The sequence below is a fragment of the Pristiophorus japonicus genome, chromosome 31, assembly GCF_044704955.1.
Source record: "Pristiophorus japonicus isolate sPriJap1 chromosome 31, sPriJap1.hap1, whole genome shotgun sequence".
NCBI classification, from domain to species: domain Eukaryota; kingdom Metazoa; phylum Chordata; class Chondrichthyes; family Pristiophoridae; genus Pristiophorus; species Pristiophorus japonicus.
In genome coordinates, this window is record NC_092007.1 from 7,080,067 (window position 1) to 7,152,155 (window position 72,089).

The 72,089-nt window shown below is 47.2% G+C and overlaps 1 protein-coding gene across 4 annotated transcripts; it reads left to right on the forward strand.

The window, feature by feature from the left end:
• Positions 1-14,390: 14,390 nt before the first annotated feature.
• LOC139240382 (uncharacterized) lies at positions 14,391-58,172 on the forward strand. Of its 4 annotated transcripts, none has more exons than XM_070868872.1 (4): positions 14,391-14,631; positions 22,663-22,818; positions 25,220-25,487; positions 56,726-58,172. In XM_070868872.1, the coding sequence occupies exons 1-3, from the start codon at positions 14,439-14,441 to the stop codon at positions 25,483-25,485; spliced, it is 615 nt and encodes a 204-aa protein (XP_070724973.1). In that variant the 5' UTR covers positions 14,391-14,438; the 3' UTR covers positions 25,486-25,487; positions 56,726-58,172. The 4 variants fall into 4 exon arrangements, with proteins under 4 accessions (XP_070724973.1, XP_070724970.1, XP_070724971.1 ...); XM_070868869.1 differs by lacking the exon at positions 56,726-58,172 and adding an exon at positions 37,972-38,357; XM_070868870.1 differs by lacking the exon at positions 56,726-58,172 and adding an exon at positions 32,453-36,857.
• The last annotated feature ends 13,917 nt before the right edge of the window (positions 58,173-72,089 follow it).

The window sequence follows — 72,089 nt, forward strand, 5'->3', positions numbered from 1 at the left end:
GAAAATGTCAAGTTGATTGATGAGTTAATGCAACATGCTGAGCTGCACGTAGTAGCTTTGACTTGGGGGTCTGTGAATTTTCACAGTCTGTCTAAATGAGCCTGTTTGAATACTCTATCAATCCCCCCTTTGATTCTTTCACAAACTGAATCATAAAACTTCAGGTATCACTGGTTAAACATTCTACAAAATAATTTCAGACATGTTAATAGAGTTTCCTTCTAAAATTTGTTGATGTGTTTCGCCACATGTCCGGACTAGTAGCTTCCACACAAATTTACACCAACCCGAGTTCCATCGTGGCCACAATAAAAGTCTGGTTTTAGTAGGTTAATTAACCTTATTCCAATTTAATCCAAATCAATATCTTAATTCAACCAGTAAACCACCTTTCCTTAAGCATAACATAAACAAGCAATATAAAAGTAAGAGGTATTTACATGTAATTCCCTTACTACCCTACTATTTCCCTTTGGTGCAGAGGGTCAGCTAGTAAGAAGTAGGCCTATGCCTAGAATACCTACAATCAATACTACAGTAAATTTATACATTTTCGCAAAATGTAATTGTCCTTATTAGATTTCAGCTTCAGTTACGGGTGCTCGTTTAACGTGTGAAGCGTGGATCCAGGCTTTCTTTCCTTGGACTTTAACAGCTGCCTGGGTGGTCAATAATACTTGATAAGGTCCCTCCCACTTGGCACCCAAAGGTTCTTTATGCAACTTTTTCACATAGACCCAGACCCCCGGGATGATGTTGTGTCCTCCTTCGGGTGGATTACCCCAAGCTGCTGATACCTGTCGGGAAACAGAACTAATAGCATTGGTTAAGTTCTGACAGTATGATAACAAAGTGTCACTCATTAAGTGAACATCAGCTTTCCGTAAATCGATAGTTCCTGGCAGCGACATGGGTCTTCCTGTTATAATTTCAAATGGGCTTAGACCTGTAGTTCTGTTCGGGGTTGCCCTAATGCTACATAGCACTATTGGTAGTGCCTGGGGCCATGGTGTTCCTTAACATAGAAACATAGAAAATAGGTGCAGGAGCAGGCCATTCAGCCCTTCTAGCCTGCACCGCCATTCAATGAGTTCATGGCTGAACATGAAACTTCAGTACCCACTTCCTGCTTTCACGCCATACCCCTTGATCCCCCGAGTAGTAAGGACTTCATCTAACTCCCTTTTGAATATATTTAGTGAATTGGCCTCAACTACTTCCTGTGGTAGAGAATTCCACAGGTTCACCACTCTCTGGGTGAAGAAGTTTCTCCTTATCTCGGTCCTAAATGGCTTACCCCTTATCCTTAGACTGTGACCCCTGGTTCTGGACTTCCCCAACATTGGGAACATTCTTCCTGCATCCAACCTGTCCAAACCCGTCAGAATTTTAAACGTTTCTATGAGGTCCCCTCTCACTCTTCTGAACTCCAGTGAATACAAGCCCAGTTGATCCAGTCTTTCTTGATAGGTCAGTCCCACCATCCCGGGAATCAGTCTGGTGAATCTTCGCTGCACTCCCTCAATAGCAAGAATGTCCTTCCTCAAGTTAGGAGACCAAAACTGTACACAATACTCCAGGTGTGGCCTCACCAAGGTCCTGTACAACTGTAGCAACACCTCCCTGCCCCTGTACTCAAATCCCCTCGCTATGAAGGCCAACATGCCATTTGCTTTCTTAACCGCCTGCTGTACCTGCATGCCAACCTTCAATGACTGATGTACCATGACACCCAGGTCTCGTTGCACCTTCCCTTTTCCTAATCTGTCACCATTCAGATAATAGTCTGTCTCTCTGTTTTTACCACCAAAGTGGATAACCTCACATTTATCCACATTATACTTCATCTGCCACGCATTTGCCCACTCACCTAACCTATCCAAGTCACTCTGTAGCCTCATAGCATCCTCCTCGCAGCTCACACTGCCACCCAACTTAGTGTCATCCGCAAATTTGGAGATACTACATTTAATCCCCTCGTCTAAATCATTAATGTACAATGTAAACAGCTGGGGCCCCAGCACAGAACCCTGCGGTACCCCACTAGTCACTGCCTGCCATTCCGAAAAGTACCCATTTACTCCAATCTTTGCTTCCTGTCTGACAACCAGTTCTCAATCCACGTCAGCACACTACCCCCAATCCCATGTGCTTTAACTTTGCACATTAATCTCCTGTGTGGGACCTTGTCGAAAGCCTTCTGAAAGTCCAAATATACCACATCAACTGGTACTCCTTTGTCCACTTTATTGGAAACATCCTCAAAAAATTCCAGAAGATTTGTCAAGCATGATCTCCCTTTCACAAATCCATGCTGACTTGGACCTATCATGTCACCATTTTCCAAATGCGCTGCTATGACATCCTTAATAATTGATTCCATCATTTTACCCACTACTGAGGTCAGGCTGACCGGTCTATAATTCCCTGCTTTCTCTCTCCCTCCTTTTTTAAAAAGTGGGGTTACATTGGCTACCCTCCACTCCATAGGAACTGATCCAGAGTCAATGGAATGTTGGAAAATGACTGTCAATGCATCCGCTATTTCCAAGGCCACCTCCTTAAGTACTCTGAGATGCAGTCCATCAGGCCCTGGGGATTTATCGGCCTTCAATCCCATCAATTTCCCCAACACAATTTCCCGACTAATAAAGATTTCCCTCAGTTCCTCCTCCTTAATAGACCCTCTGACCACTTTTATATCCGGAAGGTTGTTTGTGTCCTCCTTAGTGAATACTGAACCAAAGTACTTGTTCAATTGGTCTGCCATTTCTTTGTTCCCCGTTATGACTTCCCCTGATTCTGACTGCAGGGGACCTACGTTTGTCTTTACTAACCTTTTTCTCTTTACATACCTATAGAAACTTTTGCAATCCGCCTTAATGTTCCCTGCAAGCTTCTTCTCGTACTCCATTTTCCCTGCCCTAATCAAACCCTTTGTCCTCCTCTGCTGAGTTCTAAATTTCTCCCAGTCCCCAGGTTCGCTGCTATTTCTGGCCAATTTGTATGCCATTTCCTTGGCTTTAATACTATCCCTGATTTCCCTAGATAGCCACGGTTGAGCCACCTTCCCTTTTTTATTTTTACGCCAGACAGGAATGTACAATTGTTGTAATTCATCCATGCGGTCTCTAAATGTCTGCCATTGCCCATCCACAGTCAACCCCTTAAGTATCATTAGCCAATCTATCTTAGCCAATTCATGCCTCATACCTTCAAAGTTACCCTTCTTTAAGTTCTGGACCATGGTCTCTGAATTAACTGTTTCATTCTCCATCCTAATGCAAATTCCACCATATTATGGTCACTCTTCCCCAAGGGGCCTCGCACAATGAGATTGCTAATTAATCCTCTCTCATTACACAACACCCAGTCTAAGATGGCCTCCCCCCTAGTTGGTTCCTCGACATATTGGTCTAGAAAACCATCCCTTATGCATTCCAGGAAATCCTCCTCCACCGTATTGCTTCCAGTTTGGCTAGCCCAATCTATGTGCATATTAAAGTCACCCATTATAACTGCTGCACCTTTATTGCATGCACTCCTAATTTCCTGTTTGATGCCCTCCCCAACATCACTACTACTGTTTGGAGGTCTGTACACAACTCCCACTAACGATTTTTGCCCTTTAGTGTTCTGCAGCTCTACCCATATGGATTCCACATCATCCAAGCTAATGTCTTTCCTAACTATTGCATTAATCTCCTCTTTAACCAGCAATGCTACCCCACCTCCTTTTCCTTTTATTCTATCCTTGCTGAATGTTGAATACCCCTGGATGTTGAGTTCCCAGCCCTGATCATCCTGGAGCCACGTCTCCGTAATCCCAATCACATCATATTTGTTAACATCTATTTGCACAGTTAATTCATCCACCTTATTGCGGATACTCCTTGCATTAAGACACAAAGCCTTCAGGCTTGCTTTTTTAACACCCTTTGTCCTTCTAGAATTTTGCTGTACAGTGGCCCTTTTTGTTCTTTGCCTTGGGTTTCTCTGCCCTCCACTTTTCCTCATCTCCTTTCTGTCTTTTGCTTTTGCCTCATTTTTGTCTCCCTCTGTCTCCCTGTATAGGTTCCCATCCCCCTGCAATATTAGTTTAACTCCTCCCCAACAGCACTAGCAAACACTCCCCCTAGGATATTGGTTCCGGACCTGCCCTGGTGCAGACCGTCCGGTTTGTACTGGTCCCACCTCCCCCAGAACCGGTTCCAATGCCCCAAGAATTTGAATCCCTCCCTGCTGGACCACTGCTCAAGCCATGTATTCATCTGCGCTATCCTGCGATTCCTACTCTGACTAGCACTATTCCTTCTTGGTGATATTTGGCAAGCCGTTGTTTCAGAGTTCGATTCATTCGCTCTACTTGTCCTGATGATTGTGGATGATAAGGACAGTGTAAATCCCACGTAATGTTCAGTAACCTACAGACTTCTTGGCAGACAGCACCTGTGAAGTGTGTTCCCTGATCTGAGTCAATGCTACTCGGAACTCCCCATCGGGAAATGTAATCCTTACACAAGACCTTTGCAGTGTGATTGGCTGTGGCTCTTTTAGTTGGGACAGCTTCTACCCATCTAGAGAATCTGTCGACCATGACAAGAATGTTAGTGTATCCTTGGCATGAAGGAAGAGATATATAATCAACCTGCAGATGCTGGAATGGTCCGACAGGGGCAGGGGGCCTCAGTTGGGGCATTACCGTGATGGGTCCAGAATTATTTTTCTGGCAGACCACACAGCGGTCTGTTACCAGCTGGGCATGTTTTTTAAATCCCCGACCCCACCAGCTTTTCTGGAACCGTGCCGTCATCTGTTGTGAGGCCAAGTGTCCCCACGAGTGGATCTGTTGGGCTAAAAAAGGCATAAGCGCTTGTGGCGCGACTGGCTTGTCGGTAACTCTTTGTCTCCAGACACCATCTTCGCATAGCTTAATTCCTGCCTCAATCCATGTCCATTTTTCCTCTCGGGAGCCTTGCATTGTTTGAAGGTCTCGTGTCAGAGTCCTGAGTGCTTTCAATCTGCACATCTGTGTTGGTTCTTCTGGAGGAACGTCCTGTGAGGCGGCATCTTTAGCTGCCTGGTCGGCTAGGGCATTTCCCTGTGCTTCCGTGGCATTTTCCTTGGTATGGGCCTTACACTTCAGGATGGACACTTCCTGAGGTAATTGTATGGCCTCCAGTAAGTCTCGGACTTCTTTTCCATTTCGGATAGGTGTACCAGCAGCAGTGAGGAATCCTCTTTTCTGCCATAACATACCAAAGTTGTGAGCGACTCCAAAAGCATAACGCGAATCTGTGTAGACATTAGCTGTCTGTCCTCCTGCTATTCGACATGCTTCTGACAGGGCCCGTAACTCGGCCTGTTGTGCTGACGTTCCTGAGGGTAAACATCCTTTTGCCACTACCTCATATAAGGTTGTAACTGCCCATCCTGCTTTTCTGGTACCATTGTCAACAAAGGAGGAACCATCTGTAAACAGAATGAGGTCAGGGTTGTGCAGAGGCTCCTCTGCTGCTAAGGCTGCTTCTTCTGTTTCTTTTAAAATCTCCACGCAGTCATGCTCTTCACATTCTCCCCCCTCTTGCTCCCTCGATTCTGACATTGGGAGCATAGTTGTGGGATTAACCGGGCTGGCCCGGACGATATGGAGATTAGGAGCTTCCAAAACTGCTGTCCAGTGGGTCCATCTTGCTGCTGTCACCTGAGACATTCTATTCATAGACAGCAAAGCGTGTACGGTGTGGGGACACTTGACAATCAGCTTTTGGTCGAGGACTAGACCCGCAGTGATCATTACCGCTCGACATGTAGCTTCCATGGCCCTTAGGCAACTTTCCCATCCGAGGGCTACCGCATCCAGTTTTGCCGAATAATAGCCAATAGGTCTTTGCCGATCACCATGTTCTTGTGTCAGTATAGCTGTCATATATCCTTCTTTCTCATGGACAAACAGGGTAAATGGCTTACCACTGTCGGGGATTCGCACAGCCGGTGCCGAATACAAAGCCTTTTTCAAACTCAGGAAGGCCTCTTGCTGTTCTTTAGTGAGGGTGATGGCTTCTTTAGAGGCACGTTTCCCTTTAAAATATCATTCAGTGGCTGAGCAAGCTGTGTGAAGGAGTCAATCCAATTTCTGTTAAAGTTACACAATCCCAAAAAAGACCTTAGTTCCTGAATAGTGGTGGGTTTTTTAGCAGCCCGAATGGCTGCAGTTCTATCCTGGGTAAGTTCTCTCTTTCCTTGTGAAATCTTTTGTCCCAGGTATACAACCTCTTCTTGGGATATTTGTGCTTTGTCGATGCTGGCTTTATGTCCTTTCAGCCGAAGGTGATCCAGCAAAGCTCGTAAATCTTGTTCATGCTGTTCTTCCGTGTTTGAAGCTAGCAGGATATCGTCTACATATTGGATGACTGTGGATGACAGGGGAGGTAATTCTCGCAAATGGCTTTGTAAAGCCATGTGGAATACCGTAGGGCTGTTGTGGAAATCCTGTGGTAACCGGGTCCAAGTATACTGTTGTCCTTGGACTGTGAAAGCAAACCACTGTCGAACCTCCAGTGCCAGAGGCACCGGCCAAAATCCATTGGCCATATCAATAACCGAGAAATATTTATGTTCCGGTTTGAGGGCATTAAAAATGGTGGAGGGATCTGCGACCAAAGGAGCTTTTTGATCAATACACTGGTTAGCTTTCCTATAATCGACAGTCAAACGCCAAGTCTCATTAGATTTCTGTACCGGCCACACGGGGCTATTGGAGGAGCTATGCGTTTTAATAAGCACCCCTTGTTTCTCCAATTGCTGAATAACCGGTAAGATTCCCGCGATGGCAGTTGGACTGATGGGATACTGTTTAGTGCATGGAGGCTTGGTCCCGGTAAATGACGCAGGCTCCATCTGGAGTAGGCCACAATCGTTCTTATCTTTAGTCCATATCGGGTGTTCCTTCAATTCTTCTTTCTTCAAAGTTCTAATTGACCATGTCACCCGACCATCCTCGAAATGCAACGATGAATCTATTTGGATTAGAACGTCCATTCCCAAAAGGGGTTGATCTACTGGGCCTATCCAGACCGGCGTGATTAGTTCATATGGACCCAGCCCTATAAGTACCGGTGTTGTCCTTTTAATTTCCATTTTATGGCCCCCAACTCCATAGGCTGTACGTGCCCTACCATCCAACGGCAAAAAGTCTCCATATTGTAGGGGTAAGCATGTTAATTCCGTCCCTGTGTCTAAAAGACAGTCCACATCCTTATCGCCCACCCTCACAGTTATATATAGCCCATCTCCCCTTTGTTGTATTAGTGCGAGGAGGGGGGCCAGGGTGGGCTCTAATCGTTTTTTGCTATCCCAAGTAACTCCTTCAGTTGTTGTATTGTCAGTCGCTTAAATGCTTCTATGAGGTCGTTATCTTGTGACAAGCCTGGCTTGTTGGCTGAATTGTATCCCTGGCTGCGTCCTCTTCTCCAGCCACGACCTTTCTGTTTTGCCCTGCACGTCTTGGCCCAGTGACCTTCTTTCCCACAATAATGACATTTTCCGGGTAATTTTCCGAATGACTGTTTATCGGAATCCTGGGATTTCCATCCCATAGCCTGTACAGCTCGGACTTTAGCTCCCATATCCCGATCTAATTGGTTACATCGATCCATCAATGCTGCAAAGGTAGTTCCTCTACCTTCCCAGTCCGGTAACACTACCTTAAGCATTTTGGACAGTTCTGGCTTTAGACCTGCCACGAAAGCTGCTTTCAGGGGTCCAAACACGTTCATCCATTTCCTCATCCGTATTATTCATACCCGAATGTTCTAGCCACGTGCATCTAAACCGCTCGTCATACTCCAGGACCTCCTCTGTTTCTTTCTGTTGGCAGGCTGCAATTTTTCCCCAGTCTGTCTTAGCTGGACTGAAGGCTTGCAGCCAGTGTTTAATCGCTTCCCATCCTGCGTCTAATTCTTGCTCATTCTGCCCCAAAGCTTCTTCTATCTTGTCGTGCAATTTTCTCCCGTGTTTTTGGCACCATTATGGTCAAAATTTGCACTCCGTCCCAGGGATGAAGTTGATATATATTTCTTAAGCGGTCCAATTGGTCCAACGTTTTTACTCCCCCTTTCTTTGGATTGGGCAATTCCTTGGACCATTTATCAATTTTCTCTGGGTCTGCCGGATCATGAACTAAGTATTCTCCATACATCCTTCTCTTTGTTTTTTTGGTTCCGCCCTCATCCGCAGTCTCTTCTGATTTGACTACAACTCGTCTTTTTTTAAACGGGGCAAAGCGCACCCCTAATTCTTCATCCTCCGACACTGTATTGTCGGAGGATTCAGAAACCGTATCTATTCCTCGGTCGTGTCTTCGGGTTTGCGCTTTTAATTTATCCAAACATGGGTACCCTGGGAATTGATCAATACATGATTTTTTCCATTCTTTAATTTCACCTTTAAGATCTTTAACTTCCGCTTCCAGCTTTTCAAGTTCAAGCTTTTTCTGTCGCAGCTGTGCACAAACAGCTTGCAATTGATCCTTTGTACTGGTCAATTCTCGATTATGTTGGGAACGCATTATAATTTCATTCCAGTTTCGGATCTGGCCCATAACCGCTAGGGACCATCTAGTTCGCTCTTTATTTTTCATACCGGTCGTTTTTCCCCAGACCCTTTTAATCTCGTCCAAGGACCATTGTCCTTTGGAGGTTCCGTACTTTTGTTCGATCTTAATACAGGTTTTAGATAAGTTGAATTGTTGCTCTATGTATTCTTTCAACTGTTCAAGAATTAAATCTAAAGAAACTTGAGGTGGTGCCTGCCCACCTTTAACAGTTGTAGGCAATTCTTTGTTCTTGTCTCCTGCTGCCATTTCTTTACTGGGATTCTTTACTGGGGTCTCGAGTCATAGGCATGCTAGCCGATCAATAGGTCGGTGATTAATTAACTAACACACCGCCGAAGTTTAGACGTCTATGGGACCTCGAGCCGACTACCAACCGGAGGGTTCGCAAACCGGAGGCTTTCGGAATCGCGTAGAAGGAGAGGCGAATTTAGACTTTTGACCGAGGACTTTTTTAAAAAAGAGGAGTCCTTACCTCAGTATGTAGGTCCGATGTCCAAAATTCAGTTTCTTTCCTCAGCGATCCTGTTTGCAGCGCCAGAATTGTTAGATCTCTTAATTTCCAATGAAATACGAACTCCGATGGTAGTTTTAACTTTTTAATACTGGCAGAGAGTAACAAACTGCTGGCTGATTGCCAGTTTCTTTGTCTTACTGAGACACATGGTCAAAATGGCTGTACTTTATACCTGGATCAATTTACAGAAAAGAACTCGCCTTCTTTGACCTTATTGGCTCAATTGAAAGTCTTTTAACGTTTTATCGGCTCGCTACCCAAGGTCCGAAAATGTCAAGTTGATTGATGAGTTAATGCAACATGCTGAGCAGCACGTAGTAGCTTTGACTTGGGGGTCTGTGAATTTTCACAGTCTGTCTAAATGAGCTTGTTTGAATACTCTATCATCTACCTTTGTCCTTTCCATAATGTTACGTATGCAATAAAGATTCAAACTGAGTACTGTTTAACTAAGCAAGATACAACCTTGGCTCTGCTTTATTTTGGCCCAAAGTGCCTGAATCAGAAAATGGCTGGCCTTTTATACCAGAGCAGCACCATGTGCGTGCTGCTCAGTGGCCTCCAACAATGACACCATCTGGTGGCTACAAACAGCATGTACACACATGACAATACCCTCCTCTGAGATCTTATCACAGTCTTTCACAGGTTGAGATGGTCCGGTGCTTTAGCTCCCGGGTTGACTGTCTCAGTTCGATTCCGGCCTTGGGTGAGTGTGCAGAGTCTGTTGTGGCTGATGGCTGGATGACTGACTTGTTGGGGGTGGCAGGGTCATGTCAGGAATTGCAAGTCCATTTTTATTGAACAAGTCTGTGATGGAAATTCCGGGTTCACTGATGACCTTTGAGTCCACTGAAGACTGCTGGTAGGTTGGTTGGTCGTCGATGGTTTCTTCGTCCGACTGTTCTGGCTCATCTGTGTGCCTCAGCTTTGTCTGATCCATGTGTTTCCTGCAAGTTTGCCCATTCTTGAGCTTAATAACAAATACTCTGTTGCCCTCCTTGGCCATGACCGTACCAGCGATACATTTGGGACCCTGACCATAATTCAACACATATACAGGATCATTAACAGAAATCTCATGTGACACAGTTGTGCGATCGTGGTACCCTTGTTGACTCTGTCTTCTGTATTCAACATGATTACTTAAATCCGGGTGTACAAGAGATAACTTGGTCTTAAGACCTCTTTTCATCATGAGTTCAGCAGGCGAGACCTCTGTGAGTGTGTGGGGTCTTGTCCTGTAACTCAGCAGTATGCAGGACAAGCGGCTCCGCAGTGACCCTTGGGTTACTCTCCTCATGCTTTGCTTGATCATTTGTACCGCACGTTCTGTTTGCCCATTGGATGCAGGCTTGAACGGTGCTGACCTTACATGTTTTATGCCATTAAGTTTTACAAACTCCTAAAACTCCTGACTAGTGAAGTACGACCCATTGTCGCTCACCACTATGTCCGGCAGACCATGTGTCGCGAACCTGACATTGAGATTCTCTATGGTTGCCGTGGACATACTGGATGACCTGATTATTCATTCTATTCACTTCAAATAAGCATCCACCACCACTAAAAACATCTTGCCCAGGAAGGGACCTGCAAAATCTACATGGATCCTGGACCAAGCCATGACCACAGACTCAGTGGCGATTCTGCTGGTGCTTTGCTGAGCTGCATGCAGGTGTACTGATGCACACATGTTTCCAGCTCAGAATCAATTCCTGGCCACCATACGTAGGACCTGGCGACGGCCTTCATCATCACTATATCAAGATATGTGCTGTGTAACTCACGTACAAACTTCTCTATCCCTTTCTTAGGCATTACAACACGATTGCCCCACAATATGCAATCTGCTTGAATAGACAGTTCGTCCTTGCGACGAATGTATGGTTTGGCCTCCTCACACATTTGCTTAGGTATGGCAACCCTTTACCACCGATAATATCGGGTCCTGGCTGGTCCTGGTCTTAACTTGTTGAGCTGTGACAGGGGTACCTTCACTCTCAAAAGCAATCATGATTAACATTAAAACTGCCGGTTGTGGCATTTCCACCTCCGGTGTGGGCAACGGCAATCGGCTCAAAGCATCGGCACAATTCTCTGTGCCAGGTCTGTGGCGAATGACATAATCATAGGCAGATAATGTCAGCGCCCACCTTTGGATGCAGGATGAAGCATTGGTATTGATACCTTTGCTCTCGGAACACAACGAAATGAGCGGCTTGTGATCGGTCTCTAATTCAAACCTCAGACCGAACAGGTATTGATGCATCTTTTTAACACCGTACACACACGCTAAAGCTTCTTTTTCTACTATACTGTAGGCTCTTTCTGCTTTAGACAAACTTTTGGATGCATACGCGACAGGTTGAAGTTCCCCCAGCTCATTGGCTTGTTGTAACACGCAACCAATTCAATATGACGATGCATCACAGGCCAAAACTAAACATGGGTCATAATGTACCAGCAGCTTGTTCAAGCAAAGCAGATTGCTGGTTTTCTCGAAAGCTCTGTCTTGCAATGTGCTCCACACCCAGTTGTTGTCTTTTCTCAATAGCATGCGCAGTGGTTCAAGTAAGGTAGGAAGTTACCAAAGTAGTTGAGTAGACCCAGGAACAAATGCAGTTCCATCATGTTCTGCAACTTGGGTGAATTCTTGATGGCTTTGGTTTTCATGTCAGTATGTCTGATGCCACCAGCGGTGATTTTCCTCCCAAGGAATTAGACCTCCGGTGCCATGAAGACGCACTTCGAGCATTTAAGTCTGAGTCCCACTCTGTCCAAACGCAGTGGAACCTCTTCCAAGTAGTTCAGATGTTCCTTGGGTCACGACCGGTGATCAGGATGTCATCTTGGAATACAACGGTTCTGGGAACGGACTTCAGTAGACTTTCCATATTCCTCTGGAATATTGCTGTAGCCGAGCGAATTCCAAACGGACACCTGTGGTAAATAAACAGTCCTTTGTGAATGTTAATGCATGTAAGTCTCTTTGACGTCTCAAACAACTCCTGCGTCATATATGCCGACGTCAAGTCCAGTTTTGTGAACGACTTCCCTCCGGTTAGCGTCGCAAACAAGTCATCAGCCTTCGGTAACGGGTACTGATCTTGTTTCGAAACCCTGTTGATCGTAGTCTCCACAGATTCTGACTGGGCCATCACTTTTCAGCACAGGAACAATGGGGCTGGCCCATTCATTAAATTCAACCGGTGATATGATCCCTTCACGCTGAAGTCTGTCCAATTCAATTTCAACCATCTCCCTCATCATATACAGCACTGCCCGAGCTTTATGATGGACGGGTCTTGCATCTGAGTCCACGTGGATCTGCACCTTGGCTCCGTGAAGTTGCTGATACCCGGTTCGAACAGCGAGGGGAATTTGCTCAATACTTGGGCACATGTATCTTCCTCCAACGACAACGCCTTTATGTTGTTCCAGTCGCTTCTGATTTTCTCCAACCAGTTCCTGCCGAGCAGCGTTGGGCCATTGCCTGGAACAATCCACAGCGGTAACCGCTGAGTCGGTTGCCACTTGTGTGTGTGTTGGAGGGTCAAAAAAGGTAGAGTCTATTGTGGGTTGTTCTGGATAGTCCATAAATCTGAGTTTGGTTTGGTCCAAGTGTTTTCTGCAGGTGAGTCCATTTGCGAGTTTGACCACAAACATCCTACTCCCCTCTTTGGCCAAAACAGTGCCAGCAATCCACTTGGGACCTTGCCAATAGTTCAACACAAATACAGGATCATTTACTTCAATTTCGCGTGAAACATTTGCGCGATCATATGTATTCTGTTGAAGCCGACTGCTCTCTACCTGTTCGTGTAGATCAGGGTGGACTAACAAGAGCTTTGTCTTAAGTGCCCTTTTCATGAGCAGTTCAGCGGGAGGGACCCTGGTGAGTGAGTGGGGTCTTGTGCGGTAACTAAGAGTAGGAGTAAATGGGTACTTTTCAGAATGGCAGGCAGTGACTAGTGGGGTACTGCAAGGTTCTGTGCTGGGGCCCCAGCTGTTTACATTGTACATTAATGATTTAGACGAGGAGATTAAATGTAGTATCTCCAAATTTGCGGATGACACTAAGTTGGGTGGCAGTGTGAGCTGCGAGGAGGATGCTATGAGGCTGCAGAGTGACTTGGATAGGTTAGGTGAGTGGGCAAATGCATGGCAGATGAAGTATAATGTGGATAAATGTGAGGTTATCCACTTTGGTGGTAAAAACAGAGAGACAGACTATTATCTGAATGGTGACAGATTAGGAAAAGGGGAGGTGCAACGAGACCTGGGTGTCATGGTACATCAGTCATTGAAGGTTGGCATGCAGATACAGCAGGTGGTTAAGAAAGCAAATGGCATGTTGGCCTTCAAAGCGAGGGGATTTGAGTACAGGGCAGGGAGGTGTTGCTACAGTTGTACAGGGCATTGGTGAGGCCACACCTGGAGTATTGTGTACAGTTTTGGTCTCCTAACTTGAGGAAGGACATTCTTGCTATTGAGGGAGTGCAGCGAAGGTTCACCAGACTGATTCCCGGGATGGCAGGACTGACATATCAAAAAAGACTGGATCAACTGGGCTTGTATTCACTGGAGTTCAGAAGAATGAGAGGGGATCTCATAGAAACGTTTAAAATTCTGATGGGTTTAGACAGGTTAGCAGGAAGAATGTTCCCAATGTTGGGGAAGTCCAGAACCAGGGGTCACAGTCTAAGGATAAGGGGTAAGCCATTTAGGACCGAGATGAGGAGAAACTTCTTCACTCAGAGAGTGGTGAACCTGTGGAATTCTCTACCACAGAAAGTTGTTGAGGCCGATTCACTAAACATATTCAGAAGGAGTTAGATGAAGTCCTTACTACTAGGGGGATCAGGGGGTATGGCGAGAAAGCAGGAATGGGGTGCTGAAGTTGCATGTTCAGCCATGAACTCATTGAATGGCGGTGCAGGCTAGAAGGGCCGAATGGCCTACTCCTGCACCTATTTTCTATGTTCTATGTTTCTCAACCAGACTCGCCACCCTCCCTTTCCCTCAACCACTGTCTGTCCCACCTGTGACAGAGACTGTAATTCCCGTATTGGACTGTTCAGCCACCTGAGAACTCACTGTGAGAGTGGAAGCAAGTCTTCCTCGATTCCGAGGGACTGCCCGTGATGATGAAACCTAACTGTCTTGGCTGGCCTGAGTGACAGGAGGAGCGGCCAATGGAAGGCGGGGGATGTAGACTTGGACCAATGGTGCTGGACAGGGGGCGGGTCAATGGGCTTCCGGGTCCGAGCGGGCAAACCTGAGGCTTGCTCTGAGGTCGGGGCAATGTGCGACCGCGGGATTGTGGGCCTCTGGAACATGGTCAGAAACTGGTGCGAGTGGCCGATTGGCCGCCTCTTCGCTGTTTGGTGCTGGATCTGGAGCTGGATCAGCAACCGCTGGAACTTGAAGCAACGCGGTTACCAGCGGCTGCACCCGTCCCGCGGGGACAACTCGAAAACAGGTCTCAGTTACACAGGTAGGAAACGGAGAGGAGAGGAGGGGGAAGAGGACATGGTTGGGGCGGAGGGGAAGGGGACATGGTTGGGGCGGAGGGGAAGGGGACATGTTTGGGGAGGGAGGAAAGTGGGGGGGGTTGAGGAGTTGAGGGGAGGGGGAGGGCGGAGAAGAGGGGGGTTGAAGAGAGGGGAGGGGAGGTTGAGGTGAGGAGGAGAGGGGAGGGTTGAGGAGGAGAGGGGGGTTGAGGAGGGGAGAAGAGGGGAGGGGAGGTGTTGAGAAGTTGGGGAGGGGAGGAGGGGGTTGAGGAGGGGCGGAGGGGGGTTGGGGAGGGGAGAGGGGAAGTTGGGGAGGGGGGGGTTGAGGGGATGGGGGTTGAGATGGGGAGGAGGGGAGGGGAGGGGAGGGGGGGTTGAGGAGGAGAGGGGTGTTGAAGGGAGGAGAGGAGAGGGGAGGGGGGTTGAGGAGGGGAGCGGGGTTGAGGAGGGCAGGAGAGGGGAGGGGTTGAAAGGGGAGGGGAGGTGGAGCGGGGAGGTTGAGGAGGGGAGGTGGAGCGGGGAGGTTGAGGAGGGGAGGGGAGGAGAGGGGAGGGGGGGTTGAGGAGGGGAGAGGGGTTGAGGAGGGGAGAAGAGGGAAGGGGGTTGAGGAGGGGCGGAGGGGGGTTGGGGAGGGGAGAAGAGGGGAGGTTGAGGAGGGGAGAAGAGGGGAAGTTGAGGAGGGGGGAGGTTGAGGAGAAGTTGAGGAGGGGATGGGGGTTGAGATGGGGAGGAGGGTTGAGGAAGGGAAGAAAAGGGATGGGGTGTTGAAGGGGGGAGGGGGTTGAGGAGGGGAGGGGGTTGGGGAGGGGAGGGGGTTGAGGAGAGGAGGGGAGCGGGGTTGAGCGGGGAGGGGGGTTGAGGAGGGCAGGAGAGGGGAGGGGTTGAGGAGGGGAAGTGGAGCGGGGAGGTTGAGGAGGGGAGGGGGGTTGAGGGGAGGAGAGGGGAGGGGGGTTGAGGAGGGGGGGGGGGTTGAGGAGGGGAGGAGAGAGGAGGGGTGGAGAGGGGAGGGGGGTTGAGGAGGGGTGGAGAGGGGAGGGGGGTTGAGGAGGGGTGGAGAGGGGAGGGGGGTTGAGGAGGGGTGGAGAGGGGAGGGGGGTTGAGGAGGGGTGGAGAGGGGAGGGGGGTTGAGGAGGGGAGAGAGGGGAGGGGGTTGAGGAGGGGTGGAGAGGGGAGAGGGGTTGAGGAGGGGTGGAGGGGGGAGGGGGGTTGAGGAGGGGTGGAGGGGGGAGGGGGGTGGAGGGGTGGAGGGGGGAGGGGGGTTGAGGAGGGGTGGAGAGGGGAGGGGGGTTGAGGAGGGGTGGAGAGGGGAGGGGGGTTGAGGAGGGGTGGAGAGGGGAGGGGGGTTGAGGAGGGGTGGAGAGGGGAGGGGGGTTGAGGAGGGGTGGAGAGGGGAGGGGGGTTGAGGAGGGGTGGAGAGGGGAGGGGATTGAGGAGGGGTGGAGAGGAGAGGGGGGTTGAGGAGGGGAGAGAGGTTGAGGAGGGGTGGAGAGGGGAGGGGGGTTGAGGAGGGGTGGAGAGGGGAGGGGGGTTGAGGAGGGGTGGAGAGGGGAGGGGGGTTGAGGAGGGGTGGAGAGGGGAGGGGGGGTGGAGAGGGGAGGGGGGTTGAGGAGGGGTGGAGAAGGGAGGGGGGTTGAGGAGGGGTGGAGAGGGGAGGGGGGGTTGAGGAGGGGTGGAGAGGGGAGGGGGGGTTGAGGAGGGGTGGATAGGGGAGGGGGGGTTGAGGAGGGGTGGAGAGGGGAGGGGGGTTGAGGAGGGGAGGGGGGTTGAGGAGGGGTGGAGAGGGGAGGGGGGTTGAGGAGGGGAGGGAGGTTGAGGAGGGGAGGGGAGGGGTGGGGAGGGAGGTTGAGGAGGGGAGCAGAGGGGAGGGGAGGGGATTTGAGGGGTGAGGGGCGTGGAAGGGGGGTTGAGGAGGGGTGAGGGGGAAAGAGAAGGAAAGTGGGGGGAGGAACTGGGGATGGAGAGATGACCAGGGGAAGGGAGGGGAAGAGAGGTCGAAAGATGGATGAGGTCCTGCAGGCTGATTTTAGGGAACGAGGAAAGAGATTAAAAAGCAGTAGGTAGTAATTTCCCGATTACTCCCGGTATCCTGCGCAAGTGAGTATAGAAACAGGAGGATAGAGCAGATGAATGTGTGATTATCCCTTCTCTTACAGTCTTTCCTTATCATTGGGATATATTTTTGAGAGTTATGAAATGTCTCCTTAAATGTCTGCCACTGCTCATCAACCGTCCCACAGTTTAATCTATTTCCCCAGTCTACTTTAGCCAACTCTGCCTTCATACCTTTGTAGTCTCCTTTATTTAAGCTTAGGACACTGGTTGGAGATCTAACTTTCTCACCCCTTCAACTGAATTTGAAATTCAACCATGTTATGGTCACTCATTCCTAGAGGATCCTTTACTAGGAGATCGTTTATTAATCCTGTCTCATTGCACACCTGCTTCCTGGTTGGTTCCGCAACGTACTGTTGAAGGAAACTATCCCAGATACACTATATGAACTCTTCCTCAAGGTTGCCCTGACCAATTTGCTTTGTCCAATCAATATGAAGGTTAAAATCGCTCATGATTATTGTGGTTCCTGTTTTTACAAGCCTCCATTACTTCTTGATATTTACTCTGTCCAACAGTGTAGCTACTATTAGGGGCCCTATAGACTATGCCACCAGTGACTTTTTCCCCCTATTATTCCTTATCTCCATCCAAATTGATTCAACATCTTGATCTTCTGAGCCAATATCGTTTCTCACTAACGCACTGATCTCATCCTTTATTGACAGTGCTACCCCACCTCCTTTTACTTTCTGTCTGTCCTACACTTTGGCAGAAAAAAAATCAAAGAGCAAGTTATTACTTAAATGGAGAAAGATTGTAAAGTGCCGCAGTACAGCAGGACCTGGGGGTACTTGTGCATGTAACACAAAAGGATAGCATTTAGGTACAGCAAGTGATCAGGAAGGCCTATGGTATCTTGGTCCTTTATTGCAAAGAAGATGGAGTATAAAAGCAGGAAAGTTATACTACAGCTATATAAGGTATTGGTGAGGCCACATCAGGAATACTGCGTGCAGTTTTGGTTTCCATATTTACGAAAGGGGGGATATACTTGCTTTGGAGGCAGTTCAGAGAAGGTTCACTAGGTTGATTCTGGAGATGAGGGGGTTGATTTATGAGGAAAGGTTGAGGAGGTTGGGCCTCTACTCATTGGAATTCAGAAGAATGAGAGGTGATCTTATCGAAACGTATAAGATTATGAGGGGGTTTGAGAAGGTGGATGCAGAGAGGATGATTCCACTGATGGAGGAGACGAGAACTAGAGGGCACGATCTTAGAATAAGGGGCTGCCCATTTAAAACAGAGATGAGGAGAAATTTCCTCTGAGGGTTGTAAATCTGTGGAATTCGCTGCCTCAGGAAGCTGGGACATTGAATAAATTTAAGACAGAAATAGACATTTCTTAAACGATAAGGGGATATGGGGTGCGGGCAGGGAAGTGGAGCTGAGTCCATGATCAGATCAGCCATGATCTTACATAGAAACAAGATGCAGGAGTAGGCCATACGGCCCTTTGAGCCTACACCACCATTTAATAAGATCATGGCTGATCATTCACCTCAGTACCCCTTTCCTGCTTTCCCTCCATACCCTTTGATCCCTTTAGCCATAAGGGCCACATCTAACTCCCTCTTGAATATATCTAACAAACTGGCTTCAACAACTTTCTGCGGTAGAGAATTCCACAAGTTAACAACTCTCTGAGTGAAGAAGTTTCTCCTCATCTCGGTCCTAAATAGCTTACCCCTTATCCTTAGACTGTGACCCCTGGTTCTGGACTTCCTCAGTATCGGAAACATTCTTCCTGCCTCTAACCTGTCCAATCCCGTCAGAATTTTATATGTTTCTATGAGATCCCCTCTCATTCTTCTGAACTCCAGTGAATACAGGCCCAGTCGATCCAGTCTCTCCTCATATGTCAGTCCTGCCATTCCGGGAATCAGTCTGGTGAACCTTCATTACACTTCCTCAATAAGAAAAACGTCCTTCCTCAGATTAGGAGACCAAAAATGAACACAATATTCCAGGTGAGGCCTCTCCAAGGCCCTGAACAACTGCAGTAAGACCTCACTGCTCCAAAACTCAAATCCCATAGCAATGAAGGCCAACATGCCATTTGCCTTCTTCACCGCCTGCTATACCTGCATGCCAACTTTCAATGACTGATGTACCATGACACCCAGGTCTCAGTGCATCTCCCCTTTTCCTAATCTGTCGCCATTCAGATATATTCTGCCTTCCTGTTTTTGCCACCAAAGTGGATAACCTCACATTTATCCACATTATACTGCATCTGCCATGCATTTGCCCACTCTCGCCTAACCTGTCCAAGTCACCCTACAGCCTCTTAGAATCCTCCTCACAGCTCACACCGCCACCCAGCTTAGTGTCATCTGCAAACTTGGAGCTATTACACTCAATTCCTTCATCTAAATCATTGATGTATATTGTAAAGAGCTGGGGTCCCAGCACTGAACCCTGCGGCACCCCACTAGTCACTACCTGCCATTCTGAAAAGGACTCGTTTATCCCGACTCTCTGCTTCCTGTCTGCCAACCAATTCTCTATCCACTTCAGTACATTACCCCCAATACCATGTGCTTTAATTTTGCGCATTAATCTCTTGTGTGGGACCTTGTCAAAAACCTTTTGAAAGTCCAAATACACCACATCCACTGGTTCTCCATTGTCCACTCTACCAGTTACATTCTCAAAAAATTCTAGAAGATTTGTCAAGCATGATTTCCCTTTCATAAATCCATGCTGACTTGGACCGATCCTGTCACTGCTTTCCAAATGCGCTGCTATTTCATCTTTAATAATTGATTCCAACATTTTCCCCACCACCGATGTCAGGCTAACCAGTCTATACTTCCCTGTTTTCTCTCTCCCACCTTTTATAAAAAAAAAGTGTTACATTAGCTACCCTCCAGTTCATAGGAACTGATCCAAAGTCGATAGACTGTTGGAAAATGATCACCAATGCATCCACTATTTCTAGGGCCACTTCCTTAAGTACTCTGGGATGCAGACTATTGGGCCCTGGGGATTTATCGACCTTCAATCCCATCAATTTCCCTAACACAATTTCCTGACTAATAAGGATTTCCTTCCGTTCCTCCTTCTCGCTAGACCCTCGGTCCCCTAGTATTTCCGGAAGGTTATTTGTGTCTTCCTTCTTGAAGACAGAACCAAAGTATTTGTTCAATTGGTCTGCCATTTCTTTGTTTCCCCTTATGAATTCACCTGATTCTGACTGCAAGGGACCTACGTTTGTCTTCACTAATCTTTTTCTCTTCACATATCTATAGAAGCTTTTGCAGTCAATTTTTATGTTCCCAGCAAGCTTCCTCTCATACTCTATTTTCCCTCTCCTAATTAAACCCTTTGTCCTCTGCTGAATTCTAAATTTCTCCCAGTCCTTGGGTATGCTGCTTTTTCTGGCCAATTTATATGCTTCTTCCTTGGATTTAACACGATCCATAATTTCCTTTGTTAACTACGGTTGAGCCACCTTCCCCTTTTTATTTTTACTCCAGACAGGGCTGTACAATTGTTGATGTTCATCCATGTGATCTTTAAATGTCTGCCATTGCCTATCTACCGTCAATCCTTTAAGTATCATTCGCCAGTCTATTCTACCCAATTCACGTCTCATACCATCGAAGTTACCTTTCCTTAAATTCAGGACCCTAGTCTCTGACTTAATGATGTCACTCTCCATCTTAATAAAGAATTTTACCATATTATGGTCACTCTTTCCCCAAGGGGCCTTGCACAACAAGATTGCTAATTAGTCCTTTCTCATTACACATCACCCAGTCTAGGATGGCCAGCCCTCTAGTTGGTTCCTCGACATATTGGTCTAGAAAACCTTCCCTTATACACTCCAGGAAATCCTCCTCCACCGCATTGCTACCAGTTTGGTTAGCCCAATCAATATGTAGATTAAAGTCGCCCATGATAACTGCTGTACCTTTATTGTACGCATCCCTAATTTCTTGTTTGATGCTGTCCCCAAACTCACTACTACTGTTTGGTGGTCTGTACACAACTCTCACTAGCGTTTTCTGCCCTTTGGTTTTCCGTAGCTCCACCCATACAGATTCCGCATCATCCAGGCTAATGTCCTTCCTCACTATTGCGTTAATTTCCTCTTTAACCAGCAACGCTACCCCACCTTCTTTTCCTTTCTGTCTATCCTTCCTTTCTGTTGAGTACCCCTGGATGTTGAGTTCCCAGCCTTGGTCACCCTGGAGCCATGTCTCCGTAATCCCAATTATATCATATTCGTTAATAGCTGCCTGTGCAGTTAATTTGTCCACCTTATTACGAATACGCCTCGCATTGAGGCACAGAGCTTTCAGGCTTGTCTTTTTAACACCCTTTGCCCCTTTAGAATTTTGCTGTAATGTGGCCCTTTTTGATTTTTGCCTTTGGTTTATCTGCCCTCCACTTTTATTTTTCTTCTTTCTAGCTTTAGCTTCTGGCCCCAATTTACTTCCCTCTGTCTCCCTGCATAGGTTCCCATACCCCTGTCATATTAGTTTAACCCCTCCCTAACAACACGAGCAAACACTCCTCCCTAGGAAATTGGTTCCAGTCCTGCCCAGGTCCGGTTTGTACTGGTCCCACCTCCCCCAGAACCGGTTCCAATGTCCCAGGAATTTGAATCTCTCCCTTCTGCACCACTCCTCAAGCCACGTATTCATCGGAGCTATCCTGTGATTCCTACTCTGACTAGCACGTGGCACTGGCAGCCACCCTGAGATTACTACCTTTTGAGGTCCTACTTTTTAATTTAACTCCTAGCTCCCTAAATTCAGCTTGTAGGACCTCATCCCGTTTTTTACCTATATTGTTGGTACCTATATGCACCACGACAACTGGCTGTTCACCCTCCCCCTCCAGAATACCCTGCAGCCGCTCCGAGACATCCTTGACCCTTGCACCAGGGAGGCAACATACCAACCTGGAGTCTCGGTTGCGACCGCACTAACGCCTATCTATTCCCCTTACAATAGAATCCCCTACCACTATAGCTCTCCCATTCTTTTTCCTGCCCTCCTCTGCAGCAGAGCCACCATGGTACCATGAACTTGGCTACTGCTGCTGCCTTCCCCTGATGAGCCATCTCCCCCAACGGTACCCAAAACAGTGTATCTGTTTTGGAGGGAGATGACCGCAGGGGACTCCTGCACTGCCTTCCTATTCCTGTTCTGCTTGATGGTCACCCATTCCCTATCTGCCTTTGTAACCTTTACCTGCGGTGTGACCAACTCACTAAACGTGCTATTCACGACATGTTCAGCATCGCGGATGCTCCAGAGTGAATCCATGCGCGGCTCCAGTGCCGCAATGCGGTCTGTCAGGAGCTGCAGTTGGATACACTTCCTGCATATGTAGTTGTCAGGGACACTGTCCCTGATTTCCCACATAGCACAGGAGAAGCATGACACGGGACTGGGCTCTCCTGCCATGACTTAACCCTTAAATTAATTAAATTTGGCAACTATGCCAAAGGTTACTTACTGAAAAGAAAAAGATAAAGATAAGGAAAAACTACTCCCCAATCACTTACCTCCTTGGCTGTGACGTCACTTTTTGATTTCTTTTTACTTTTTTGCCCTTTCCCCCTGCAGTAGCTTGCTGCTTTGCCTTTAGTTTGTCTCTCACCTCTCGCCGTTCCGCCTCGCGACTGCTGCTCCCAACGCTGCTGGGCCTTTGGTAGGCCTCTTGGGGGAGGAGGGAGAGAGAGAGAAGCAAGGGATGGGGAAGGAGGAGGAAGGCTGAGAGGGGGGGGTGAGCATTGTACAGTGTAAGTTACTAACTCGTGTTCCTATTGCTGTAAATTTAATGGACCTTCTCTCAGTCTCCGAGTATCATATTATTGCTTTTACTGAATTAAATGCCCCCTGTGTATTGATGAATTATTCAGCACAAGTTCTATTTTATACCAGTGGAATCCTACGGGCAAGGAGAAGCACATGAAGACTTTGTGAATCGAATGGGCAATCCCAGAAGTGTAGAGGATCCTGGGATTCCATGTGTTCTGTTTGTCTACAAAGTCTCGCGTGAAACTGAGGATCTCCGCAACGCTCTACAGTGGATTGAAAGTAATAGTTTTATTCTGTCTCACTTTGCCTCTCTTTCTGTATATTTCCTTTCCAATAAGTAGCGCACATATTCCAGGCTGTGATGCCCAGTGATGGACAGAGGGAGTGCTCCACTGTCTGAGGTGCCATCTTTGTGATGAGATGTTAAACCGAGGCCCCGTCTGCCGTCTGGATGTAAGAGATCCCATGACACTATCTTGAAGAATTCCCTCTGGTATCCTGGGCCAATATTTATCCTTCAACCAACACTGAAAATGGATTCATCTCATTGCTGTTTGTGGGAGCTTGCTGTGCTTAATTTTTCTGCCATGTTTCCTATTTTACAACAAAAGCTCTTCATTGGCTGCAAAGTGTTTTGGGACATCCTGAGGTTGTGAAACGTGCTGTATAAATGCAAGTCTGAAATGTGATGATGTATTTTGAAAGGAGATATGAGGAGAGGCAATATAAACTCAATGGTACAATTTTAAAGGTGGTGCTGGAACAGAGACACCTTGGGGTTTACTTACAGAAATACTGAAAGTGGCAGGACTTGAGAAGCCTATTAAAAAAGCATAGGGGGACCCTTGGCTTTATAAATAGAGACATAGAGTACAAAAGGAAGGAAGTTATGCTAAACCTTCATTGGTTAGGCCCCAGCTGGAGTATTGTGGCCAATTCTCGGCTCCACAGTTTAGGAAGGATGTCAAGCCCTTTGAGGCAGTGCAGAAAAGATTTATTAGAATGGTACCATGATGAAGGACTTCAGTTACATGAAAAGACTGGAGAAGGTCGGGGTGTGGAGGTTAGATAGAGATGTTCAAAATTTGAAGGCTTGTGGTAGAGGACACAGAGCTAAGGTAATTGCCAAAAGAACCAGAGGGGAGATGACAAGTCACCCGGTCCATATGGGCTGCATCTAGGTTGCTGAGGGAAGCTAGGGTGGGAATCGCAGAAGCTCTGACCACAATCTTTCAATCCTCCTTGGATATGGGAGTGGTGTCAGAGGACTGGAGGATTGGAACTGTTGTACACCCCTGTTCAAAAAAGGGGAGAGGGATAAACCTGATAACTACAGGCCAATCAGCTTAACGTCCATGGTGGGGAAATTACTCGGGACCATTGTCAAAGTGGTTGTTGTTGATGAAGGTAGTGCAGTAGATGTTGTGTGCATATATATATATAATATATATATATATATATATATGTTATATATATATATATATATATACTTTCAAAAGGTATTTGATAACGTACCTCATAACAGACTTATTCAGAAAATAGAAGCACATGGTATTGAAGGTGATAATTGGCTAAGGATATGAGGCAGAGAGTAGAGATGAATGGATGTTTTTCTGACTGGAGGGAAGTATACAAGGGTTAATATTAAGGACCATTGCTTTTCTTGTTATATATAGATGACTGGGACTTGAGTACAATTTCAAGGTTTGTGGACGATATAGAATTTGTCAATGTTGTAAATAGTGAGCATGATAGCAGACTTCAGGAGGACATTGACAGACTGGTGAAATGGGCAGACACATGGCAGATGTAACTTAATGTGGATAAGTGTGAAGTGATGTACTTTGGGAGAAACAACATGGAGAGGCATTATAATCTAAATGGCGCTGTTTTGAGGGGGTTGAAAGTGCAGAAGGACCTGGGGGTGCATATTCACAAATCTTTGAAGGTGGCAGGACAGGGTAATAAGGCAGATAAGAAAGTGTATGGGATACTTGGCTTTGTAATTGGGGGAATTGAATACAAAAGCAAGTAAGCCATGCTAAACCTTTACAAATGTCTGGTTAGGCCTCCGCTGGAGTATTTTGACCATTCTGGGCACCACAGTTTAGGAAGGATGTTCCCTGGAAGAGGGTGCAGTGGAGGTTTACTAGAATGGAACCAGGGATCAGTTATGTAGAGAGACCAGAGAAGCTGGAGTTGTTCTCCTTCGAGCAGAGAAGATTAAGGTGAGACCTAACATAGGTATTCACAATAGTGAGGGGTTTGGTAGAGCAAGTTGGGCGAACGATTTATTTTGGCAAGTGGGTCAGTAAACAGAGGTCATAGAGTTAAAATAATTGGCAAGAGAGGAAACGAGAATTTTATACACAGTGGGTTGTTATGATCTGAAACGCATGACTTGAAAGGGCGATGGAATCAGATTTCTTCGTAACTTTTCAAAGACAAACGGACATGTATTTGAAGAGGGCAAATTTGCAGGGTTCTGGGGATAAAGCTGGGGGATGCGACTAATTGGATTGCTCTTTCAAAGAGCCGACACAGGCACGATGGGCCGAATGGCCTCCTGCGCTGTATCATTCTACGATTCTTTTATATTAATCTGTTGTGACATGGGAATAGTTGCAATAAAAATACACAAAAGGACAAGCTATTAAAATGAGTGTTAATTCCACAATAGGGGATCGGGCAATAAAAAGGGAAGACATATGTGCCGTGGTCCTGCTGGAAAAGGCTTCGAATCAACACGATAAGCCGGTAGAAGTAACTCATGGAGGTGTGTTCGATGAACAGACTGCGGTTGTGCGAATTCTCTGGAAAGAGACAAGCCAACGGCAGTGGTTTCCTCCTTCCTTGAAATACTGTGGCAAAGTTCAGGAGGGGCCCAGATACCGGGAAGCGATGGACAAAGTCACTGAGAGCATCAAGAAGAGGCAGCGTGAGTGAAGGTAACTACTATCGTGAAATGCAAGGTGCGCGGTTACAGGGGGTACAGGAACTGTTGATGTAATGTTTTCATACGTAACGTTTACACTTCCGCTGCAGATGGAAGTCATTAGCCTTCACAGAATTGTAGAACAGAACTGTTGGGGCAGTCAGGTGTCATAACTGAGCCAGTCAGATGTCACACGATTTCTTTTGCAATATTCATTCTTCGGGTGTGGGCATCGCTGGCAAGGCTGGTATTTATTGCCCATCCCTAGTCTCCCTCTTTAACTGCTGCAGTCCGTGTGGTGAAGATGCTCCCACAGTGCTGTTGAGTAGAGAGTTTCAGGATTTTGACCCAGTAATGACGACGGAACGGCCGATTATATTTCCAAAATCAGGATGGTGTGTGACTTGGAGGTGGTGGTGTTCCTATGCACCTGCTGCCCTTGTCATTCTAGGGAGTGGAGTTTGCCGGTTTGGGAGATGCAGCAGTACATCCTGTAGATACTACAGCCCCATGGGTGTGTTGATAGTAGATGGGGAACCGATTGAGAGATCTGCCTTGCCCTCTATGCTCTGCAGCTGTTTTGTATTATCACTCATCTAAAGTGTTCAAATACACAGAACCACCATCTTACATTGCATACTATTACATACATGGTGTTTACAGCACAGATACAGACCATTCGGCCCAACAGGTTCATGCCAGTGTTTATGCTCCACTCGAGCCTCCTTCCACCCATCTTCATCTGACCTGGTACGGCTCTCATTTTCACTCCCTTATGTCCAAGGGACGCAGACTTGAATGGGTATGGCTGTCAACTGGTTTAGCCATTCACCGCCAGATCTGGCTGGACCACATAAAGCTTGGGTCCTGCTCTCATCTGCCAAAACTGCTCACTATCCAGGATCATTCTGGAATACACAGATAATCCCCGGCTTCTATTCTCTACTGCAAACCGTCTTCTTAAATCCCTTTCCCGTCTCCTCCATCCTCGCATCTGACAAGTGCGAGGATCTCATGGACTACTTTGTCTCTAAGATTGAGACCATCCAATCAACTGCCTCTGCCACTTCCCTTCCTTCCCCTAGCCCACCGGGCCAAACTTCCTCTGAGGTTCCCCCCTGCCCTCGGCCTGACCTCACATCTTTCTCCAGTTTCTCTCCGATCTCCTCTCATGGCCTCTCTGTGCTCATCCTGTCCATGAGTCCCATTTCCTGCTCCCTTGACTCTATTCCCACCAAACTGCTGACCACCCAACTTTCTTTTCTAGCTCCCTTGTTAGCTGAAATTGTTAACGGTTCTCTCTCCTCAGGTACTGTCTCCCTCGCCTTCAAATATGCGTCATCACCCCTCTCAAAACAAACAACCTTTGACCTCTCCGTCCTTGCAAACTACCGCCCCATCTCCAACCTCCCTTTCCTTGAACGTGTTGTCGCCTCCCAAATCTGTGCCCATCTTTCCCAGAGCTCAATGTTTGAATCCTTCCAATTAGGTTTCCACCACTGCCACAGTACCGAAAAGGCTCTCATCAAAGTCACAAATTACATCCTTTGTGACTGTGACAAAGGTCAACTATCCCTCCTCAGCCTTCTTGACCTGCCTGCAGCCTTTGATACGGTTGAAACAAAGAAACATAGAAAATAGGAGCAGGAGTTGGCCATTCGGCCCTTCGAGTCTACACCGCCATTCAATATGATCATGGCTGATCCTCTATCTCAACACCATATTCCTGCTTTTCCCCATACCTTTGATGCCTTTTGTTTCTAGAAATCTATTTATCTCCCTCTTAAATATATTCAGTGACTTGGCCTCCACAGCCTTCTGTGGTAGAGAATTCCACAGGTTCACCACCCTCTGAGTGAAAACATTTCTCCTCATCTCGGGCCTAAATTTCCTACCCCGTATCCTGAGATTGTGTGACCCCTTGTTCTAGACTTCCCAGCCAGTGGAAACATCCTCCCCGCATCCAGTCTGTCCAACCCCCGTCAGAATTTTATACGTTTCAATGAGATCCCCTCTCATTCTTCTAGATTCTCGTGAATACAGGCCTAGTCGACTCAATCTCTCCTCATACGGCAGTCCTGCCATCCCAGGAATCAGTCTGATGAACCTTCGCTGCACGCCCTCTATGGCAAGTATATCCTTGGGTAAGGAGATGAAAACTGCACACAATACTCCAGGTGCGGTCTCACCAAGGCCCTGTATAACTGTAGTAAGACATCCTTGCTCCTGTACCCACATCCTCTTGCAATGAAGGCCAACATACCATTTTCCTTCCTCACTGCTTGCTGCACTGGCATGTTTGCTTTCAATGACTTGTGTACAAGGACACCCAGGTCCCTCTGTACATCAACACTTCCCAAGTCATCACCATTTAAATAATACTTTGTCCTTATGTTTTTCCTACCAAAGTGGATAACTTCACATTTATCCACGTTATACTGCATCTGCCATGTGTTTGCCCACTCACTCAACCTATCGAAATCGCCTTGCAGCGTCTTTGCATCCTCCTCACAATTCACAATCCCACCTAATTTTGTGTCATCGGCAAACTTGGAAATATTACATTTGGCTCCCTCATCCAAATCATTTATTTATTTATATACTCCACCCCGAAAAAGACCTGTTTCCTGTCAGTTAACCAATTTTCAATCCATGCCAATACATTACCCCCAATTCTATGTGCTTTAATTTTACACACTAACCTCTTATGTGGGACTTTATCAAAGGCCTTCTAAAAATCCAAATACACTTCATCCACTGGTTCTCTCTTATCTGTTCTATCAGTTATATCCTCAAAAAACTCCAGTAGGTTTGTCAAACATGATTTTCCTTTCATAAATCCATGTTGACTTTGTTTAATCCCGTTGATATTATCTAAGTGTGCCGTTATCACATCCTTTATAATAGACTCTAGCATTTTCCCTCCTATTGATGTCAGGCTAACTGGTCTGTAGTTCCCTGTTTTCTCTCTCCTTTTTTTAAAATAATGGGGTTACATTTTGCCACCCTCCAATCTGCAGGAACTGTTCCATAATCTATAGAATTTTGGAAGATGACAACCAATGCATCTACTATTTCCATGGCTACCTCTTTTAGTGCTCTGGGATGCAGAGTACTGGGGATTTATCGCCCTTCAGTCCCATTGGTTTCTCCAGCACTATTTACTTACTAATAATCATTTCCTTTTGCTCACTAGACCCACTGGTTCCCTTGCATTTCTGGGACATTATTTGTGTCCTCTTCTGTGTAGACAGAACCGAAGTATTTATTTAATTGTTCTGTCATTTCCTTGTTCCCCATTACAAATTCTCCCATTTCTGGCTGTAAAGGACCTACATTTGTCTTCACTAATCTTTTTCTTTTTACGCACTTGTACAAACTTATGCAGTCGTTTTTTATGTTCCTTGCAAATTTACTCTCGTACTCTATTTTTCCCCTCTTAATCAATCTCTTGGTCCTTTTTTTGCTGAATTCTAAACTGTTCCCAATCCTCAGGCTTGCTACTTTTTCTGGAAACTTTGTATAACTCCTCTTTGGATCTAATACAATCCTTAATTTTTTTTGTTAGCCATGGTTGGGCCACTTTTCCTTTTGTGTTTTTAAGCCAGAAAGGAATGTATAACTGTTGCAATTCATGCATTCGTTCTTTAAATATTAGCCATTGCCTGTCCACTGTCATGCCTTTTAATGAATCTTTCTGAGCCAATATCCTTTCTCACTTGCTCCTGATTTCATCCTTTACTAACAATGTCACACCACCCCCTCTTCCTTTTGGCCTGTCCTTCCTAAATATCGAATATCTTTGGATATTCAGTTCTCAACCCTGGTCACCCTGCAACCATGTCTCCGTAATTGCAACTATATCGTATCCGTTTACATCTATTTGCGCTGTTAATTCGCCTACCTTATTACAGATGCTTTGTGCATTCAGATGCAATGCTTTTAAATTTGTCTTCTCCAACGCCGCTCCACCATCGTCCAGCTGGGTAGGACTGCACTCGCCTGGTTCCATTCTTATTTATCTAATCGTAGCCAGAGAATCTCCTGCAATGGCTTCTCTTCCACCTCCCGCATCGTTACCTCTGGTCTCCTCCAAAGATCTATCCTTGGCCTCCTCCTATTTCTCATCTCCATGCTGCCCCTCGGCGACATCATCCGGAAACACAGCGACAGTTTCCACATGTACGCTGCCGACACCCAGCTCTACCTCACCACCACTTCTCTCAACCCCTCCACTGTCTCTGACTTGTCAGACTGTTTGTCCAACATCCAGTACTGGATGAGCAGAAATTTCCTCCAATTAAATATTGGGAAGACCGAAGCCATTATCTTTGGTCCCCGCTACAAACTGCGTTCCCTAACCACTGACTCCATCCCTCTCCCTAACATCTGTCTATGGCTGAACCACATTGTTCGCAACCTTGGTGTCATATTTGACCCTGAAATGAGCTTCCGATCACCTATCAGCGACATAAGAGACCGTCTATTCCCACCTCCATAACATCGCCCCTCTCCGCCCTTTGCTTCAGCTCATCACTGCTGAAACCCTCATCAATGTCTTTGTTACCACCAGACTTGACTGTTCCAACGCATTCCATATTCTACCCTAAACTTGAGGATATCCAAAACTCGGCTGCCCCGTGTCCTAACTCGCACCAAGTCCTGCTCACCCATCACCCCCTGTGCTTGCTGACCTACATTGGCTCACAGTTAAGCAACGCCTTAATTTAAAAATTCTCATCCTTGTTTTCAAATCCCTCCATGGTCTCGCCCCTCCCTATTTCTGTAATCTCCTCCAGGCCCACAACCCCACGAGATATCTGTGCTCCTCGAATTCTGGCCTCTTGAGCAGCCCTGATTATAATCGCTTCACCATTGGTGGCCATGCCTTCAGCTGCCTGGGCCCCAAGCTCTGGAACTCCCTCCCTAAACCTCTCTACCTCCTCCTTTTCAGATACTCCTTAAAATCTACCTCTTTGACTAAGCTTTTGGCCATCAGCCCTAATTTCTCCTTATGTGAGTCAGGTCAAACTTTTGTCTGATAACACTCCTTTTGTTGTTGTTGATCCCATAAACATATCCTTCCTTTCATATCATATCCCATCTTTCGGATGAGACATTAAACCGAGGCCCCATCTGTCCCCTCGGGTGGATGTAAAAGCCACTATTTTGAAGAAGAACAGGGGAATTATCCCCGGTGTCCTGGGCCAATATTTATCCCTCAGTCAACATAACAAAAACAGATTATCTGTTCATTATGATATTGCTTTTTGTGGGAGCTTGCTGTAAGCAAATTGGCTGCTGCGTTTCCCACATTACAACAGTGACTACACTTCAAAAGTACTTCATTGGCTGTAAAGTGCTTTGAGACATTCGGTGGTCGTGAAAGACGCTATATAAATGCAAGTCTGTTTTTCTTCCATTCGTTTCTCCCTCATGTTTATCCAGCCTCTCCTTCAATGCATCTATACTATTCGCCTCAACCACTCTTTGTGGTAGCGAGTTGCACATTCTAACCGATCGCTGGGTAAAGAGGTTTCTCCTCAATTGTCTATTGGATTTATTAATGACTATCTTCTATTTATGGCCCCTAGTTCTGGTTTCGACTGTAACTGGTAACATATTTTCTACACTATCGAACCCTTTCATAATCTTGAAGACCTCTATCAGGTCACCCCTCAGTCTTCTAGAGCGAAGTGTCCCAGCCTGTTCAGTCTTTCCTGATGGGTATAACCTCTCCATTCTGGTACCATTCTAGTAAATCTGTTTTGCTCCTTATCCAGTTCCTCTACATCCTATTTATAATATGGAGACTGTGCACAATGCTCCCAAGTGTGGTCGAACCAAGGTTCTATACAAGGTTAACATAATGTCTCTGTTTCAGTTCTATCCCTCTAGAAATGCTTTGTTTGCTTTTTTTTTGGCCGCCTTAACCTGTGTTGCTACCTTTAGTGATGGGATAGCCCCTTTAGTGTTGATTTTTAGTCTCCTAAATGAGCATTTCACAACTGCGTCTCATTCGGTTAGCTTCAGAGGGGGCCAGTTTAGAGGTGTATGGGATGCATCAGGTTCATCTTACACTACAATACTACATTACACAGGCCACCACTGCTTCAATTTTAATTACTCTGCACTTCTAACCTGCCGCAAGGGCCCCTGCCAGTCTTTAAGCACAATTGTTTAAAATGGCGAGGTACCTCCACATGTCATCATCGGATGCAGGCCCCTCCTGTGGAGGGAACGTGTCCTTGCCCCTCATGTGCCCCCTTCACATTGTTCTCCCTCCCTCCCAGGGAAAAGCTGTCTATGACCAGTGTCACAGAATTACAATCTGGAGAGGAGCAGTAATGCTGGGAACCCTGAGCACCTGTAAAGAGGAGGCAGAGCAGATTGTGGGCAGGCAACAAGTACTTGCATTTACATAGCACCTTTAACGTGGTACAGCCGTTCCAAGGCGCTTCCCAGGAGTGTTAATCGGACAAAAATTGACACTGAGCCACATAAGGAGATATTGGGGCAAGTGAGCAAAAGCTTGGTCAAAGAGGTACGTTTTAAGGACTGTTTCAAAGAAGGATAGAGAGAGGCGGAGAGGTTTAGGGAGGGAATTCTAGAGCTCAGGACCCAGGCAGCTGAAGGCACGGCCACCAATGGTGGAGCGATGGAAATCGGGGACGCACAAGAGGCCAGAATTGGAGAAGCGCAGAGATCTCGGTGGATTATAGAGCTGGCGGAGGTTACTGAGCTCGGGAGGGATGAGGCGATGGAGAGATGTTTAAATTGGAGGCATTGCCGGACCGGGAGCCAATCTAGGTCAGCGAGCACAGGGGAACCGAGGGCAACCTTAGAGGTAAATTGGAGAAATGCTCACCATAGGGAGCTTTATTTGCTTTCACACTGTACTGCAATATTCTTGCACTCGGCCGTCACTCCTGCAAGGTGTACACAGCTGAATAATCTCTTCTATCGTTCACATTATAGGGGAGGCCTGGCAGGAAGAGGCCGGTCATAACATGGACCACCCACCCACTGGGGAATCTGCTGCTCGATTCACAGTCTGAAACGCTGCCTCTTGCTCTCCAATTCGACTAAAGACACGTTAACTTTCAAATCTATTGAATGTATACGTGGTTACAAGCAAGCAAAAATGTCTCTTATACTTACAAATAGGATACCCATCGGGAACCAGGAGCGTTGCCAATCCAGGCTGTTCTGAGCAGAATTATGGCACAGAAGAGGCCTTGCATTCTATTTCTACCCTTTCTATAACACGCCTACATCGGTCATCAAATATGATGCAACTCTCGCAGCGTGTATTATCCCGGTTTCTGTGGACAGACAGCGACTTGCATTGTCCAGTTCTGCAGCACAGACGTTGGGTCTTGGCTCTTAATAGCTACAATATCTGTCTTTTGGCTGAGTCGCTAAACCGAGCCCCCCGCCAGCCCTCTCGGCTAGACGTGAAAGATCCCACAGCCGTTGTTTCAAAGAAGAACAGGGAAATTCTCCCAGGTGTCCTGGCTAATATGTATCCCTCAGACAGCATCACTAAAATCAGATTTATCTGGTCATTATCGCATTGCCGTTTGTGGGACTTTGCTGTGAACAAATTGACTGCCACGTTTCCTACATTGCAACAGTGACTGCACTTCATTTTATTTTATTCGTTCCTGGGATGTGGGCGTCGCTGGCAAGGCTGGCATTTATTGCCCATCCCTAATTGTCCTTTGAGAAGGTGGTGGTGAGCCGCCGCCTTGAACCACTGCTGGCCGTGTGGGGAAGGTGCTCCCACAGTGCTGTTAGGGAGGGAGTTCCAAGATTTTGACACAGCGATATATTTCCAAGTCAGGGTGGTGTGTGATGGGGAGGGGAGCTTGGAGGTGGTGGTGTTCCCATGTGCCTGCTGCCCTTGTCTTTCTGGGTGGTAGAGGTCGAGGGTTTGGGAGGTGCTACCGAAGAAACCTTGGCGAGTTGCTGCAGTGCATCGTGTGGATGGTTCACACTTCAGCCACGGTGCGCCGGTGATGTAGGGAGTGAATGTTTAAGGTGGTGGATTAGATGCAAATCAAGTGGGTTGCTTTGTCCTGGATGGTGTCGAGCTTCTCGAGTGTTGTTGGAGCTGCACTCATCCAGGCAAGTGGAGAGTATTCCATCACACTCCTGACTTGTGCCTTGTAGATGGTGGGAAGGCTTTGGGGAGTTAGGAGGTGAGACACTAGCCGCAGAATGCCCAGCCTCTGACCCGCTCTTGTAGCCACAATATTTATGTGCTGGTCCAGTTATGTTTCTGGTCAATGGTGACACCCAGGATGTTGATGATAAGGGATTCGGCGATGGTAGTGCCATTTGAATGTTAAGGGGCCAGTGGTTAGACTCTCGCTTGTTGGAGATAGTCATTGCCTGACACTTGTGCGGTGTGAATGTTGCCTGCCACTTATCAACCGATGGCTGAATGTTGTCCTGGTCTTGCTACATTTGGGCATGGACTTCTCCATCATCTGAAGAGTTGTGAATGGCACTGAACACTGCTGTCATCAGCGAACATCCCCACTTCTGACCTTATGATGGAGGGAAGGTCGTTGAAGAAGTAGCTGAAGATGGTTGGGCCTAGGACACTGCCCTGAGGAACTCTTGCAGTGATGTCCTGTGGCTGTGATGATTGATCTCCAACCACCATAACCATCTTCCTTTGTGCTAGATATGACTCGAGCCAGTGGAGAGTTTTACCCCTGATTCCCATTGACTTCAATTTTATTAGGGCTCCTTGATGCCACACTCGGTCAAATGCTACCTTGATATCTAGGGCAGTCACTTCTCACCTTACCTCTGGAATTCAGCTCTTTTGTCCATGTTTGGACCAAGGCTGTAATGAGGTTTGGAGCTGAGTGGTCCTGGCAGAACCCAAACTGGGCATCAGTGAGCAGGTTATTGGTGAGTAAGTGCCATTTGATAACACTGTTGACAACACTTTCCATCACTTTGCTGATGATTGAGAGTAGACTTGTGGGATGGTATTTGGCAGGATTGGACTCGTCCTGCTTTTTGTGGACAGGACATACCCGGGCAGTTTTCTACGTTGTCGGATAGATGCCAGTGTTGTAGCTGTGCTGGAACAGCTTAGCTAGAGGCGCAGCTAGTTCTGGAGCACAATGTTGTTGGAGCCCATAGCCTTTGATGTATCCAGTGCGCTCAGCCGTTTCTTGATATGTGGAGCAAATCGAATTGCCTGAAGACTAGCTTCTGTGATGATGGGGACCTCAGGAGGACGCCAAAATGGATCATCCACTCGGTACTTCCAGCTGAAGATGGTTGTAAACGCTTCAGCCTTGTCTTCTGCACTCGTGCTGGGCTCCGCCATCATTGAGGTTGGGGATATTCATGGAGCTTCCTCCTCCCGTTAGTTATTTAATGGTTCACCACCATTCATGACTGGATGTGACAGGACTGCAGAGCTTTGATCTGATCCGTTGATTGTGGGATTGCTTAGCTCTGTTTATAGCTTGCTGCTTCTGCATTTTATATGTGTGTAGTTGCAGCTTCCTCAGGTTGCCACCTCATTTTTAGGTACACCTGGTGCTGCTCCTGGCATGCTCTTCTACACTCCTCATTAAACCAGGGTTGTTCCCCTGGCTTGATGGTAATGGTAGAGTGAGGGATATGTCAGACTTTGAGGTTACAGATTGTGGTGGAATACAATTCTGCTGCTGCTGATGGCCCACAGTGCTGCATGGATGCCCAGTTTTGAGCTGCTAGATCTATCCCATTTAGCACGGTGGTAGTGCCACATAACAGAATGGATGGTTGTCCTCAGTGTGAAGACGGGACTTCCTCTCCACAATGACTGTGCGGTGCTCGCTGCTACCAGTGCTGTAATGGACAGATGCATCTGCGACAGGTAGATTGGCGAGGACGAGATCAAGTAGGTTTTTCCCTCGTGTTGGTTCTCTCACCACCTGCCCAGTCTGGTAGCTATGTCCTTCAGGACTCGGCCAGCTTGGTCAGTAGTGATGTTACCGAGCCACTCTTGATGATGGACATTGAAGTCCCCCACCCAGAGTACATTCTGTGCCCTTGTTACACTCAATGCTTCTTCCCCGTGGTGTTCAACATGGTGGAGTACCGAGGGCGGGCGGTAGGTGGTAATCAGCATGGGATTTCCTTGCCCATGCTTGACCTGAAGCCATGAGACTTCATGGGGTCTGGAGTCAATGTTAAGGACTCCCAGGGCCACTCCCTCCCTCCCGTTTACCACTGTGCTACCAGCTCTGGTGGATTTGTCCTGCCGGTGGGACAGGGTATACCCAGGGATGGTGATGGAGGAGTCTGGGACGTTGGCTGAAAGGTATGATTTTGTGAGTATGACTAAGCTGTTGCTTGACCAGTCTGTGGGACACTTCTCCCAATTTTGGCACAAGTCTGGCAGCTATGTCCGTCAGGACTCGGCCAGCTCTATCAGTAGTGGTCCCCAGATGTTAGCGAGGAGGACTTTGAAGGGTCAACTGGGCTGGGTGTACCTTTGTCATGTCCGAAGCAGATACTGGATGGTCGGTCCAGTTTCATTCTTATTACTGTTTTCCGTAGCGGTTTGATACAACTGAGTGGCTTGCTAGATCATTTCAAAGGGCAGTTAAGAGTCACATATAGACCAGACCGGGTAAGGATGGCAGATTTTCTTCCCTAAAGAAAATTAGTGAACCAGATGGGTTTTTAACCACAGTTTCATGGTTACCATTACTGATACTAGATTGTTATTTCCAAATTTATTTAATTAACTGAATTTGAATTGCTGTGGTGTGATTCGCATTTGAACGCGCATCTCTAGGTTATTAGTCCAGGCCTCTGGATTACAAATCCAGTAACATAACCACTATGCTACTGTACCCTCACTGTAGTTCTTCACAGCAAGCTGGTGACTAAACCCCACTGAAACACAAATCCATTGGCGGAGATGGTGAAACATACAAACATAGAAACATAGAAAATAGGTGCAGGAGTAGGCCATTCGGCCCTTCTAGCCTGCACCGCCATTCAATGAGTTCATGGCTGAACATTCAACTTCAGTACCCCATTCCTGCTTTCTCGCCATACCCCTTGATCCCCCTAGTAGTAAGGACCTCATCTAACTCCTTTTTGAATATATTTAGTGAATTGGCCTCAACAACTTTCTGTGGTAGAGAATTCCACAGGTTCACCACTCTCTGAGTGAAGAAGTTCCTCCGCATCTCGGTCCTAAATGGCTTACCCCTTATCCTTAGACTGTGACCTCTGGTTCTGGACTTCCCCAACATTGGGAACATTCTTCCTGCATCTAACCTGTCTAACCCCGTCAGAATTTTAAATGTTTCTATGAGGTCCCCTCTCATTCTTCTGAACTCCAGTGAATACAAGCCCAGTTGATCCAGTCTTTCTTGATAGGTCAGTCCCGCCATCCCGGGAATCAGTCTGGTGAACCTTCGCTGCACTCCCTCAATAGCAAGAATGTCCTTCCTCAGGTTAGGAGACCAAAACTGTACACAATACTCCAGGTGTGGCCTCACCAATGCCCTGTACAACTGTAGCAACTGTACAAGTGAAGCACTCTGTCCCCACCTGTGTTGCGTTTTCAGCCACAGCCTCCTCAGGTGTGAGACTTCATCCAGTACACAGCGTAGATAAGTGATTGGAAAAATACCCAGGGTATTTCTTGTCGAGAGACAGGATGCTTGGAATTCACTTTGGCAGCTCCTCCTCCAGTCTGTCCTTGGGCTGCAGGGAGCTGATGTAGCCGAGAGAAGGGATTCTCAATCCTTTTGCTTCTGAGGTGTCCACCCCCCACCCCCACCCCATGTGTTATAAAAAATAAACATTCTCCCTGTGACAGAACACATTTTTTTCAGTACAGGCAAGTGCAAGGTCTTGAATTATAAATTAAAAGGGGAAAGAATCACAGGCGAGATTGAATCGAGTAAAGCACAGAGGTTCGATAAATGGGGCGTGTTCCTGAAATCCAAGTACACAGCTCCCTGAACATTTACCCGGGAACTGTTGTGATCAAAGTAGGAAATTCTCCATCGTCAACCGGGCAACTCCAGCAATAAACCTAATGGCAGCATAGCGAGACGGGAAGACAGTTAGGGCAGATCATTAACATTATATCCTGGGTGGTGACTTCCCAGCTCCTGCCAGATATTTTCTGCTCCACATTATCACCTTCACCAGCAGTCACCTTCACAAGAGGGATTGAGCATGATTCTGTGTTGGGATACATTTTGGGCAACTTTCCACAGCCTGAAACTCAACGGCCAAAATTCCTCGTCAGTATTGATACGCAGCCCTATCCTTTTTTTGCTATAAGTTCTATCTATTGCTCTTCAGTCTGAAGAAATATCTGTTAAAAGAATACCCTGAAGTTCACAGTCAATTAAAAATGGTCTTTGCTCACTCACTCAGTCTCAGGGAGTGCATGTGTCCCTTGGAAGCTTTAGCTATTGACTAAATCCTATGCTTCTCTTTATGCCTAGGAACCACAGAGGTCTATTAAATTTACGGACTAAAGTTATGGAACTCTAGAGTATTCTTGATTGTGTATCTTCTATTAAATCACTGCTATTGATGGGGTTTCCTAACACTGAATATGATTGTATGTGAAACCTTGAGACAAGCACGGAACATCATGTTGAGACTTGGTCAACACCCTCATTGCAAGGATCAGCCCAGCCATATGACTGACCCAGGGGATAGAAAGGACTGGGAGACTAAGCAACGATACTGCAGTCGAGTGGGTTGATTCCCCACACAGAGATCTACAAGAGATCAACCAAACTAATCAATCGTTTGGACTTGTACCTAAGGAAGTGGATGAATTATTTGCTTACTGTTGACTAATCAAGTAAAATAGTTGAACTAAGACTACCTGTTGCTGTGTCTTTCATACGGGTCAGTTGAAGAAGCAGAATCCTACACTGCTGAGCGACACAATTGTGGCTTTGTTACATACATTACAGTCGAAACAAATGATTCCCACTAAACAATGATTCCTGCGGCTTTTATTCATGCACGGACAGGAAGTAAACTCGCAGGATAGCGCAGATGAATACGTGGCTTGAGCAGTGGTGCAGCAGGGAGGGATTCAAATTCCTGGGGCATTGGAACCGGTTCTGGGGGAGGTGGGACCAGTACAAACCGGACGGTCTGCACCTGGGCAGGACCGGAACCAATGTCCTAGGGGGAGTGTTTGCTAGTGCTGTTGGGGAGGAGTTAAACTAATATGGCAGGGGGATGGGAACCAATGCAGGGAGACACAGGGAGACAAAAGGGAGGCAGAGGCAGGAAACGGAGGGGAGATGGGGGGCGGAGAGGCCCGGGGCGGGGAACAGGAAGGGCCACTGTGCGGCAGAATTCTAAAAGGACAAAGGGTGTTAAAAAAACAAGCCTGAAGGCTTTGTGTCTTAATGCAAGGAGTATCCGCAATAAGGTGGATGAATTAACTGTGCAAATAGATGTTAACAAATATGATGTGATTGGGATTACGGAGAGGTGGCTCCAGGATGATCAGAGCTGGGAACTCAACATCCAGGGGTATTCAACATTCAGGAAGGATAGAATAAAAGGAAAAGGAGGTGGGGTAGCATTGCTGGTTAAAGAGGAGATTAATGCAATAGTTAGGAAAGACATTAGCTTGGATGATGTGGAATCTATATGGGTAGAGCTGCAGAACACCAAAGGGCAAAAAATGTTAGTGGGAGTTGTGTACAGACCTCCAAACAGTAGTAGTGATGTTGGGGAGGGCATCAAACAGGAAATTAGGGGTGCATGCAATAAAGGTGCAGCAGTTATAATGGGTGACTTTAATATGCACATAGATTGGGCTAGCCAAACTGGAAGCAATACGGTGGAGGAGGATTTCCTGGAGTGCATAAGGGATGGTTTTTGAGACCAATATGTCGAGGAACCAACTAGGGGGGAGGCCATCTTAGACTGGGTGTTGTGTAATGAGAGAGGACTAATTAGCAATCTCGTTGTGCGAGGCCCCTTGGGGAAGAGTGACCATAATATGGTGGAATTCTGCATTAGGATGGAGAATGATAGTTAATTCAGAGACCATGGTCCAGAACTTAAAGAAGGGTAACTTTGAAGGTATGAGGCGTGAATTGGCTAGGATAGATTGGCAAATGATACTTAAGGGGTTGACTGTGGATGGGCAATGGCAGACATTTAGAGACCGCATGGATGAATTACAACAATTGTACATTCCTGTCTGGCGTAAAAATTAAAAAGGGAAGGTGGCTCAACCGTGGCTATCTGGGGAAATCAGGGATAGTATTAAAGCCAAGGAAGTGGCATACAAATTGGCCAGAAATAGCAGCGAACCTGGGGACTGGGAGAAATTTAGAACTCAGCAGAGGAGGACAAAGGGTTTGATTAGGGCAGGGAAAATGGAGTACGAGAAGAAGCTTGCAGGGAACATTAAGGCGGATTGCAAAAGTTTCTATAGGTATGTAAAGAGAAAAAGGTTAGTAAAGACAAACGTAGGTCCCCTGCAGTCAGAATCAGGGGAAGTCATAACGGGGAGCAAAGAAATGGCAGACCAATTGAACAAGTACTATGGTTCAGTATTCACTAAGGAGGACACAAACAACCTTCCGGATATAAAAGGGGTCAGAGGGTCTAGTAGGGAGGAGGAACTGGGAAATCTTTATTAGTCGGGAAATTGTGTTGGGGAAATTGATGGGATTGAAGGCCGATATATCCCCAGGGCCTGCATCCCAGAGTACTTAAGGAGGTGGCCTTGGAAATAGCGGTGCATTGACAGTCATTTTCCAACATTCCATTGACTCTGGATCAGTTCCTATCGAGTGGAGGGTAGCCAATGTAACCCCACTTTTTTAAAAAAAGGAGGGAGAGAGAAAACTGAATTATAGACCGGTCAGCCTGACCTCAGTAGTGGGTAAAATGATGGAATCAATTATTAAGGATGTCATAGCAGCGCATTTGGAAAATGGTGACATGATAGGTCCAAGTCAGCATGGATTTGTGAAGGGGAAATCATGTTTGACAAATCTTCTGGAATTTTTTGAGGATGTTTCCAGTAAAGTGGACAAAGGAGAACCAGTTGATGTGGTATATTTGGACTTTCAGAAGGCTTTCGACAAGGTCCCACACAAGAGATTAATGTGCAAAGTTAAAGCACATGGGATTGGGGGTAGTGTGCTGACGTGGATTGAGAACTGGTTGTCAGACAGGAAGCAAAGAGTAGGAGTAAATGGGTACTTTTCAGAATGGCGGGCAGTGACTAGTGGGGTACCGCAAGGTTCTGTGTTGGGGCCCCAGCTGTTTACATTGTACATTAATGATTTAGACGAGGGGATTAAATGTAGTATCTCCAAATTTGCGGATGACACTAAGTTGGGTGGCAGTGTGAGCTGCGAGGAGGATGCTATGAGGCTGCAGAGTGACTTGGATAGGTTAGGTGAGTGGGCAAATGCATGGCAGATGAAGTATAATGTGGATAAATGTGAGGTTATCCACTTTGGTGGTAAAAACAGAGAGACAGACTATTATCTGAATGGTGACAGATTAGGAAAAGGGAAGGTGCAACGAGACCTGGGTGTCATGGTACATCAGTCATTGAAGGTTGGCATGCAGGTACAGCAGGCGGTTAAGAAAGCAAATGGCATGTTGGCCTTTATAGTGAGAGGATTTGAGTACAGGGGCAGGGAGGTGTTGCTACAGTTGTACAGGGCCTTGGTGAGGCCACACCTGGAGTATTGTGTACAATTTTGGTCTCCTAACTTGAGGAAGGACATTCTTGCTATTGAGGGAGTGCAGCGAAGATTCACCAGACTGATTCCCGGGATGGTGGGACTGACCTATCAAGAAAGACTGGATCAACTGGGCTTGTATTCACTGGAGTTCAGAAGAATGAGAGGGGACCTCATAGAAACGTTTAAAATCCTGACGGGTTTAGACAGGTTAGATGCAGGAAGAATGTTCCCAATGTTGGGGAAGTCCAGAACCAGGGGTCACAGTCTAAGGATAAGGGGTAAGCCATTTTGGACTGAGATGAGGAAGACTTCTTCACCCAGAGAGTGGTGAACCTGCCACAGAAAGTGGTTGGGGCCAATTCACTAAATATATTCAAAAGGGAGTTAGATGAAGTCCTTACTACTCGGGGGATCAAGGGGTATGGCAAGAAAGCAGGAAGGGGGTACTGAGGTTTCATGTTCAGCCATGAACTCATTGAATGGCGGTGCAGGCTAGAAGGGCTGAATGGCCTGCTCCTGCACCTATTTTCTATGTTTCTATGTTTAAGAGATTGAAGCTGTTCCATGAGGAGGTCGCTGTGACATTGACATGCAGATGAGGACCTGGTTTCCTCTGTTGTCGCCCAAGACTAGCCACATTTTATCGTCCAAAACAGAGGCAAAGTCGGGGCAGACCGTTACATGAGGTCACCGCCCTGATTGGGCTCTCACTGTTCTTCTGAAGTGCTTCTACCTTCTATACACCTCTCCTCCTTTAAAATGCTCCATAAAACCTACCTCTTTGACCAAGTCTTTGGTCATGTGTCCTGATATCTCCTGTGGCTCAGTGTGAAAAATATTTATTGATCACGCTCTTCGTCAGTGCCTTGGGATGTTTTACTATGTTAAAACGGCTATAGAAATGCAAGGTTCACACGATGGTTTCTCTACCGAAGCCATTGTTTTTGGTCCCTGCCACAATCTCTGTTCCCTAGACTCTAACTCCATCCCTCTCCCCAACTTCTGTCTGAGGCTGAACCAGACTGTACGCAACCATGATGTCATATTTGATCCTGAAATGAGCTTTGAGCACACATCCATAGTATAATTAAGACGACCTATTTCCACCTCTGTAATATCGCCCGTACAGAAGGCCATGTACAGAGGCTGGTGCTGCTCCCTACATTTTTCTTCAATTTGTCGCGTGGTGAAGATCATGTCCATTGCGCCCCTTAGTGGGTGGAATCTGCATTGCGACTCTGGAAGGAGCTCTTCAGCCATTGGGAGAAGGCGATTAGGAGGATTCTTGCGATAATTTTCCCTGTGGTAGACAGCAGGGAAACTTCTCTGTAATTACTGCAATTGGACTTGTCACCTTTCTTGAAGAGGGTCATGATTATGACATTACAACAGTGACTACAATCTAAAAGTACTTGATTGGCAGTAAAGCGCTTTGAGACATCCAGTGGTTGAGAAAAGACCCTGCATAAATGCAAGTCTTTATTTTTTTTTCTCTCTCCCTCCTTTCTTAAATAGCGGCGATACATTTGCTACCTTCCAATCTGCAGGAACCAGTCTGAAATCTATAGAATTTTGGAAGTTGACAACCAATGCATCAACTATCTCCGAAGCCACTGCTTTCAAAACCCTAGGATGTCGGCTGTCAGGAGAGGTGGGCACCAGAGGGACTGGAGTCCATCATCACCCCGGCAACCAAATTTTAATTTGATCCGTTTAAAGTCTAAAATTAAATTTGTTTGTTGGTCGGTTTTAGTACCCCTTTAAAAGGGGACACTTCATTTGTAGGTTCAACTTAAAATAGTTGTAGGCCGTCGGGTCGAGGGGGTTTATCAGCTTTCTGTCCCATTAATTTCTCCAGTACTATATTTCCTCATTCTCACTTGGTCCCACTGCCCTGCACGTGTTGACCTCATTAATGTGCACCGAATCCCCTGGGAGGACAGACGCACCAACACTCGTGTCATCATTCAGGCCAACATCCCCAGCATTGAAGCATTGATCACACTTGATCAGCTCCGCTGGGCAGGCCACATTGTTCGCACGCCTGACACAAGATTCCCAAAGCGAGCACTCTACACGGCAAGTCTTCCTCGACTCCGAGGGACTGCCCATGATGATGACTGATTACATTACAGCAGATCCCATTCTTCGGGAGGGAGAGACGACCCGCCCACTGTGATGATATGGACAGTCACTTGAGCCAATCAGGCCCTGGTGTGAGAGCCAATCACCGAGAGCCAATTACCTGACAATCAGCGGGGAAACCGAACTGTCTTGGAGCGGCCAATGGAAGGCCAGGGTGTGTGGAGTTGGACCAATGGTGCTGAAGGGTGTGGGGGAGCGGGTCGATGGGCTTTCGGGTCCGGTCGGGCAAACCTGTCGCTTGCACTGAGGTTGGGACAATGCGCGAGCATGTAAATGCCGGGCTCCTCTGGATCCTGCTCTGGAGATGCGTTTTGGACACAATCCGTGGCTGGATCAGCAGCACGATCAAGGACTGTATCAGGGACTGGATCAGCAACTGGTGGAATCGATGCAACTGGATCCGAAACGTTTACGAGTGGCTGCAACTGTCCCACGGGGACAGTTCGAAAGCAGGTCTCAGTTACACAGGTAGGAAACGGAGGGGAGAGGGTGTAGTGGGGGAGCGCCGCACTGTCTGAGGGGGTCATCATCATCATCATAGGCAGTCCCTCGGAATCGAGGAAGACTTGCTTCCACTCTAAAAATGAGTCCTTAAGTGGCTGAACAGTCCAATACGAGAGCCACAGTCTCTGTCACAGGTGGGACAGACAGTGGTTGAGGGAAAGGGTGGGTGGGACAGATTTGCCGCATGCTCCTTCCGCTGCCTGCGCTTGTCTTCTGCACGCTCTCGGTGACGAGACTCGAGGTGCTCAGCGCCCTCCCGGATGCACTTCCTCCACTAGGGCGGTCTTTGGCCAGGGACTCCCAGGTGTCGGTGGGAATGTTGCACTTTATCAGGCAGGCTTTGAGGGTGTCCCTTGTAACGTTTCCTCTGTCCACCTTCGGCTCGTTTGCCGTGAAGGAGTTCAGAGTAGAGCGCTTGCTGTCGGGCATGCGGACAATGTGGCCTGCCCAGCGGAACTGGGAGTGTGGTCAGTGCTTCGATGTTGGGGATGTTGGCCTGGTCGAGGATGCTAACGTTGGTGCGTCTGTCCTCCCAGGGGATTTGTGGGATTTGTAGGATCTTGCGGAGGCATCGTTGGTGGTATTTCTCCAGCGACTTGATGTGTCTACTGCACATGGTCCATGTCTCTGAGCCATACACGAGGGCGGGTATTACTACAGCCCTGTAGACCATGAGCTTGGTAGTAGATTTGAGGGCCTGGTCTTCGAACACTCTTTTCCTCAGGCGGCCAAAGACTGCGCAGGCGCACTGGAGGCGGTGTTGAATCTCCTCATCAATGTCTGCTTTTGTTGATAAAAGGCTTCCGAGGTATGGGTAATGGTCCACGCTGTCCAGGGCCGCGCCGTGGATCTTGATGACTGGGGGAGCAGTGCTGTGTGGTGAGGAAAGGTTGGTGGAGAATCTTTGTCTTACAGATGTTTAGCGTAAGGCCTATGCTTTTGTACACCTCAGTAAATACGTCGACTATGTCCTGGAGTTTAGCCTCTGTATGTGCGCAGACGCAGGCGGCGTCCGCGTACTGTAGCTTGACGACCGGGATAGTACTGGCGACTCCTGCGACGAGGGGCCCAATGGCCGACTCCTGCTCCTATTTCTTATGAAATGTTCCAAGGCGCTTCATAGGAGTATTATGAGATAAAACATTTGACACCGAACCGCTTAAGTCGACATTAGCGCAGGTGACCAAAAGCTTGGTTAAAGAGGTAGGTTTTAAGAAGCGTCTTGAAAGAAGAAAGAGAGGTAGAGAGGCGGAGAGGTTTAGGCAGGGAGTTCCAGAGCTTGGGGCCCAGGCAACGGAAGGCACGGCCACCGATGGTGGAGCGATTATAATCAGGGATGGTCAGGAGCGCAGACATCTCGGCGGGGGGGGTGGTTGTGGGTCTGGAGGAGATTAGAGATAGGGAGGGGCGAGGGCCATGGAGGGATTTGAAAACAAGAATGAAAGTTTTGAATTTGAGGCGTTGCTGACCTACATTGATTCCCAGTTAAGCGAGCACAGGGGGTGATGGGTGAGCAGGACTTAGGATTTCGGCTGCCGAGTTTTGGGTCAGCTCCAGTTTACATAGGGTAGAATGTGGGAGGCCAGCCAAGAGTGCGTTGGAATAGTCAAATGTAGAGGTAACAACGGCATGGGTGAGGGCTTCAGCAGCGGATGAGCTGAGGCAAAGGGTGGAGACGGGCGATGTGGAAATAGGCAGTTTTAGTTATGCTGCGGATATGTGGCCGGAAGCTCATTTCAGGGTCAAATGACACCAAGGTTACGAACAGTTTGGTTCAGCCACAGACAGGAGTTGGGGAGAAGAGGGATGGGGTCAGTGGCGAGGGAATGGAGTTTGTGGCTGGGACTGAAAACAAGCGGCTGGATTTTCAGCTCTTTCATGTCTTGGTGGGGCGATAAATGCTGCTTGGGACTTTTCCATACATTAAAGGCACTATGTAAATACAGGTTGCTTCTTTGTTGTTGTACGGGCATAGGAGAACAGGAGGAGGCCATTCAGCCCCTCGAGCCTGTTCCGCCATTCAATTAAACAACGGCTGATCTGTATCTTAACTGCATGTACCTGCCTTGGTTCTGTAATCCACAATACCCTTACCCAACAGAAATTCCACCCACCCAGAGGAAATAGTTCTTCGCTATCTGCCCTGTCAAATCCTTTAATCATTTTAAAAACCTTAATTAAATCACCCCTTAATCGTCAATGCTCAAGGGAATACCAGTCTAGCCTATGCAACCTGTCCTCATAATTTAACCCTTTTAGCCTGCATACCATGGATTAACCTGTGCCACATGAACCCAAATGGAGCACAGAATAACAACTTGTATTTATATAGCGCCTTTAACGTAGTAAAACGTCCCATGATGCTTGACAGGAGCGATTATCAAACAAAATTTGACACCGAGTCACAGAAGGAGATGTTAGGGCAGGTGACCAAAAGCTTGGTCAAAGTGGTAGGTGAGAGAGGTGGTGAGGTTTAGGGAGGGAATTCCAGAGCTTAGGGCCCAGGCAGCTGAAGGCATGGCCACCGATGGTGGAGCGATGGAAATCGAGGGGATGTTCAAGAAGGTAGAATTGGAGGAGTGCAGAGATCTTGATGGATTGTGGGGTTGGAGGAGATTATATAGAGATAGGAAGTGGGGCAAGGAGGCCATCGAGGGATTGGAAAGAAAGGGTGAGAATTTTAAAATCGAAACGTTGCTTAACCGGAAGCCAATGTAGGTCAGCGAGCACAGGGGGTGATGGGTGAGCAGGACTTGGTGCGGAGGACACAGAGGGCTGCAGTTGTTGTAAAATGACCATATTGGTATTGGCAATGCAGAGAGAGGGGGACTGGAGACGAGGTGATAAGAATTGCCTACCAGACAAAAAGCTTTCTCTTGTATCAAATCCAGACAGTAAATGCTATTAAAACAAGGGCTCAGAATCAATAAGCAACCTTCAGGCAACAATGCAGACTGAATGAGTTCTTCTGGTCTCTGCTAATTGTTTCCTAAATGATCCATTTGCTGCTGAAATGTTATTCCAAGTGGGGATAATGTGGGATGTAATGAATAGATAGATGCACTGGGAGATTTGCTCCATATACACTTGGCAGGCAGGGAGACCCATTACAGAACCTTCTCATGGAATGGGGTGGGGAGAAGATGAAATATGTCTTATGGTTTACAGAGCAGTGGTGATACCTACCTTCCTATATGCTTTATAGATATGGACTATGTACAGCAGGCACCTCAAAGCACTGGAGAAGTATCACCAATGCTACCTCCGTAACATCCTGCAAATCCAACATCCCACCAACGCCCTCTCTCAGGCCAACATCCCCAGCATCGAAGCACTGACCACACTCGATCAGCTCCACTGGACGGGCCACATCCATCCGCATACCCGATACTAGACTCCTAAAACAAGCGCTCTACTCGGAACTCCGACACGGCAAGCAAGCCCCAGGTGGGCAGAGGTAACGCTTCCAAGGCCTCCTTGGAAAAAGTGCAACATCCCCACCGACACCTAAGAATCTCTGGCCAAAGACCGCTCAAAGAGGAGAAGCATCCGGGAAGGCGCCGAACACCTCGAGTCTCTTCGCCGGGAGCATGCGGAAGCCAAGCGCAAACAATGGAAGGAGCGGTCTCACCAGTCACCTGAGAACTCATTAGTGTGGAAGCAAGTCTTCCTTGACTCCGAGGGGGGGGGAGGGGAGGGAAAGGGAGGGGAGGGGAGGGAGAGAGGGGGGAAAGGGGAGGGAGGGGGAAAGAGAGGGGGGGGCGAAGGGAGGGGGAAAGAGAGGGGGGGCGAAGGGAGGGGGAAAGGGAGGGTAGGGGAGGGAGAGGGGGGGAAGGGAGGGGAGGGAGAGAGGGGGGGGAAGGGAGGGGAGGGAGAGAGGGGGGGAAAGGGAGGGGAGGGAAGGGAGAGAGAGGGGGTGAAAGGGAGGGGAGGGAGAGAGGGGGGGGGGAAGGGAGGGGAGGGAGAGAGGGGGAGGGAAAGGGAGGGGAGGGAGAGAGGGGGGGAGGGGAGGGAGAGAGGGGGGGAAAGGGAGGGGAGGGAGAAAGGGGGAGGGAAAGGGAGGGGAGGGAGAGAGGGGGAGGGAAAGGGAGGGGAGGGAGAGAGAGGGGAGGGAGAGAGGGGGAGTGAGAGAGTGAGGAGGGGAGGGAGCAGGGGGGAGAGGGAAGGGGGGAGGGGGAGAGGGAAGGGAGGAGGGAGGGGGGGAAAGAGGAGGAGGAGGAAGGAGAGAGTGGAGGAGGAGGATGGGGAAGGGGGGAAAGGGAGGGGAGGGAGAAAGGGGGAGGGAAAGGGAGGGGAGGGAGAGAGAGGGGAGGGAGGGAGGGGGAGTGAGAGAGTGAGGAGGGGAGGGAGGGAGGGAGGAGGGGAGGGAGCAGGGAGGAGGGGGGAGAGGGAAGGGGGGAGAGGGAAGGGAGGAGGGAGGGGGGGAAAGAGGAGGAGGAGGAAGGAGAGAGTGGAGGAGGAGGACGGGGAAGGAGCGAGAGAGAGGAGGACAAAGGGGATCAAGGGGTATGGAGAGAAAGGGGTTCTGAGGGATCTTATTGAATGATCTTATTGAAAGGTGTGCAGGCTCGAAGGGCCGAATGGCCTACTCCTGCACCTATTTTCTATGTTTCGATGACCCGTAACGGATCAAACATGTCATATCTGCCCTGTTTAAACCAGCGTCCAATGGTCAGATAGAGAGAGCAGTGTAAACCATCAAGCAAGGCTTGAAGAGGGTAACTGAAGGCTCACTGCAGACTCTCCTATCCCGAGTCCTGCTTAGCTACCGCACGAGTCGCCACTCACTCACTGGGATCCCACCTGCTGAACTGCTCATGAAAAGAACACTTAAGACAAGGCTCTCGTTAGTTCACCCTGATCTACATGAACAGGTAGAGAGCAGGCGACTTCAACAAAGTGCATACCATGATAGCGCAAATGTGTCACGTGAGATTGAAATCAATTATCCTGTATTTGTATTAAATTATGGGCAAGGTCCCAAGTGGCTTCCTGGCCCTGTCGTGGCCAAAGAGGGGAGCAGGGTGTTTCAGGTCAAACTTTCAAATGGACTCATTCACCGGAAACACTTGGACCAAATCAAACTCAGATTCACGGACTATCCTGAGCAACCCACCTTGGACCCTACCTTTTTTGATCTCCCAACATACGCACCAGTTGACCACGAAGCAGAACCCATCATCCACAGCAGCCCTGCAGGGCCCAACACACCAGGCATCCCAGCAAGGCCAGCTGCCCAGCAGCCCAGCAAGGGTCAACAAATGATTCAATAACACCAGCTTTCACACCGAGAAGATCAACCAGTGCAAGAAGGGCCCCAGATCGACTCACATTGTAAATAGTTACACTATTGACTTTGTAGTGGCAGGCGGGGTGGAGAGAGTGTTGTTATATATGTGGACTTGTATTTACTCTGTACAGCCACCAGAGGGCTCATTCCCTGGAGTCCCAAGGGATCCCATAATCCCTTGGGAGCACAGGTATTTAAGGAGGCTTCACAAGTTGGAAAGCACTCTGGAGACCTGCAATAAAAGACGAAGGTGACACTTTACTTTGAGCTCACAGTGTTCAGTCTGACTCTTTCTCCATGCACAACAGACCCGTTTATTCCTACTCTCTGCTTCCTGTCTGCCAACCAGTTCTCTATCCATGTCAAAACATTACCCCTAATACCATGTGCCTTAATTTTGCACACTAATCTCTTGTGTGGGACCTTGTCAGAAGCCTTTTGAAAGTTCAAATACGCCACATCCACTGGTTCTCCCTTATCCACTCTACAAGTTACATCCTCAAAAAACTCTAGAAGATTTGTCAAGCATGATTTCCCTTTCATAAATCCATGCTGACTTGGACCGATCCTGTCACTGCTTTCCAGATGCACTGCTATTACATCTTTAATAATTGATCCCAGCATTTTCCCCACCACCGATGTCAGGCTAACCTGTCTATAATTCCCTGGTTTCTCTCTCCCTCCTTTTTTAAAAAGAGGGATTACATTAGCAACCCTCCAGTCCATAGAAACTGATCCAGAGTCCATGGAATGTTGGAAAATGATCACCAATGCATCTACTATTTCTAGGGCCACTTCCTTAAGTACTCTGGGATGCAGACTATCAGGCCCTGGGGATTTATCGGCCTTCAGTCCCTTTTTCCCCAACACCATTTCTTGACTGATAAGGATTTCCCTCAGTTCCCCATTCTCGCTCGACCCTCGGTCCCCTAGTATTTTCTGGAGGTTATTTGTGTCTTCCTTAGTGAAGACTGAACCAAAGTATTTGTTCAGTTAGTCTGCCATTTCCTTGTTCCGCATTATGAATTCACCTGATTCTGACTGCAAGGGACCCAAGTTTGTCTTCACTAATCTTTTTCTCTTCACATATCTATAGAAGCTTTTGCAGACAGTTTTTATGTTCTCTGCAAGCTTACTCTCATAATCTATTTTCCCCCTCCTAATTAAACCCTTTATTCTCCTCTGTTGTATTCTAAATTTCTCCCAGTCCTCAGGTTTGCTGCTTTTTCTGGCCAATTTATATGCCTCTTCCTTGGATTTAACACTGTGGATATCTGAACGGAATATATGGAATTAAGGACAGTAAAGTAAACGGGATATATGAAAATGTATAAGCCATGGAAGAATAGCTGGGAGAATGTCAGATTGCAAATAGTGCAACATCAGCATAGCTAACAGTCTGTCTCAAGCTTTCAAGTCACTAATCCTGCCAATAATATATAATTGTAACATGAAATACATCTGCAGAATTGCAAGGTCTCAGTTAATAGTCACACCATTAGATTGAAACATTTAGAGGCAATGCTTGAGCTTTCAAGAAGAACATCTCATATAGATTGACTAATGAGTGGCTGAGTTAGACTGTCAATCCATTTGTATTTTGTTATCTGATTTCTAAACTGTATAACTGTTAACGCTTTACGATGTAACTTCACCTATCCGTAGGGAGTGTGTACGCTCTATCCAGAGAGTATATCTTCTGTCTGATAGGTCTTACTGGCCGGTAATAAAGACTGCTTTGTTCAAAGCACAAGAGGTATTCGACTCAGTAATTTTACTGAACCAGATTGAGGTAAAAGAATCCAGGAATTTACATTTGGTGTCAGAAGTGGGATCTCAACGGACGACTGCCGAAAACTTGCGAATTAAGAGCCAGACTAGCCTTGGACGAGACGAGGGGAAAATGGCCACTGGAGTGAGTATGATTTCAATACTGCTCCAGTTTCCCCCGATTTCAAAAGTCTGAGGAAAGTTTAGCCACTCGCTGGTTCTCAGGTAGTGTCTGAACGAGATCCAGGACAATCTGGTGAATACCTTTCAAACTTAGAATAGGGATAGAGATAGGGAAATTGCGCGATGACGCAAACCAAGCGGCGACTTGGAAAGATAGTTAGAGCTAGATAGGGATAGATGATCAATCATGGATCCAAAAAAAATTAATAGGAAAGAAAAGAGACTCTTGTGAATGTCTGTTTAAATGAGAAATGCTTCTGTGATTTTTACTGTAGAAAAAAAGCCGGGGAGTTGTGGTTTGTTTTATCTCAAACAGAATGAAAGTTTGTTTTAACCCTTCGTAGTGTTGTCCTGTATGTGGGAAGTTTAAGAGTGTGAACCTTATTGAATTACGTATATTCGGATGATAAGTTACGGAGCCAGGAAATGCCCAAAGGATAGGTTTGTTAAAAAAAAAAGAAAAAATTACATGGTCCCGGTGGTTAAAAAAAAAAAGAAAAACTTGTTGAAAGAAAACATTCAGAGAAGGCACAGCAAAACAACTGAGATGGATTCAAAAGGATTTAAAAAAAAAAATTATATTAAATAACACGACCTTGAGGCTGGAACAATTGAGATAACGAAAAGCAGTCCACAGCCTACGTGCCAGACTTCTCTCTAGTTATACAAAAAAAAGTAACGTACTAAATAGGTGCTAAAAAAAAATTGTTCTGAGATTTTAAATTATGGAAAAAATTCCACTACAGTAAAAAAAAAATAAAATCACTCCTGTCCAATTGGCAGAAAAACTCCATTAAATTAGGGCTTTCATTGACTGATTGAATTTAAACTGCGCAGTAATGCGAAAGGATAGGGAAATTTGGAGACTGAAAGAAATTAATTGAGGCTCATAAGAAATCAAAATTAGAAAATTAGGCTCACAGGGAATAAAATGGGGATTTAAATAGAGGATAGGTGTTGAACTCAGGTACGACGAAGGGACCTTGAATATCACTTGGCCCGTCTCGGCTCTGATTGAATTAAAAAAAAAACCCCCGCAGTAACTCGGAAGGTAGGGCCGACGCGAACGCGCAGCGGCGCGAGCGTGCGGCCGAGAAGAGAAGGGCCGAAGCAAACGCGCAGTGACGTAAACGCGCAGTGAAGCGAACGCGCAGTGACGTCAACGCGCAGTGATGTAAACGCGCAGTGAAGCGAACGCGTAGTGACATAAACGCGCGGTGACGTAAACGCGCAGTGGCGCCGACGCGTAGTGACGCAGAGGTGCAGCAACGCGAATCGCGAAAGTCAGTGCTAATGGAGGTAAGTCTTTGTAAGTTTTAAGTGTTTAGAGTTTTAAGTAAAGTTTTAAGTATTGAAATCGCGCGGCGACGCGGGTAAGTGTTAGAAGTCTTTGTCTATTTTGTAAATCGCGCGGCGACGCGAACCGCGCGGCGACGCGGGTAAGTGTTAGAAGTCCTTATTTATCTTTTAAAGTTTAAAGTATCTTAACTCGCGCGGCGACGCGAGCCACGGGTCGACGCGGATTGCGCGGCGACATGAACTGCGAGGCAACGCGGATTGCGTGGCGATGTGAACTGCGAGGCAACGTGGTAGTTTAGTATTGAAATCGCGCGGTGACGCGAACCGCGCGGCGACACGGGTAAGTGTTAGCATTAGTAAAGTTTGGTTATTTGGAGTTAGTTAAAGTCAGTGTTAGTTTCTGTAAAGTCTGTGTCTATTTTTAAGTTTGTTTAAATTGCATGACGACACGAACGCGTAGCGACACAGTAATACGAGGGGCAGTGTGAAAATGGGTAATCAGTTAGATAAAACCACGGATGCAGATAGTCCGCTACAAAAGCTATGTGAGGAATTCCCTGAAAGAGCTGAAGACTTTAGAAAATTATCAGGAGCCCTGAACAAATTATTAGGGGATGACCAGTGGCCTCTAGGTGACACTAGAAGCGTAGAGGTAAAAAAAAAAGCACAGGGATTAATTTGGAGAAGGGGACGAGGAAAAGGGGATAAAAAAATTTAATTGCAACCTGGCGACATTATTGTCAGAAATTAAAAGATGCATCACTTCTATCAACTTGGCAAACAAATGCTATTAAATTAGGACTTGCATTGACAGAGGGAACACATGTTAAAACTGTAGACGTCTTAAAAAAAAAAGAGAATGTGCGCACGAGAAACTTGCTAAGAGATCCTCTGGGACCTCTGAGAAAGGTATTGATCAACTACAAGTTAAAATGGCTGGCTTTGTGTTAACCGAGGCTGATGATGAAATTGATGAGTGGCCACTGACTCAGCGCCCAACGGCGCCTCCCGCACCCCCTGGCCTCTTGCTCCAGTCCTCTTCCCAACATCCTCCACCTAACACTCCGGTAAAAAGAGTTAGGAACAACCACATATCACCAAAGCAACAAACCCAAACTGACTCCTCATCCTCTGATAGCGATTCGGATCCCCAGTTCACAGGCAATATAGCCGAAAGGACCAGATCTCACACTCGAAAGGGCAGAACTATATCTCGACATCACAAACAGTCCCGTAAATCTTCTAGTCAACCTACCAGTCCAAGTTGTGAAAGACATAGCAAACACCCCCGCCGATCGAGACGCAGAACTGTCAAGCAGTCAGACAGCTCTGAAACATCCTCCGGCCTAGAAATGATTTCCAAGATCCCAAAGTCCCGACACCAATTCCCTGTCAGACCAATGCCAAACCCTGATGCACAACAAGCTGCAGACCACCTCTCTATAGATGTCTGTGATCTTCAAACAACTATTTGATTGCTCACGCTATCCGGACAGATGGAAAGGGCAGTTAGATATTATTGGCAGGAAAAGAAAGGGGAGGGGGGAGGTGCGCCCCCAACCCGGGTCAAGACTGAATACGTGACTAGAAAGGAAGAGCCATCTCGGGAGGAAGGATCAATAGAACCGTAGTGTTGCATACAGGATTGGATGGATAAGCAAGGATACGGTTATACTAAACAACCAAACGGCCCGAGCCCTGCTAATAAACCTCCCTATTGTCCCCGGCATGGTATGGGAAGAGGCCGGGACTGGGTAAGAGGAATTGACTGTTTTAATTGTGGGCAGGAAGGACATTGGAATAAAAATTGCCCCTACCGTCAGCATGGAAAAGGAAGAGGGGGGCAAGGGGGAAGAGGAGGATCTTACACTAACTTCTCCCAGAAATAACCCCTTTGGTCAATTGTCCCCCAATTGACTACACTGCTTGATTGTGCAGGGATACGGGAGCCTTCATGTCTTCTGTACAATCAAAGCTTAAACTCCCTGCCTCTACTGAAACACAGGAACTTTCAGGATTCCTGGGACAAATCTCGACATTCCCAGTGTCAGAACCGGTTAAAATGGGTTACCAGGAAGAATCGGTGGAACATCGAGTTGTTATCACAACCAATCTGGACTGTAACTTGATGGCTAGAGACCTCCTTTGCAAATTCCAGTTGCATTTGGAGTATGGAGATAATGGGATTATTGTAAAACAGGAAACCCTTAAGCGGCAGTATTATACCACTAGAACCCCTCAGTGGTGGTCTCTGGACCTGCCGCAGGCACCTTAGCACGTGACCCTTGCATACGATCCCAGTGGAAAGAATCAGGACCTGCAGAACTTTTATCAGGATCACGAAGGGGAAGTGAAGGGAATTCTATTAAGGGCTAGAGTGACTGGACTGGAAAGAGAGGCAGATTTTGTGGAAGTGAATAAGAATCTGTGGAAACAGCCCCTAACAATGGCACCGCATATTGCTCGTGAAGTATTAGCCCCTCACCATGCTAAAGATTTGGGAGTTATGGTACGCAAGGCCATAGATGAGGCTGACCCTACCAGCCGGGATGTGCAAATCGTAAAACATGGCCGAACAGTCCAATTTCATGGGGACCCCGAGAAGGTCTTAACGACTCTACAGCATCATACTGGCTCGGACATACCTGACTATGTGGATCCTCATGTGTGGGCAGAGGACCCCTCCCAAGTGGGTTATACTCCCATTAATTGAGATCCCAGTGCAGGGCAATGTGGACTGGCCCTCTATCCGACAGAACCCACTGAAATCACAGGCAATCCTAAACTGACCTTTTGGCACTGTACTGCAAGTAATCCGGCCTGTTTTCTTACTGAGCCACCCCAAGATGAGGAAGAACCCAGTCATGATTGCTTATCTTTAATTTAAGAGGCCACATCAGTCAGGGAAGATTTAGTTGATGGAAGATCCAGACTGTATTCTTACTGAGCCACCCCAAGATGAGGAAGAACCCAGTCATGATTGTTGAAAATGTTGACGGAAGTACTTCTATTAATCCAGAAGATACATGAATCTCAGGATACGCCATAGTAAACCAGGAGAATCAGGTCTTGGAATCTGCCGCTTTGAAACCGCCTATTCTGCCCAACAAGCTGAACTATTCGCCCTTACCAGAGCCTGTATCCTGGCTAAAGACCTCAAAGTTAATATGTATACCGACTCTGGGTATGCCTTTGGGGTGGTCCATGATTTCGGACAATTATGGAAAAATAGGGGATTCCTAACCTCACAGGGGAATGAGATATCTCATAAACAGTTAGTATCTGATTTGTTGCAAGCCCTCATGTTCCCCAAACGCATTGCCATTGTCAAATGTACCGCCCATACTACCGGAAATTCTCTGGTTGATATAGGGAATCGTTGTCCTGACCAAGAGGCCAAACAGGCCTCTCGTGACCAACAGATGGTAGTGCCCAAAATTATGAGTCAGACTAAAAATCCTGCGAAGGATAAGTTAGCCTCGGAAAAACCAATGCCAACCATCCAAGATGTTATAAAAGCACAGGGGGACGCTCCTGAAAAAGATAAACTGTTGTGGAAATATTATGCATGTACTTATGACAATGTTTCTAAACTCTGGACCACTCCCGCGGAACAGACTTGCATGTCTGACGAGTTGGCTTCATGGGTTATAGAATGTCTGCATTTTGCTACTCATTGTGGAGCAAGGGCAACAAGTGATACGCTTTTGGCTACTTGGTGGCACCCTAGACTCCAGGCGCTCACCCAGAACATCAGTAGTCGTTGCCTGGTTGGCCAGCAACATAATCCAGGGAAGGGAGTCCCCTGTGATTGGGGTAAAACGCCCCTACCCGAAGGTCCCTTTGAGACATTTCAGTTGGACTACATTGAGTTGCAAAAAGTTCAGTGTTACAAATATGTGTTAGTAATAGTCGATGTGTTTAGCAGATGGATTAAAGCCTACCCTAACCTGGACAATAAGACTCAGACTGTTGTTAAGGTGTTAATGAGGGAAATTGTTCCTAGATATGAGATCTCAGCTCGACTGATGACCACCTATGTTCTTTCTCTGACTCAGGCTCTGCAACTAGTTCACAACCAGGTTCAAGATGCTCACCTCGACCTCCCAGTTTTACCTGAATTGTCCCTCGTGGCACCAGGGAAGTATGGATTCGGAAGGGATTAGAGCCACAATAGGAGGGGCCTTTTTAAGTGTCACTCATTACCCCCACTGCAGCCAAGGTTGAGGGGAAAAGTGCCTGGGTTCACCTGCACCACTGCAAGCTCATCACCATTTAAACAAATTTTGCTGGTTAGTCTAATTCCTGTTTCTGTTCCAGATCTCCTCCTCCCTATAGCTGAACAAGGCAGTTGAAGGAGGATCAGTTTGAACTCTTACCTGTCAGACAGCCAAATACACTGACGGAGACCTGAAGGGAAACGTGAAAACAGAACTCTTTTTATCAGCTAAATAATTGGACTATTTATAAGATGAGACTGTGTCTGTATGCTACTGTCTGCATAATAGTGTTGATATATGACAGTTTTGGTGCACGGGAAGGAAGACAAGGGCGAGAGCTCCATGTAAACACCTTTTTGTATATGTCTTACGTTTATGCGGAAAAAGGGCACTTCACTAGATGCTGGGTGTGTTCACATATCCCTATACATTCCAAAGGGGGAATTCCTTTGCGCACCCTTCCCCTGACCCTAACTGAGACTGTTAGATGGATTCAAAGAAACGATATTGGAACAGGTAGCTAACCGCACTGCTGAGGCTCTGGAGGGCATCACAGCTGAAATGGTAGCGATAAGGACCGTAGCATTACAAAACCGAATGGCCCTCGATTACCTGTTAGCTGAGAAAGGGGGAACGTGTGCCCTGATAGGATCTGAATGTTGCACTTACATTCCTGATAGTTCAGAAAACATAACCCACCTTGCCGATCACATAAGGAGGGAGGTGAAAAAGTTATCCACACCAGCAAAAGAACTTAGCAGGTTTGATTGGTTTCTGGGTGGATCTTGGAGATCCTATCTAATACATGGGGCAATTGTTCTCATCATAATAATTACCTGCTGTTTGATTGTTGGTTGCCTTAACCTCTGCTGTAAAGCAATGACAAGGTTAGCAGACCCTCTTGTGGTCAAGGGTTCCCGCGTTATGATCCAACAAACTAGAGAACTACTCAACAATGCAATACTCACAGAATGATCCTAAATGTTATCATAGAATGATAAAAGGGGGGATGTGGATATCTGAACGGAATATATGGAATTAAGGACAGTAAAGTAAACGGGATATATGAAAATGTATAAGCCATGGAAGAATAGCTGGGAGAATGTCAGATTGCAAATAGTGCAACATCAGCATAGCTAACAGTCTGTCTCAAGGTTTCAAGTCACTAATCCTGCCAATAATATATAATTGTAACATGAAATACATCTGCAGAATTGCAAGGTCTCAGTTAATAGTCACACCATTAGATTGAAACATTTAGAGGCAATGCTTGAGCTTTCAAGAAGAACATCTCATATAGATTGACTAATGAGTGGCTGAGTTAGACTGTCAATCCATTTGTATTTTGTTATCTGATTTCTAAACTGTATAACTGTTAACGCTTTACGATGTAACTTCACCTATCCGTAGGGAGTGTGTACGCTCTATCCAGAGAGTATATCTTCTGTCTGATAGGTCTTACTGGCCGGTAATAAAGACTGCTTTGTTCAAAGCACAAGAGGTATTCGACTCAGTAATTTTACTGAACCAGATTGAGGTAAAAGAATCCAGGAATTTACAACACTTTCCCTAATTTCCCTTGTTAGCCACGGTTGAGCCCCCTTCTCTTTTTTATTCTTACGTCACACAAGGATGTACAATTGTAGTTCATCCATGTGATCCTTAAATGTCTGCCATCACCTATCCACTATCAACCCTTTAAGTATCATTCTCCAGTCTATCCTAGCCAATTCACGTCCCATACCGTCAAAGTTTCCTTTCTTTAAGTTCAGGACCCTAGTCTCTGAATTAATTGTGTCGCTCTTCATCTTAATGAAGAACTCTACCATATTATGGTCACTCTTCCCCAAGGGGCCCCGCACGACCAGATTGCTAATTAATCCTCTCTCGTTACACAAGACCCAGTCTAGGATGGCCTGCTCTCTAGTTGGTTCCTCGACATATTGGTCTAGAAAACCATCCCTTGTACATGCCAGGAAATCCTCCTCCACAGTATTGCTACCAGTTTGGTTAGCCCAATCAATATATAGATTAAAGTCACCCATGATAACTGCTGTACCCTTGTTGCACGCGTCTTAATTTCCTGTTTGATGCCATCCCCAACCTCCCTACTACTGCTTGGTGGTCTGTACACATCTCCCACTAACGTTTTCTGCCCTTTGGTGTTTTGCAGCTCTACCCATATAGATTCCACATCACCACGCTAATGTCCTTCCTTGCTAGTGTGTTAATCTCCTCTTTAACCAGTAACGCTACCCCACCTCCTTTTCCTTTCTGTCTATCCTTCCTGAATATTGAATACCCCTGGATGTTGAGTTCCCAGCATTGGTTACTCTGGAGCCATGTCTCCGTAATCCCAGTTACATCATACCCGTTAACAGCTATCTGCGCAGTCAATTCATCCACCTTATTACGAATGCTCCTCGCATTGAGACTCAGAACCTTCAGACTTGTTTTTTTAACACTCTTTATCCTTTTTGAATTATGTTGTAATGTGGCCCTTTTTGATTTTTGCCCTTGATTTCCCTGCCCTCCACTCTCGCTTTTCTTCTTCCTACCTTTCGTTTCGGCCCCCTTCTTACTTTCCTCTGTCTCCCTGCATAGATTCCCATCCCCCTGCCATTTTAGTTTAAACCCTCCCCAACACCACAAGCAAACATTCCACCTAGGACATTGGTTCCGGTCCTGCCCAGGTGCAGACCTTCCGGTTTGTACTGGTCCCACCTCCCCCAGAACCGGTTCTAATGCCCCAGGAATTTGAATCCCTCCCTTCTGCACCATTGCTCAAGCCACATATTCATCTGACCTATCCTGCAATTCATACTCTGACTAGCACATGGCACTGTTAGCAATCCTGAGATCTCCTGCAATGACTTAACCCTTAGATGAACTTAATTGGTAACAATGCCAAAGGTTTCTTACTGATAAGAAAAAGAAAAAAGATAAAGAAAAAGAAAAACTATTCACCAATCAACCAGCGAATCACTTACCCTCTTGGCTGTGACATCACACTTTGATTACTTTTTACTTCTTTCTTACTTTTGACCCTGCACCAGCTGCCGCTCTCTGCACCCCATCCACAACAGAGTGCTTCCAGCCTTGCTGAGGTTATGCAGTCCACAGCTGGGTCTTCCAGGGCCCGAGCTGGGGATGTTTTCATCACACATAATTTATGTTTGCAATGAAGCAAGTTTGAATTGTTCATATGATGAGGCACTGATTATTTAAGACGGAGTGCTGCAGGGTGTGTAGCAATATGTTGAGTTGATGCCCAGGTGTATAGGCTGGCCTTTGGGCATGTTAAGACTCATTCATTGGAATTGATGAGTGAGTCTCCACGCTGCAGCAGTGTCAGGCTGGCTCCTCCTTCGGTGAGGCTCCTCGTCTTCCTCGTCATCGTCGTCCTCTTCTTGAGGTAGATCATCCATCCCTGGTGGTAATGGCTGGGCCCTCATAATGTCCAGGTTGGACAGCATGCAGCAGACAATGTTGATCATGGAGCTCTATCAGGCGAGTACTGCAATGCCCCTCCAGAGTGATCAAGGCAGTGGAAACGCTGCTTAGAAAATCATAATGCAGTCAAGCAGAGTCAGCATGGTTTTATGGAAGGGAAATCATGTTTGACAAATTTGCTGGAGTTCTTTGAGGATGCAACAAGCAGAGTGGATAAAGGAGAACCAGTTGATGTAGTATATTTGGTTTTCCAGAAAGCATTCAATAAGGTGCCACACAAAAGGTTACTGCACAAGATAAGAGCTCACGGGGTTGTGGGTAATATGTTAGCATGGATAGAGTGTAATGTAGCCAGATGTGCTGATGATAGGTGGGAAAGCAAGTTGTGAGGAGGACGCAAAGAATCTACAAAGGGATATAGATAGGCTCAGTGAGTAGGCAAAACTTTGGCAGATGGAGTACAATATGAGAAAATGTGAGGTTATCCACTCTGGTAGGACAAATAGAAAAGCAAAGTATTATTTAAATGGGGAGCGATTACAAAATGCTGTAGTACAAAATGCTGTAGTACAGAGGGACCTGGGGGTCCTTGTACATGAAACACAAAAGTTAGTATGTGTCATGTATGTAACCTTTATGTAACAACACTGCAATACTATAGATACGTAAGAAATGCACACCTTGACCACAGGGGGTGAACCTGTGGGAGACACTCCTCACCTGGTAACCCAGGTATATAAAGGGAGGTCCCACACAGGGTCATCACTTCTGGGTCCTGTGAATAAAGGTTCAGGTCATGGAGTGACCCTGTCCATAGAATGTGCCTCATGTGGATTTGTGGTATTGTGTAAGGACTTTACATTGGCGACGAGAAACGGGAATCAATGACCCATGAGAATGGCCACCGGCAGCACAGATGAACGGTACTGTGTTGGTGAGGACTGGGACGATTTCATTGAGAGGCTCCAGCAGAGTTTTGTCATGAAGGACTGGCTGGGAGACTCAGCGGCCAACAAGCGAAGGGCTCATCTGCTGACCAGCTGTGGACCCAAGACTTACGCACTCATGAAAGACCTGCTGGCACCCGAGAAGCCGGCGGACAAAACCTTCGAAGAGCTCAGCAAACTAATCGGTGAGCACCTCAAACCGGCGAGCAGCGTACACATGGCCCAACACAGATTCTATACACACCGACGTCGGGAAGGACAGAGCATGCCGGATTTCGTTGTGGACCTCCGGCGCTTGGCCAGCCTCTAAGTTAACAGACGCCTGCAGGGGGGGGAGATGTTAAGGGATTTCTTTATTGAGGGCATCGGTCATGCTGGGATTTTCAGAAAGCTAATTGAGACCAAGGACTTGACCTTGGAAGTGGCGGCGTTGATGGCTCAGACTTTTATGGTGGAGGAGGAGGAAACCAAGATAATATACGCGCGCAATTTTGCCTCCAACGTGGCGATGGATCAGGGAGTCAATATCATAAACGTGACACAGAGCCCCGCAGGCAGGCAAGGGCAGTTCGAGACACCCCAGGCAGCAATAGACCCAAGAGTAAGTCTCCAACAGAGACAATGGCAGGCTGAACGGATATTTACGCCCCCCCCAGTGGACAATGCGGCCCAGGATGGGGCCATTGACACCCACTAACAGGGTGCTCAAGAGCAGTCAAAGGGACAATCAGCGAGGAATGCCTTGCAACAGCTCTTTTGTTCACAACAATGGGAATCTCAGTTCATGCTGAAGGTGTGGGGGCAGACATGCTGCCAGGACTTGCTGGTTTCAACAGTTCGTCTGCAGAAATTGTAACCTCAGTGGCCATTTAGCCAAAATGTGCAGAAAGCCTGTAACCAGGCTAATATACGAGGCGAATGAACCAGATGAGGGGTCTGCGAGGCAGGATGATGCTTGGGGCAAATCAATGGATGCTGAAGTTCAGCGGGTTCATGTGGCAAACATTCACAGCTCATATAGCAAAACGCCACCTATGATGATGAAAGTCCTATTAAATGGCATCCCTGTACGCATGGAGCTGGACACGGGGGCCAGCCAGTCGCTCATGAGTGTTCAACAATTCGAAAAGCTGTGGTCACTCAAAGCCAGCAGACCCAAACTAGAATGCATTGTGACGCAATTACGAACGTACACCAAAGAAATCATTCCAGTGCTAGGCAGTGCAATGTTGGCCATCACACACAATGGATCGGTGAATTGGCTGCCGCTCTGGATTGTCCCAGGCAATGGTCCCGCACTGTTGGGGAGGAGCTGGTTAGCTGAGATGAACTGGAAATGGGGGGATGTGCACGCCATGTCATCTGTGGAGCGAAGTTTGTGCTCACAGGTCCTACAGCAATTTGAGTCACTATTTCAACCGAGCATCAGGACGTTCAAAGTGACCAAAGTAATGATACGCATAACCCCAGACGCCAGACCAGTGCACCACAAAGCCAGAGCTGTGCCGTATGTGATGCGGGAGAAAATTGAGAGCGAGTTGGACCGGTTGCTGAGAGAGGGCATCATCTCGCCCTATGAATTCAGCGACTGGGTAAGCTCCATCGTTCCTGTCCTAAAAGCGGATGGCTCGGTCAGGATCTGTGGCGACTACAAGGCCACTATTAACCGGGTGTCCCTACAAGACCAATACCCGCTCCCGAGAGCGGAGGACCTTTTTACCACGCTGGCAGGCAGCAAACTGTTCACCAAGCTGGACCTCACTTTAGCTACATGACCCAAGAACAGGCCGACTAATTTAAACTACTGACCACCATCACCACTCACAAGGAACTGTTTGTTTACAACAGGTGTCCATTTGACATTCGATCAGCGGCCACGATTTTTCAAAGAAACATGGAAAGCCTGCTCAAATCCATTCCTGGAACAATCGTATTTCAGGACAACATCCTCATCACGGGTCGTGACACCGAGGAACACCTCCACAACCTGGAGGAGGTGCTACGCCGACTGGACCGGGTAGACCTGCAACTCAAGAAGTCTAAATGTGTGTTTTTGGCTCCCGAGGTTGAGTTTCTGGGCAGGAGGGTTGCTGCAGACGGGATTTGGCCTACCGAATCCAAAATGGAGGCGATTCGACGAGCGCCCAGGCCCTGCAACACATTGGAGTTGTGTTCATTTCTGGGACTCTTGAACTATTTCGGGAACTTTCTGCCGAACTTAAGCACATTGTTGGAGCCTCGACACGTGCTCCTGCGTAAGGGTTGTGATTGGTTTTGGGGGGACTGTCAGGAACGGGCTTTCAATTGGGCGCGGAACCTACTTTGTTCAAATAAGTTGCTCACCCTGTACGACCCCCGTAAGAAATTGGTTCTGACATGTGATGCATCATCCTATGGGGTTTGGTGCGTGTTGCAGCAGGGTAACGCTGAGGGCAACTACAACCTGTGGCTTATGCCTCCAGGTCGCTCTCTCAAGCTGAACAGGGATATGGGATGGTTGAGAAGGAAGCACTCGCATGTGTCTATGGGGTGAAAAAGATGCATCAGTACCTTTTTGGCAGGAGTTTCGAATTAGAAACAGACCACAAGCCGTTAACATCCCGGCTGTCAGACAGCAAGGCTATCAATGCCAATGCGTCAGCTCGCATATAGCGATGGGCTCTCACGCTCGCTGTGTATGACTACACCATCCAGCAGCAGGCCGGCACCGAAAATTGCGCTGACGCGCTCAGCAGGCTTCCACTGGCCACCACCGAGGGAGCAGCAGAGCAAAGTGCTGAGATTGTCATGCCTGTCGATGCCTTTGACAGCGCAGGCTCCCCCATCACAGCCCGCCAGATCAAAATCTAGACCAACAGAGATCCTCTCTTATCCCTGATTAAGAAATGTGTCCTCACTGGGGATTGGGCGCCTGCACACGGAGCATGCCCTGAGGAGGTCAGACCGTTTCACAGACGGATGGATGAGCTCTCCATCCAAGCTGACTGCCTACTATGGGGCAGCTGGGTAGTCATGCCCCAGAGGGGCAGGGAAGCATTCATCAGGGAACTCCACAGCGAGCACCCAGGCATCGTGCTGATGAAGGCCATTGCCCGGTCACATGTATGGTGGCCGGGAATTGATTCAGACCTGGAACACTGTGTTCGCAGGTTACGACGTGTGCCCAGCTAGGTTATGCCCCCAGGGAGGCCCCGCTCAGCCCGTGGCCCTTGCCCACCAGGCCATGGTCACGTATTCATGTAGACTACGCGGGCCCGTTCATGGGAAAAATGTTTCTCATTGTGGTTGATGCGTACTCGAAACGGATCGAGTGCATCATTTTGAATTCGTGCACGACATCCACCACCATGGAGAGTCTGCGCGCGGTCTTTGTGACCCATGACTTGCCGGACATCCTTGTTAGCGATAATGGCCCATGTTTCACAAGCTACGAATTCCGGGAGCTCGTGTCGGGTAATGGCATTAACCATGTCAGGACAGCACCGTTCAAGCCGGCCTCCAATGGCCAGGCGGAACGTGCGGTCCAAATCATAAAAAAGGTATGCTCCGGATTCAAGGAGCCTCCCTTCAATACCGCCTATCGTGCCTCCTGCTAGCCTATAGGTCCCGTCCGCATTCGCTAACGGGAGTCCCGCCTGCGGAGCTACTCATGAAACGTACAATTTAAAATCAGCTGTCGCTCATTCATTCAGTCCTGTCAGACATTGTTGAGGGCAAGTGCCAGTCCCAAAACGAGTACCATGACCGAAATTCAAGGGGGAGATGTACAGAAATTGAATACCCCATATTTGTTCTCAATCACGCTTTGGGGCCCAAATGGCTTGAGGATACTGTAATAGACAACGAGGGGAATAGGGTCATAGTGGTTAAATTTAACAATCGGCAGATATGCCGTAAACATCTGGACCAAGTAAAAAAAAAGGTTCAGCATGGACACTGAGGAACCTGAGGAAGTTCATGAGATGTTATTCACACCACCGCCAGTGAACGAGCAACAAAAACATTCAGCAGCATGCACAGTCCCTGCGGTCAGCCCAGACAGGCCGGAATCACCACAGGTGACAGATAAGCATACCAAGGCTCAACAACCAGAGCCCCAACTGCGGTGCTCCACGAGAGACCGCAGACCACCCGAGAAACTTAACCTATGATCCCAATAAGATGTTGAGGGGGAGGTGATGTCATATCTGTAACCTTTATGTAACAACACTGCAATACTGTATATTCGTAAGAAATGCACACCTTGACCACAGGGGGTGAACCTGTGGGAAACACTCCTCACCTGGTCACCCAGGTATATAAAGGGAGATCCCACGCAGGGTTATCACTTCTGGGTCCTGTGAATAAAGGTTCAGGTCATGGAGTGACCTTGTCCATGGAATGTGCCTTGTGTGGATTTGTGGTATTGTCTAAGGACTTTACAGTATGCAGGTACAGCAAGTGATCAGGAAAGCAAATGGAAAGTTGGCCTTTATTGTAAAGGGGATGGAGTATAGTAGCAGAGAAGTCCTGCTACAACTGTACAGAGTATTGGTGAGGCCACACCTGGAGTACTGTGTGCAGTTTTGGTCTCCGTATTTAAGGAGGGATATACTTGCATTGGAGGCTGTTCAGAGAAGGTTCACCAGGTTGATTCCAGAGATGAGGTGATTGACTTATGAAGATCGGTTGAGTAGGTTGGGCCTATACACATTAGAGTTCAGAAGAATGAGAGGTGATCTTATCGAAACATATAAGATAATGAGGGGGCTCGAAAAGGTGGATGCAGAGAGGATATTTCCACTGTAAGGGGAAACTAAAACTAGGGGGCATAGTCTCAGAATAAGGGGCCACCCATTTAAAACAGAGATGAGGAGGAATTTCTTCTCTCAGAGGGTTGTAAATCTGTGGAATTCTCTGCCCCAGAGAGCTGTGGAGGCTGGGTCATTGAATATATTTAAGGCGGAGATAGACAGATTTTTGAGCGATAAGGGAGTGAAGGGTTATGGGGAGTGGGCAAGGAAGTGGAGCTGAGTCCTTGATCAGATCAGCCATGATCTTATTAAATGATGGAGCAGGCTCGAGGGGCCAAATGGCCGACTCCTGCTCCTATTTCTTATGTTATGCATATCATCCCTCCTCACAGCCGTAATTGTTTCTTTAAATCAATTCTGTGATGAACCCCCTTCCTTTTTGATCCTCTCTCTCCCGTCTGAGAACCCTGTGACCAAGAATGCTGAACTGCCATTCCTGCTATTCTTTCAGCCATGTCTCAGTAATAGCTATATTATAATCCCACATGTCTATCTGTCCTCAGCTCATCAGTACTGAGGGAGCGACACACTGTCGGGGGGGGGGAGGGGGAGGGGGGTAGTACTGAGGGAACGCCGCATTTCGGAGGGGCAGTAGTGAGGGACGGACGCACTGTCGGAGAGTTAGTACTGAGGGAGCGCCGCACTGTCAGAGGGGCAGCACTGAGTGAGGGACTCACTGTCGGAGAGTTAGTACTGAGGGAGCGCTGTACTGTTGGAGGGGCAGTACTGAGGGAGCACCGCACTGTCGGAGGGGCAGTACTGAAGGAGCGCCGCACTGTCGGAGGGGCAGTACTGAGGGAGCGCCGCACTGTCGGAGGGGCAGTACTGAGGGAGCGCCGCACTGTCGGAGGGGCAGTACTGAGGGAGCGGCGCACTGTCGGAGGGGCAGTACTGAGGGAGCGCTGCACTGTCGGAGGGGCAGTACTGAGGGAGCGCTACACTGTCAGAGGGGTAGTATTGAGGGAGTGCCGCACTGTCGGAGGGCCAGTGCTGAGGGAGCACCGCAATGTCAGAGGGCCAGTACTGAGGGAGCGCTGCATTGTCAGAGCAGCAGAACTACATAAGAACATAAGAAATAGGAGTAGGCCATTTGGCCCCTCGAATCTGTTCCGTCATTCCATAAGATCATGGTTGATCTGATCTTGGCCTCCACTTCCCTGCCCGCTCCCCATAACCCTTGACTCCCCTGTAGTTCAAAAATCTGTCTATCTCCACCTTAAATATATTCAATTACCCAGCCTTCACTGCTCTCTGGGGTAAAGAATTCCAAAGATTCACAACCCTCTGAGAGAAGAAATTCCTCCTCATCTCATACACTATATCCACTGGTTCTCTTTTATCCACCCTGCTTATTACATCCTCAAAGATCTCTGGCAAATTTATCAAACACAATTTCTCTTTCATACAACCATGCTAACTCTGCTTGACTGTATTATGATTTTCTAAATGTCCTGCTATTACCTCCTTAATAATGAACTCCAGCATTTTCCCAATGACGGATGTTAGGCTAACTGGTCTATAGTGTCCTGCTTTCTGTCTCCATCCTTTCTTGAATAGGGGTGTTACAATTGCAGTCTTCCAATCCGCTGGGATCTCTCCATCATCCAGGGAATTTTGGTAGATTACAACTAATGCATCTACTATCTCTGCAGCCATTCTTTAAAGCCGTTGGATTCAAGTCATCAAGTTCAGGGGACTTGTCCACCTTTAGAAACATAGAAACATAGAAAATAGGTGCAGGAGTCAGCCATTCGAGCCTGCACCGCCATTCAATGAGTTCATGGCTGAACATGCAACTTCAGTACCTCATTCCTGCTTTCTCGCCATACCCCTTGATCCCCTAGTAGAAGGACTACATCTAACTCCTTGTTGAATATATTTAGTGAATTGGCCTCAACAACTTTCTGTGGTAGAGAATTCCACAGGTTCATCACTCTCTGGGTGAAGAAGTTTCTCCTCATCTCGGTCCTAAATGGCTTATCCCTTATCCTTAGACTGTGACCCCTGGTTCTGGACTTCCCCAACATTGGGAACATTTTTCCTGCATCTAACCTGTCGAAACCCGTCAGAATTTTAAACGTTTCTATGAGATCCCCTTTCATTCTTCTGCACTCCAGTGAATACAAGCCCAGTTGATCCAGTCTTTCTTGATATGTCAGTCCCGCCATCCTGGGAATCAGTCTGGTGAACCTTCGCTGCACTCCCTCAATAGCAAGAATGTCCTTCCTCAAGTTAGGAGACCAGAACTGTACACAATACTCCAGGTGTGGCCTCACCAAGGCCCTGTACAACTGTAGTAACACCTCCCTGCCTCTGTAAATATATTTTTTTAATATAAAAGTAGTTTATTGCAGCTGATAGCTCTGAGAGTTTGCAATTGTAGCAACAGTAGAACTCGAGGCCAAAGATAAAACTAGAAAACTAGAAAAGCAAGAAAAGGACAAATTTCCTTTTGTCAAAACTCAGAAATCCTCTGTTTACACATATCCGTCAAACAGCATTGGGTCTAGGGTGTCTCATAGTAACACCATTAACAGCTCAGGCAGCATGGCCCTGGTGACCCTACCATTTATCACTTTAATGATTTGTCAAATCTTATGTACAAATCCTTTAACAGTGCACTGGATTTAATCTATAATAATATCGAGCACCCTTAGAAAATGAACAATTCAGGATATATGAATTACAAACTGTTCCTTTTGTTTATCTAGAGTTTGAGGGTGATTAAAATAAACCAAACTAAACATAAGACTATTGCTTTATCAATGAAAGCTAAAGTGTCCTAAAAATAACAGAATAACTGATTTTCACCTATTATTCAGTTTCTTTTCAATAGTAATGGCTGTTCTTCCCACTCTCGTAGTTACTTCTGGAGGTCCCCTGAGGATCTACCTTCACCACAATCTTTCCCTCCTCTGCACTTTGCTATTGTTGGCATCATCCAAAGATATAGGGTCAAGTTCCACATGTAAACTGATGACACTTAGCTCCACCTCTCCACCACCTATTCTTTCACTGCTTGTATTGTCAATGTAGGATGTACTGCAATTTCCTCCAGTTAAATATAGGGAAGACCAAATCCATAGACTTTGGCTCCTATCACAAATACTGCACCGTTGCACTGACTCCATCTCCCTCCTCGGTCACGGTTTCAGATTGAGCCAGACTGGTTGCCCCACCAAGCTGGGCATAGTACACAAGGTGTGGTCTGACCAGGGCATAGTACAGTTTGATCATTACTTCCTCTGACTTGTATTCTGCTATTCTCGTTATGTGATTCAACACCTTTATTGGACTTCTGAATGGTGCTCTGCATTGGCTGGACATGTTGAGTATCAAGTCTATTCGGACTCCAAGTTCTCTTTCAATTTTACCCATAGCTATCTCAATACCATTCACAAAGTAAATATGTTGCCCATTTTACCTTCCAACAAACAACACTTTACACATGCCTACATTAACTTTCATGTCATTGTTTGGCCCACTCAAATTTTCTTTTGCTCATTCTGTACTTTCTGGACTACCTCCTGTAATTCCATTATCTCTCCTAGTTACATAGAAACATAGAAAATAGGTGCAGGAGTAGGCCATTCGGCCCTTCGAGCCTGCACCACCATTCAAAAAGATCACGGCTGATCATTCACTCAGTACCCCTTTCCTGCTTTCTCTCCATACCCCTTGATCCCTTTAGCCGTAAGGGCCATATCTAACTCCCTCTTGAATATATCCAATGAACTGGCATCAACAGCTCTCTGCGGTAGAGAATTCCACAGGTTAATAACTCTCTGAGTGAAGAAGTTTCTCCTCACCTCAGTCCTAAATGGTTTACTCCTTATCCTTAGACGGTGTCCCCTGGTTCTGGACTTCCCCAACATCGGGAACATTCTTCCTTCATCTAACCTATCCAGTCCCGTCAGAATTTTATATGTTTCTATGAGATCCCCTCTCATCCTTCTAAACTCCAGTGAATACAGGCCCAGTCGATCCAGTCTCTCCTCATATGTCAGTCCTGCCATCCCGGGAATCAGCCTGGTGAACCTTCGCTGCACTCCCTCAATAGCAAGAACGTCCTTCTTCAGATAAGGAGACCAAAACTGAACACAATATTCAAGGTGAGGCCTCACAAAGGCCTTGTACAACTGCAGTAAGACCTCCCTGTTCCTATACTCAAAACCCCTAGCTATGAAGGCCAACATACCATTTGTCTTCTTCACCGCCTGCTGTACCTGCATGCCAACTTTCAATGAATGATGCACCATGACACCCAGGTCTCGTTGCACCTCCCCTTTTCCTAATCTGCCGCCATTCAGATAATATTCTGCCTTCCTGTTTTTGCCAACAAAGTGGATAACCTCAGAATTATCCACATTATACTGCATCTGCCATGCATTTTGTCCATGCACCTAATCTGTCCAAGTCACCCTGCAGCCTCTTAGTCCCATTAGTTTGCCTAGTACTTTTTCTCTAGTGATAGTGATTGTTTTATTCCTCCGTCCCAGAAGCCCCTTGATTATCAATTATTATTGGGATGCTTTTAGTGTCTTCTACCCCGTGAAGACCGATACAAAATATTTGTTCAAAGTCCCTGCCATTTCTGTTTCCCATTATTAATTCCCCAGTCTCATCTAAGGGACAACGTTTACTTTAGCTACTCTCTTCCTTTTTATATACCTGTAGAAGCTCTTGCTGTTTGTTTTTATATTTCTTGCTAGTTTACTCTCATAATCAGCGCCCTCTTAATTATTTTTTTGGTCATCCTTTGTTTGTTTCTAAAAATGTCCCAATCCTCTGTCTTACCACTAATCTTCGCGACATTGTATGCCTTTGTTTTCAATTTGATACCATTCTTAACTTCCTTAGTTAGCCGCGGATGGTTCATCCTTCTCTGAGTCTTTCTTTCTCACTGGAATGTATCTTTGCTGAGAGTTATGAAATATCTCCTTAAATGTCTGCCATCTCACCCTTTAATCTATTTTCCCAGTCAACTCTGTCTTCATACCTTTGTGATGGCCCTTATTTAAGTTCAGGACACTAGACTGTTGGAGGCGCAGTACTGAGGAAGTGCCGCACTGTCGGAGGGGCAGTACTTAGGGAGCTCCGCACTGTCGGAGGGGAGTGAGGGAGTGCTCATTGTGATATAATGGACAGTCACAGGAGTCAATCACCAGCGGCTCAACCTAGTCTTGGCGGGCCCGAGTGACAGGTGGAGCGACCAATGGAAGGCGGGGGGGTGTGGACTTGGACCAATGGTGGCAGAGGGTGTGATGGTTGGGCGGGTCAATCGGCTATCGCGATCAGTCGGACAAACTCGTCACTTGTAGTGAGGTTCGGAAAATGTGTTTCGCCTTGATCTATTACCATATCTGCAACTTTTGCAGATGGGTCCGGAGCTGCTGTCGGAATCCGTTCGCGCACGAGAATCTGATAACTGCTCCCGGAAAAGGTCTCAAATGCAACGGTAGGCAACAGTCAATGGGGAGGGGGCAAGGGGCAAGGGGTTCCCGGAAATGGCACGGAAGCAGGTCTCAGATGCAAAGGTAGGCAACAGTGAAGGAGAGGACGGAGGAGGAAAAGGAGAACGGAGGAAGGGAAAGGGGGGAGGAGGAAGGAGAGAGTTGGGGAGAGGGGGGAAGGGAAGGAGAGAGTTGGGGAGGGGAGGTGGTGAAGGGGAGGTAGGGGAGCGGAAGTGGAGGAGGGAAGGGCAAAGGAGAATAGGAGGGAGGAGAGTGTTGGGAAGGGGAGGATGAATGGAGGATGTAAGGGGGAGTGGAGCGGGAGGATGTAAGGGGGAGAGGGGAGGAGAGTTGGGGAGGGGTGCAGTATAGAGGAGGGGAGGGGTGAAGGATAGAGTAGAGGAGGGGAGGGAGAAGTTGAGGGGAGGGTTGGGAGGAGGAAGGAAGGAGGGGAGTGGGAGGGGATGAAGGGAAGAAGAGCGGAGGAAGAGAAGGAGAGCCAAGTGAGTGAGGGAAGGTGAGATGGGGAAGAGAGGAGGTGATGGGGAAGGAGGAGGGGTTGGGATACAGGGAGTGGAGGGGAAAAAGGGAGGTGGGAAAGACGAAGGTGAAGAGGGGAGTGGTATGAGGGGAGAGGTAAAGGGTGAGGTGGGGAAGGGGAGGAGAGAGGATGAGGGGAGGGAGTGTGAGAGGGGAAGAAGAGAGGCTGAGGGGTCAGGAAGGGGAGGGAGAGAACGAGGGGAGGGAATCAAAGATAGGAGGTGGAAGGGGAGAGTAGTAGGGGTGGGAAGGGAGTGGAGAGGAGGAATGGTGATGGG

Excerpts from the sequence above, each read along its gene's own strand:
- LOC139240382 (XM_070868872.1), top strand. The coding sequence starts at position 14,439 with ATGTGCGACCGCGGGATTGTGGGCCTCTGGAACATGGTCAGAAACTGG. Across the intron at positions 14,632-22,662 it reads AACAGGTCTCAGTTACACAG|TGGAATCCTACGGGCAAGGA; the intron begins GTAGGAAACGGA and ends ATTTTATACCAG. Across the intron at positions 22,819-25,219 it reads CGCTCTACAGTGGATTGAAA|GGGATCGGGCAATAAAAAGG; the intron begins GTAATAGTTTTA and ends ATTCCACAATAG.